Source organism: Saccoglossus kowalevskii, chromosome 7 (assembly GCF_978046115.1).
Source record: "Saccoglossus kowalevskii chromosome 7, keSacKowa6.1, whole genome shotgun sequence".
Classification (NCBI taxonomy): domain Eukaryota; kingdom Metazoa; phylum Hemichordata; class Enteropneusta; family Harrimaniidae; genus Saccoglossus; species Saccoglossus kowalevskii.
This window is the reverse complement of record NC_140647.1, coordinates 18,769,528-18,841,616: the sequence shown is the minus strand read 5'-3', so window position 1 is coordinate 18,841,616 and position 72,089 is coordinate 18,769,528. Positions and strand designations below refer to the sequence as shown.

Sequence of the window (72,089 nt, the reverse complement as noted above, 5' to 3'; positions counted from 1 at the left end):
AAAGGGCGGCTGTCGTCGTGCCGCGTCCTGTTCGATATGGGACTCATAGCGACGTATACAACGCGTGTAAAATACAATGTTTATTTACATGAAATTCGAACACGCGCTGCGCGACGACCATCGCGCGTATTCACATGTAGCCGTATATTTTGTACACATATCGTAAACAGTTTTGATTTATCTATAGATGATATTGGAATAATAAATTATGCATATATTTGCATAATAAATTATGCATATATTTGCACACACTCTGTGGTGACGACAATCTTACACGGTACGTCACCAGTAACAGCAATGCCGGTCGGCCAAGGCACTTCTTTGATTGAAGTAATAAGTTCACCTCTAAAATCGAAAATTACGATTCTGCTATTACCATAATCACACACGTATATGTTGCCATGGTTATCAGTGGCAACCCCGAACGGATATAAAAATTTACCATCTTCACTGCCACGTGAACCGAAACTGAAACTCAGCTCGCCCTCACAGTTGAACACCTTAACGCAGTGATGATGTGTATCACTGACAATGATATCGTCTTTATTATTAACGGCGATAAACGTTGGCCCGTGAAGATGACCCTTACCAAATGACTTGACGTACGTATAACTGTCTGTCTCGTATACTAATACACAATTTGCACTTTCATCCACAATATATGCAAGTTTTCTACTATCGCTAATGGCAATGCCACAAGGATTTCGTAATTCATTCTTTCCGAAGCAGCTAATTAATCTTCCGCTTTGGTTGCATACAAGAACCTGATTGAAATTACATCCTTCTGTTTTACGGAATCTGAGAGACGTCTTTCCACTGTAAGCCTTATTTCCATCAGTTATTAAGTACCTGCCATCTTTAGATATCGCTACATCTATGGGGTAACTCTTCTTAATTCCAAAGAATGTTACAGTACCCTCATTATGGATGCTCATTTTTTCTTTACCGTTTCTGTCTATGATTTGAACTCGATAGTTACGCTGGTCTGCAACCGCAATATCACCATGTGCAGTGACTGTCACACCCAATGGCCAGTTGAAGTTGCCGGATCCTTCACCGTATGTACCTAAACTTTTTTCAAGACACAATTCAGAATGTAGAGTGACGTCACTACGAGTTTCAATCATTGTATCAAAGCGTGTCTGACTGGTTGATGATTCCTCGTTCGAACTAGGAGCAGAAGTAATAGACTCACTGTGGTCAGATTTAATGTCATTATCACCAGCATAATCGGACTCCAAAGTTTGTTCTAGAAGATCCCGTTCTCTCCCGGGCCTAGTTTGCAATTCTTGCTGGCTAGAAATAGGTTTTGCGCGGGAAATTTCTATTTCTATTTTTCCAGATTCTAACCCTTTGTGGCTACCTGCCGTGGAGCCACTACCAGACATAGTTTCTAACTCACACTGGGCAACATGTGAAAATGACCCAAGAGTACCTTTAATGGTCACGTCAGCAGGGCAAAATGTAGGTAAGGTTTTCCTGTGTAGTTTAAACACTGTATCAATTTCCGCCATAGTATCTAACTGATTCGTCGTCTCTTTGCTGGTCTTCATTAACAATGCGGAACTACTATGCTGCAATAGACTCTCTGTGAAAGTCAGTGTACTCGTGACTAGTTCCTCTACCTGCTCATGCGTGTGGAGGTGCGTATCAAGTTCCCCGTTGATCTGGTCGCGAGACCTTTTCAAATGTTCGAGGTGACTCTGCTCTAACTGTTTCAACTTCTTGAAGATGCTGATTCTAGTTTTCTTTGCATGTAGTTTTATACGCTCTACTTGTTTGTTATATTCCCTATCCAATTCCCCGACGTGTTCCATGGTACGTTCTCTGCTCACACGTGCTTGTGTGACTTTGGTTTTCAGTGATGTAATCTTCTCGGTTGCTAAAACTCGAACCTCGTCAGCAGCATGGTTTATATCGACCAACACATGCTCTCGGTGTATCTGCCTGATGCAGGATCCGCATGTCGGTATCTGACACGTTTCACAATAAAACTCGATAACCTTATCATTATGGGCTGTACAGTTGACAGCGAGCTGTGCAATTGATGGATCTTTTAATCTGGCCTGCTGGTATTGATCAGTCGTCATGGTATGGTGATTGCGACTCACTGGCTTATATTTATGCGCCATGCTGCAGTTTCTACATAGAAACATAGCGCAGTCCACGCATCTATTAGATGAGGGGTTGTTAAGACAACCATCACATGGTCCCCCTCTGAGTTGTTTCTCCCGGGCTTCTATAATTCCAATGACGCCGTTGATCAACAAACTCGACGGAAGTTTTCGTATTCTACTTGTGGACAGCTGACACTTGTGTCTACATACCGGACATCTGTCTTGTCTGTGCTTGTTCACCCACTTCAAAAGACATAGTTCACAGAAGGAATGTTGGCACGGCAGGATCTTTGCGTTGTTGAATCTCTCAAAGCATATACTGCACGTTAGATATTGGTCATCGATCTGATCGAGTGTGGTGGATCGTTTTGCCGCAGCCATTTTGTCAGTGTAAACGACACATTCATACTGATACCAGTTTGTTAATATAACATAAGGGTAGTGCTAGGCATACTGATTAGCAGCAATTGAGGGAGATGTTAACAGACTGCCCCAAATACCCTTTGTACCGAAATTGGAATTTGTATTTAAACTTTGATAAAATCCTTATAGTAAAACAAACGTACCCATTCACAGATATCACCGCGAAGTTGAATTCCAACATTAGACAAATAGTGAATCATCACCTACAAGAAAGGCTAAAAAAAACATTTTGATAGTTCTGGAGTTTTTATTCATTAGACTAACTATACTTACAATATGAATAACAAATAAAAACCTCCCAACTCACTGAGTTTATCACCGTTGATGGCGCTCTAACCAAAAATGTACAACATGTAAAAAGTATTGTTTAAAACTGAACTCGCAAAGAAACAGTTCATAACAAACATTGACATTTATTATTAACAATTATTTACAAGATTATAAATGTACAAAGTGGTGGAGCATAAAAATCTTTAACAAAAATGTAATACTTAAAAACGATTTTGAAACGTTTCTCAATTTCAGATCCGAGAGAAATTATGTGACGTCATTAAAGCGCTGGTGCACCGTGATGCAGATAGTTCAATACATTTTGAAATGAAATTAAAATCTACTACACGTACAACGGAAAACAGTGTTGAAGTATTCACCCGTATCACCCAATTCACGTAAATGTACACTTTAGTTGTGCAACGTTGAACGCAGAAAATATAGAAAATGTATGTAATTTGTCTTCAGTGAAGGCACTGGGATAGACTTGCTGTTTGTAAATAAATGCCTCTTTCATGTAGAGCAAACTCAGATCACGTGTCCGACTAGTGTTTACAATATATGGTATATTCTAGAGTGACTTTCTTCATTACAGAAACAGTGTTTGTTTTTAAAGCGAGAGGGTCGTCACCTGCGCACGCGCAGGAATTGAGTCCCAAGCGTGGAGCCACTACCAGACATAGTTTCTAACTCACACTGGGCAACATGTGAAAATGACCCAAGAGTACCTTTAATGGTCACGTCAGCAGGGCAAAATGTAGGTAAGGTTTTCCTGTGTAGTTTAAACACTGTATCAATTTCCGCCATAGTATCTAACTGATTCGTCGTCTCTTTGCTGGTCTTCATTAACAATGCGGAACTACTATGCTGCAATAGACTCTCTGTGAAAGTCAGTGTACTCGTGACTAGTTCCTCTACCTGCTCATGCGTGTGGAGGTGCGTATCAAGTTCCCCGTTGATCTGGTCGCGAGACCTTTTCAAATGTTCGAGGTGACTCTGCTCTAACTGTTTCAACTTCTTGAAGATGCTGATTCTAGTTTTCTTTGCATGTAGTTTTATACGCTCTACTTGTTTGTTATATTCCCTATCCAATTCCCCGACGTGTTCCATGGTACGTTCTCTGCTCACACGTGCTTGTGTGACTTTGGTTTTCAGTGATGTAATCTTCTCGGTTGCTAAAACTCGAACCTCGTCAGCAGCATGGTTTATATCGACCAACACATGCTCTCGGTGTATCTGCCTGATGCAGGATCCGCATGTCGGTATCTGACACGTTTCACAATAAAACTCGATAACCTTATCATTATGGGCTGTACAGTTGACAGCGAGCTGTGCAATTGATGGATCTTTTAATCTGGCCTGCTGGTATTGATCAGTCGTCATGGTATGGTGATTGCGACTCACTGGCTTATATTTATGCGCCATGCTGCAGTTTCTACATAGAAACATAGCGCAGTCCACGCATCTATTAGATGAGGGGTTGTTAAGACAACCATCACATGGTCCCCCTCTGAGTTGTTTCTCCCGGGCTTCTATAATTCCAATGACGCCGTTGATCAACAAACTCGACGGAAGTTTTCGTATTCTACTTGTGGACAGCTGACACTTGTGTCTACATACCGGACATCTGTCTTGTCTGTGCTTGTTCACCCACTTCAAAAGACATAGTTCACAGAAGGAATGTTGGCACGGCAGGATCTTTGCGTTGTTGAATCTCTCAAAGCATATACTGCACGTTAGATATTGGTCATCGATCTGATCGAGTGTGGTGGATCGTTTTGCCGCAGCCATTTTGTCAGTGTAAACGACACATTCATACTGATACCAGTTTGTTAATATAACATAAGGGTAGTGCTAGGCATACTGATTAGCAGCAATTGAGGGAGATGTTAACAGACTGCCCCAAATACCCTTTGTACCGAAAAGGTGGCTCGCCTTGCACATTAATGAGATAACAAAGATCACAAATGTGTAAAGTTATTTTTAAAATATAAATTACCGTCCACGTGATTTCCATGGAATTTGTATTTAAACTTTGATAAAATCCTTATAGTAAAACAAACGTACCCATTCACAGATATCACCGCGAAGTTGAATTCCAACATTAGACAAATAGTGAATCATCACCTACAAGAAAGGCTAAAAAAAACATTTTGATAGTTCTGGAGTTTTTATTCATTAGACTAACTATACTTACAATATGAATAACAAATAAAAACCTCCCAACTCACTGAGTTTATCACCGTTGATGGCGCTCTAACCAAAAATGTACAACATGTAAAAAGTATTGTTTAAAACTGAACTCGCAAAGAAACAGTTCATAACAAACATTGACATTTATTATTAACAATTATTTACAAGATTATAAATGTACAAAGTGGTGGAGCATAAAAATCTTTAACAAAAATGTAATACTTAAAAACGATTTTGAAACGTTTCTCAATTTCAGATCCGAGAGAAATTATGTGACGTCATTAAAGCGCTGGTGCACCGTGATGCAGATAGTTCAATACATTTTGAAATGAAATTAAAATCTACTACACGTACAACGGAAAACAGTGTTGAAGTATTCACCCGTATCACCCAATTCACGTAAATGTACACTTTAGTTGTGCAACGTTGAACGCAGAAAATATAGAAAATGTATGTAATTTGTCTTCAGTGAAGGCACTGGGATAGACTTGCTGTTTGTAAATAAATGCCTCTTTCATGTAGAGCAAACTCAGATCACGTGTCCGACTAGTGTTTACAATATATGGTATATTCTAGAGTGACTTTCTTCATTACAGAAACAGTGTTTGTTTTTAAAGCGAGAGGGTCGTCACCTGCGCACGCGCAGGAATTGAGTCCCAAGCGATGATAACAACACACGCTAAGAACGCAAAGGCTCATAGGTAGACGCTTGTTTGTTAACAATGACACACTATGACTGCCTGACGCATGCGTAGGTGACGACTCCCCCGCTTTAAATTAATGGAATGTTTTTGAAATTGGCATAGCTGCACTCGGATTACTGCTCGGTCGAGACTTGCGCATTTTCCTTCGCTGACGGATCCTGGCTAACAGAGGGCGCTGTCATTATTTTCCTTTGGAAAAACATCATAATCTTCATATGCATTGTCATTCCAGCAGATTTGCTTTCAGGTGTACTTAGTATCGTGGTGAGTTCCCACCCACGCTGTCCCATCTGTGTGATAGTATTGTCCCATTTTCCATCCACTTTCATGTTTCCAGTCATACCCACCTAGAATAATAAACATTTTTTAATTCCACTTGTTCCATATAAGTCAACCAATGGGAAATACAAAATAACATTTTGATTGATTCCCGGCAAGCAGAGCGTGTCACTGGATGACAGGCAATTTGTATTATGGAAAAAATTTCAATTCATGGGTGTACAAAAGCCACCATGGTGTATACGACACCAGCCCATACACCTGTTTGATATGATCAAATGGTGGTGGTCGTCGCACGAGATATGGGTCTCGTAAAAACAAAGATGGCGACTTTGACTGTTGCGCAGCCCATCGAGTACAAACTGAGATGTTACCAAGTTTTAATCAGGTACTTTTTTGGAAGGTATCCAAGGAGTCGTTGGCGGTAATTAGTGCAATTGGCGCCCGGGGCTAAAGTTGTACTCGGGATTTCATCAGAAAAGTGCATTGGATTGTGGGAGAATCAATGTTTATCAACATACATTTTGCGCATGCGCGGCGCAACAACCACCACCCTTTAAAATGAAAATTAAACCCGGGGTAAAACAGGCCCTGGGTTTACTCACAACAATCTTCTGCCAGTACTCGATTGCCACGCCTTCGTACACCGGAGTCGGATCGTCTATCATTGAACAGTCCTTTTCAAAGAACCACACCGAGTTCATCGCACCGGATGCAGACATGAACCCCACTGAAATATAACATTGCGAAAAACGTCATGATATTAATCATCCTTCTCGAATAATAAAGTAACTTAAACCAGAAATAAAGCACTATAGTTTGATATGAGTACCATGGAAATTCAAACGCTCGCTGTCTGATAACTGCTGCGCTTTAAAATAGGTTAATATTTAACGAATGTCCTTACTTCGCGTGCTGGAAGAAGAATCGAAGAAAATATCTGTCAGCCTCCATCCCTGTGCTAAGTACGCCCGGAGTTGAGCGTTCCAGTCTAGGTCCACTTTGACGGAGGCCGACGCCAACCCAGTCACCATTTTGTAGGGGACCTGTATGTTAACTGCTTGGTAGGAATATAGGGTGGGGTTGGGATGTGTCGGCATATTGAAGAACATGTCTACACCCATCACTGCAAAAACAGAACAACGCCATTAGCAAACAAATGATCGTGCAGAAATATCAATAAGAAATATTCTTATGAATATATACTTCCTAGGTCATTATATAATTGGCGCTGGTACTGAATAACATCGTTACTACTGTCTCCTGGCACAAATGCAATTTGCACACATATTATTCGATACGTTTTATTTGAATTTCTAATCCATGGATATATTACCTCCACCATGTCCTTGCAACGCCTGGGTCGTACTTGGTCCTTGTGACGCCATTGACATTGTCAAACAGGCAAGTCGACCTCCTTTTGCCGTCTGTTCAGCTAACTGAAGATTAAACGGAGAATCGGTGTCATTACGTGTCGTACGCCATATCATTCTACGTCACGTCACGTCACGTCACGTCAAAACCACGCCATGCCGTCACATCACGTAATGCCAGTACACAACACGTCACATCACGTCATTTCAAACCATACCGCGCGCACACATCGTATCATGTCATTCCACGCCACCTCAAATCACCCTGTACACCACGTCATATCAATCCATATCCCGTCAAATCAAGTCATAGCATCATGTCAATCCCCACCACATCACATTTCGTCAGGTCATGCCAATCCACACCACTTCAAACCACACCATATCACACAAGAAATCGTCGCATCACATAAAACCACATCACATTAGAACACATTACAGAACAACACGTCATTCCCACCCACACCAAGTCAAATCCTACCGTCACATCACGTCACGTCACGTCACTCCACCCGCGTCGCATTATATTGTATCACTATCACGTCATACCGGGCCTCATACAAGCAGGTCTCATGATGGATGATTGGTAATAGAACTATAACAGTATGCATATTTAATTACCGGTACATACACGTAAATAATATAGCGCGCGTATAATTGTGACTTCAATGCATAAATACTATTTTCTACGCGACCAAAACAACTTGTTTCTATTCATAGCAAAAATTCCCAAAGAAAACCTTATTAAAGCGGGGGAGTTGTCACCCGCGCATGCGTCAGATGGCCATAGCGTGTCATTGTTTACAAACAAGCGTCTACCCAAGAGCCTTTGCGTTTTTAGCGTATGTTGTTATCGTCGCTTGGGACTCAATTCCCGCGCGTGCGCAAGTGACGACACTTCCACTTTAATATTTCGGCTGTAATATATTTGTACATAGCCTGCACTGTATGTAGTACCTACCTGTTGATGTAAATGCGAAGTATCGGCGACTGCGCCGTGCTTCATAGAAAACATCATACTGAAACCTGAGTTTAGAAGTTGTGGCGCCAGAGCGCTTTTTATGATATGTAACTGCCACGATTCTCCAGATGTGTCACTGTTGGTTTAAAAGTAAACAAATAAACTAACTAACAAACAAACATCCCAGTAACTATGTAACTAACTAAGTAAATCAGTCAGATATTCAGTTAATAAATATGATATATCTACACCAGCTGCATATATTTTTACAATGAAGTAAAACCTTTATATCCCAAATGTATCAATCAATCAATCTAATAATCAAATATTGACCAATCATGTTCAATCAATTATCATCAACCATTTTTTTTTATTGATCCATATATTGTTTTTTACGTGATCCAATATTAGAAACTGAAGAATATACAAATTAGTTAACAGTGGGGGGGGGATTTTATCTTCGGATCACTCATTTAATCCCGATAATTAGAATACTTACCTTGTGGGTTTCGACAATATTGCTTGATATTGTTGCGTTCCACTCATAGAAAACATATTATCCCTCTTGTGAGCTCCCGTTATGGGGGTAAACTGTCGAAGAACGAATCCATCGGAATACGGCGCGGCTATAAGCGGGAAGTATGCATCGACGTCGGTCGTAGTCGTGGTTCCGTTAATTCCGAGTAAGTTTGCTGTGGAAAAATGAAAAAAAAAAAAAACACTCAGAAGAAAATGCTGTTCTGGAAACAAGGAACTCGCCACCTGTAGAATACATCACATAATTACTATTCAAAACTTCATTACTAGTAATATAAGGGCTGAAAAGAGAAACGGTGAATGAAAATTCAAAAATTAATTATGTTTTTATTTTATCTGGTATGGGACTGTAATTTCAATACCATTTTTATTTGTTGCCATTTACAACAATCTAGTCCCTGTTTGATTTGTATCACATATTCGATTGAATTGTGACAATACAATAATTAAATATTAAAAAAAAAATATTTAGTGAAGTATGTGCCAGAGTGTCACAAGGGTAACTAGTTACTTTGGTTAAAGGTAAACTCCAATTCACATGTAGTCAAGAATCACGCTGTTATAACCACACGCTTATTTATAATGTAACAATGTAACAAGAAAACGTGTTTTTTTATAGAACGAACGTCAATTTTTTAGCGTCTTAAGGTAGCAAATATGATAGTAATTTATTTAAGAAGTTGGCAGCCGATTCACCATAGCAACAACATATCGAACCAGTATGATATATGCCACAAAGCGATCACAATCATGATCAATAATTTATAGCGTATGGTAATTAGAATGATTATAATGGTCTGTATTTGGTTCATTGTCAATACCAGGTCAATACAATGTTAATGTCACAAACAATACTAACGACTATTAGTGCGAGAGACCGTAGTTTGGGTAAGGTGACCCTTTTATGCCCGTCATTTTGATTTAGTTCCTGTCGCAGAAGTTCTCTCAGAATGCGTCATCAGATCACTACCTGATAAAATTGCGTGTCTATAAACCCGAATTTTGTATATCAAGGACAACTTCGATTGAAATACCTTTGGGATCGATCATTTGAAATAACTGGGGTTGTCGAAAGAGTTGTTTAAAACAAAAATTGAAGGCTAGACACAGAGAGAGGAACAAACATTCCATGAAATGTGTTGTACGGAAAAGATATTGAAACGTTAAAAAAAGAAGAAAAAAAAATGTAAAGAGCAGACGACGAGAAAAAATTGTGCAACATACGGACACACTCTTCCAGCACCCCCCCCCCCCCCATGATTTCGAATGTTTGACCTGCCTTACGTGTCATGTGATCAAATCTATGGCGTCTTTAAAAACAAACAGCAATGACGGTGAGGGTGATTGTGGAGTTCAATTGAAGGGCTCTTTTGTGCCTGGTCTACGCTAAATGCCTGAATGAGAATATAATATGGGGTGGTATTATTTGGCTCGTATTTTGTGAACATGGAGGGGTGTGTAAGTTGTCGCTATTAAGTATTATTCAGCGTAACATGTGTGCACACCGTGCGCTTACACGGTGAACATGCTATACTGTCTACCTCCATGTTACCACCAAACAGTTGTCATATCAGCTAGCCACACGGAGACAATCATGGAAAAAGACAATAAAACGCAAGTCACATACTTTCAGTTTTCATTTTAACAGGCACTTCGATCAAGCACACGTTGAGTAACGGTCCCGTGTACGGTACTGCGTCTTCGGGAATCCCCGACTGTTTTGCCGCAGCCGCCTGCTTAGGTGCTCCTTGGCTAGAACTCGATCCACACCCCATGGTCCGGTTGACAGCAAAACTGAACGCCAATAGGCAGAAATTTGGGTCAGTAGTTGTACTCTCTCCACCTGCGGCAGCAAAGTTACGTCAATGAATGTACGATGCCAGGAGTCGTCAATGACAATATGACTCAACTGGCAGTGTCAAAGCGAACGCAGTGTCAGTATTTGTGAATGAGCAAATTACCATGAGAATACATTTTCTCAAGTGGCACACATTCAGGGTGTGTGTTCTATACTTAGTGGCAATGCGTTAGATATTTTGTACTTGTTCAGCATATATTATCACGTGATCTCTTGTCGTTAAATCTACAAGGTCAAGCATTCCCATGATAGTAGTTGCAACTATTTATAATAATGATATTACAGTATTATTGTGTCAATTCTCGTTTAGTTGTGTCTGTCGTGAATTATCATCCATGTGTTGATGTCAGAGTTGCGCAAAAGGTTGTTTACAAAGATTGTTGTACAGCAAAACTATATTACGCACACAGTCAGCTGGCGCACACGTGATAATAAAATAAATACGATATTTACTATATGGGGCCGCCATCTTGAATGACGCATAAAACTAAATAAGAGAAATATTATTTAGTTTTATGCGTCATTCAAGATGGCGGCCCCCATATAGTAAATATCGTATTTATTTTATTATCACGTGTGCGCCAGCTGACTGTGATTAGGCATAAATTGCTTTCCAGCCCAAAACAAGATGGATGTTCACCACTGTAGAGGTTATTGACCCGACGCCATTGTGCGTCGTTGTAGGATAATATGAGGTTATTACATGGATACCTCAAAGTAGGCACGAAGACAGTTCTGCATATATATGGTACATACAGCAGCTATAGGGACGACTAAAATCATGATATGATGTGTTATAAGATTTCACCCATAACGTCACATGACTGAACCAATTTATATGAAAACATTTCATTCAGTCGCGTCGAACAATTAAAATACATTTCGACAAAAAGAAAAACTATATGGAAATAAAATATAAGCACAATGGATGTAATATATGAATGAAAAACAAGTTGCTATAATGAATAAGTCTGGAATATTGGACATAAAGATAGAAGTGTATTGACAAGTTTCATAGAAGCAACTTATAATTACATAGACTCAATACAAACGATGAGACACCACGACAAGACCAAAAGCAGATTTCAACAAGATATCACTATATAAATAAATCAATGGAGACCATGCTTCTGGACAAATGTCGAAACGTGTGCCATGTAACCATTGCAACGTTATGAATACACGTTCACAACTTTGATATATTTAAAATTATTCAATCTTCATAATTATAAAAAAAAACCGACACCCTAATATTTTTTGAGGATCGCCAAACTCGTTGTCGTTTGTATAACTCGCCCAATCAGAACAACGTTTCCAGGCTATTAAAATACTGGTATAATCTTAATACATGCAATAATATTTTGTTATCTGTATGCAACATCGAACACAACTATTAAACATACTGTGTTTAATATACTCCGGTATACAACATGAAAACAATATAGCAAAAGACACTCACTACAAAAGTAAGTATATGAAATAATAGATGAATGGAATTTTAGCTATTTGAACAAGTAACGCGGGTTTCAAACTCATGACAAACTCGGTTAGAGCCCTTGACATTCATTAGTAATACAATATAAATGCATTAACATCATACATTAAGGTAGAAGCCTAGTCATAATTTATGACAAAATTGGTCATAAATCGCATGACAATGTTCATTAGTTTATTATGTACAATCATGAAGCTAATGTCTCATGGTACAATGAAATAGCATTATTTTGTGTGTTAGTTATGCTTTTTGAGAAATGTGTCTTAATATTTCTTGAAAATTGCTATTTTTAGAACAATTCCATAGAACACAATGTTAAGGAAAAATTGCATTTTTTGACACTTTTTAAAACCCATATTTTTTTTAAATAATTCAGAGCAACAAAAAATACTCCATCATTAACAATACATGATTTTTTTTAGCCTATGTGACCAAGTGTCAAAATGGCGCCTTTCCACTAAAATACATCCAGCAATTTCTCGAAAAAAGACTGGCGACCCCCACTTTTTAAGGTCAATATCCCTATATTGCCTTGCAGTACAATTTATTGCAAAATGAATACATTCTGTTTTTTTTAATTTATGAGTAGGCTTCTACCTTAAAATATAACCATTCCCTTATAGCGAACTTTCAGTATAGCCTAATAACTAATCCATAAAGAACAACGCATCTACGCTCCTTGGTAAACCATTCGATTTCCTCGTTACTGAACTTTGTGTCGATTCTTTCCTTGGCTCCTATTGTCTGTCTTCCAGTTTTATAACTATCAGGTCTGATGCACACTTGGAATGCAATTTTCGCTTTATAACTTTTCCCAGAGTCTGTGAAGCTGAACAAAAAATGGCACGGCTTTATAGAGAGGCTATGGGTTATATACAATAGATGGAATATCAATAGCGTATTTCTGTTATGGCCGACAGATCACAACACATGTGGTATACAAGGTTTGGGCGAATGGTGTACAATTTGAATAAGGACGATAACAGCTTTTCTCGAAATCACCATTTTTCACTTTACCTAAACTACATACAGTACCTTAAATTGTGTATTTTTTTTTATATCTCATGCACATATTTGGAAGAAAACAACTGAGTTGAATTAGAAAATAAATATAATTTTCAGAAACTTCAAGCATAGCGATAACAGAAAATATGTAACAGGTTGGAGTTTGAAAATGGGTGTCAACGAATGGGTCTCATTCTTAAAAAGTACAATATTTCATAGGTCGAATTAATCACAATATTATATATTCACGTAATAACTTCAGTAATTGTCATGTCATAATTGACGTAACAATGAAGCGATGTCTGTGTAGTAATGATATTCACCGACAGATCGTCTACCGCAATCTGGTCCTGAGCCACATTCGTAGGCGCGTCATCGGAGGACGTTCTGATGCGCATATGGATAGCCAGTTTTGCAGAAATTAGAACGTACTTTAGTATATATATATATTTATTCAGTACCATTGGCCATATGCCATAATGTACACACTTAAATGTAACATAAATGAATAAATAGATCGTTTGACAAGAATAATCACTGCTACTGCTTGTCTGAATATTACAAACTTATACTTCACCTATGAATACCAAATTAAATTTATATTTCAGTTAAATTTCCCTCCAACAAACTATGACGTTTTTGTATTGTATGTATATTTTCAGATTGCAGTAGCAAAATAAATTTCCATTCAAGCGCTGGGCAATAGTAAAACTTGTATATAAAACGAGTTCTAATTTCCTCAAATTTGGGACATTGTAATAGAAAGTGGAACTCGTTTTCAATGAGATTACAACCAAGAGGACACACTCTTTGGTCAAGTGGTATTCCCAATGCCCTACCCTTTTCAATCATGAGCTCATGAGCAGATATTCTAAAACAAGTGAGAGATTTTCTAAAAACACTTATAGTAATAGAATTTAGATATTTTTCCCTGACTAATATTTTTTTAAATTTAGAATAAGTGCATAATTTTGAACTATTACCAATCTGATCATGCCACTGTTGCTGGGAAATATCTAGACACCGTTGGTTAAACTGTAACAGAAAACAATTTGGGTTATTCACATAATGGCTTTCCCATACGTGTGCAAAACCAAAATTACATAACAAATCCTTAACATATGTTACCCAACAATTAAATCCCCTTTGTACCCTGTCATATTGATAGCCATAACATTCTTTTACTAAAACAGAGGAATCACCACCTATACATTTTAACCAATACCGAATTATTTCTTTGTTCACATGTGTTCTAATTAGATGTCTTCCCAACTCCCCCTCACAGCAGAGTTTGTGGCCTTTGGGTGTACCCCTAAAACAAATTTACAAAATTTATGATGTACTGTTTCTATATCGTAAGATTTATGTGTTCCCCATATTGCACTGCCATAAAGCAGGATTGGGAGAATTTTGCAGTCAAAAACACGAAACGCAATAGCTGGTTTGAACCCATCATATTTATAAAGAATACTTTTAATACTGTGCATGGCTTTCGTTGCTTGTTCAGCAATGTGTTTTTGGGCCTGATACCAGATACCTGAGCTAGAAAAAAGAACCCCCAAATAGTTATATTTTGAGACTATTTCAATTTCATTCCCATTCCAAAACCACTTTTCAGATTTCTTTAGTCTACCCGATTTGCGAAAAACAACAATTTTTGATTTATTCAAATTTAATGTTAACCTCCATCTTTTACAGTAATTTGCTAATCTATTTAGAAGACGCTGTAGATCAATGGGAGATTTACTAAATAATGCGAGGTCATCAGCATATAATAAATACATTAATTTTAAAGTGTTTACATAGATTACTTTAGTATGCATTCACCACTATTTCTGGGAGGTGGTAGCCCAAGAATGTACCACCATGCGATCTTAATATAGTTTAATAACAAACTGGCAGAAGGTGAGGGCACTTACAGTTTTAGAAACTTTAGATAGACCGCAAAAAATCACCCGTGGCATAGGTCATTTTTTTGTATCGTGTTATAAATCTATTAGACTTACTTGCTCGGTTTAGCATATACATCACGACCAGAGTATCTTATGGTAGGTGACAGAAACAACTGCTTGGTATCAAAGCCTTTAGGTTTCCTCTTGTCATTAAAATGACCTTCCCTTTCCCCCAAAATCTCTCCGCCCATTAACTTGTCACCTATACAACAGAAACAACAATTATTTTATATATCAGACCATACAGCCAATATTATAATAAATATATACATTTATACCACATATTATGACAGTTCAGTGTAATAAAACAGAGCAATAATGTTATCATGTAGTAGTAGTGACACAAAGCCATGTCATATTTAGAGATTATTTTATATCGAACATGAGATATGATAAATATTTAATTATCAATATATTTTGACACTCAAATTCTTCAAAATGAATGCTGTAATTTATATATTGAACAATTATTATTTATTTGTAAATAATCATAATGCAGTGTATTATATATAACTACACTGTAACTGTTAACATTATACAATTATTAAACTTCATTATTCACAAATAATTCTAACTTGTTATGATATACAGGTTATTACGAGGATACTGCAAAGTATGCACGAAGACAGTACAGCGGGAGTATCGACCGACGCGCAGTATCCTCGTAGTAACCTCATATCATAACAAGTTAGAATCTTTTTCTCCCAGGAATACTTCATGGGAATGACGAAATCCAAAACGTTTAGAAGAGATTTAACGAACTTCTTTGTGTGGGGTCCGCTCAAACCCTAGGGGCAGCCATGCTTTTTTTTTATTATTAGAGGACGCTTACGCGCGTAATCGTTCCATATTTGGAATTTGTGTTTCCTAATATTGTAGGATGAAAATAACCAGTGCAATACCGCAAAATTACGTCACGGTGACAGATAATAATTATATATAATACCATTGATGATGTCAACTGTTATGTTATTTGAGGTATACTGATAATTGGTGTAAAAGCTGAATATTTATAAATAATCATATCTGATGTTCATTAGCACATATAACAAAAACGTTTCGTAGCTAGACATATGTGACGTGTGTATTATACTTTCCCAAACACATCATGACACTAACCTGGCATAAGTAGATCACCATGTTTAAGAATGGATTCCACATATCTTATAGGCGTGCCATGGAAAGCAACATGCCATTTTTCGAAAACCTGTAAATCATTGGCTCGTGGTTCAACCCTGTCAATGTATTGTATAAATAAAATGACAGTCAATATCATGTGAATCGACGAATAATGGCATCACAAATTCATTATAGAACACTGTTACATCAATAACCAAAGAATAGTGATAAATATATTCAAAGGTTATTAAATAAATAAGTAATTACAGTTTAGACAATGAATAAAACAGTATTTAATAAACAGTGATTTGATTGCCCTTACTTTAAAGCGAACCGACACCAACCAATTGGCATAGCATAATCTCTCATTGGCTGGCCACGTGTATAGTATAACTGATCACCTCTCTCAGCATGACAACTTGTGCAATAACACATATCAAAACTGTTGTCAAAATAACACTCTACGAAAAAATTGAAAGAAATGATTAGTAATGTAATGTCTGACGTTCAATGTCATGACTTGATAAGTGCGAGTCCACAAGTTTTAAATAAAAGATAAATATGAAGTTTACTGAGAATCGTCCAGTACCATTTAATTTCAGTGATTTCTTAAACCTCTCACATTTCTGCTGATATTCACATCTTCCCCCAGATACCCGTGTTGATATACCTACAAATGAATAACCAATATTTGTTAATGATTCCTATAGTTATTACTTTCTCCACATAAATAAGAAATCGTTTGAAATTATTTTGAAAAATTCTGAAGCTCCATACGATACACCGCAGTAATAGAAATGCTGAATATAAATCAGTATACCTGTGTACTTACCACTGGGATATAATGATAGTAGTACCCTGTCTGCAGCTTGTTTCAGTTCAACATTTGCGTATTTGGAATATTGTAGAAGTGATGATTTTAGCTCTTTCACCTTCACCATCCTTTTTTTATTTTTTTCCAGTTGAGATATTACCCATAATGTGTTCATTGCACCTTCCACCACCACAGGTTCATCTAGCTTTAGCATATCAACCAACAGTGGTACTGCACCTTGGTCCACGATGGTTACTTTATTTTGGTCGCAGGCAGCTATATTGCCAAGCCCTACAACGATTTCTGAAGCTGAATAGCCCCCATCGTCCGACTTCCCTAGTAACCGAGGGTCATCAATGGCACGTTTCAAAATTTCCAGGATGTAAGCAATGTACGACTCTTTTGGTTCTATGTAATGAATCTTGTCACTCTCGATAATGTAGGATAAAGTCAGAAGAGTCATCGTCGCCACCTCTCTGTCATCGGATTGTAGAAGTGGAGAGATTCTTTCAATCACATGATGTTTATGATAAACATGCCTATTCACAGCAGCTTTAGCGCAATTATGTAATATACCCAATTTCTTTACATCAATTTGTCCCTGCAACAGAACATATTCAAATAAAATAAGTAGTAGCGGTATGTAAATTCACTCACAATGACAGTACTCCAATATTGTTGAAAGAACAGTTATAGTACTGAAGATCACAATACAAAGAGCTTATTGACGGGGCATTTGGGTGCTGTAGTTCCATGTAACCTATGTACATGGAGTACATATTATCCAAAGACAACATCCGAAACGGGACGAGATACGTGATGCCATTAGGCTCTTACCTGCTTTTCTGTTATACAATGACTTACATCATTGATTATAATTTCCAGAAGACCGCTTTCCCCAAACTCTTTGCAAAGGTTGAAACTTGCATGTGAATAATTCAAGCACGTTGCAATAACAATATCCATTCCAAACTCAGCGTTCATTGTGCGCATGCGTTTCACCAGCTTAGTCAGCTCCATTGCACCACCAATATCAGCCAGATAGTCCCCGAATCTCATCAGACAATATTGAGCATCCAGGGAAACCTGTAGCAGATTTTCTTGGACAAGCTTGACTACAGCATGAGTATCCATTCCAGTTTGTGCCTTCAGATCATCTATAGCTTTCTTCACTATTATTTATAAATATAAATGATATACATGAATGTTACATATAAAAAAGTCACGCCTGTAACTTTCGCATTGTAACCTGTTCCCCCAGGTTAGTGGGGTATATTTCTTTGGAGAAATGGAAATAAAATAGGTAACATAGAACGACTCGCCTTTCTTGTATATATAGTAGAAGTATATCATTAGCATTTTGAAATAGCCATTGACAGTAGAAGAATGAAATTTAAACTGGTTGTGTGAGCGATTGAAGGAATACAGGTGCCGGTATGTTTGATCTACTTTTTATAACCATACCTTTGTTTATCATCCAATCAGAATCCTCATGGAGTCGAACCATTTCACCTACCGAGTTCAAACCAATAGCAGGAAACCATCCATTGGTTGGTAATTCACATACTACAGTGCCAACCTAAACATAGAAGTGGGATGTGACATGTATGATTATAATTGAAACATTGGTGTTGATGAAATCATTTTACCAATAAATAATGATCTTTTATTTACTGATTATGAAAATAATATAGTATATGAATGAAATACACATAAATTACTCTAACCTCTTTGCCATTTTTTGTAAAGAACACGGGTAATGTTTTCTGTGCAGAATCGCCATATTTCATTTGGTTAAATTTAATTCCACATCCCATTACATCTCCTGTATGACATTTATCACCAAACGGTGTACCAGTACTACTTTCTTTATACAATCTACAAAATGATATAGAAAACATTAATTTGTAGTAAAAAATGTATCTCTTTTCTCATGTTTATGTAAGTATTATGTGGACGTTTTCTTCTTGATTATCATTGGTTAATGTGGATAGTCAGTCGTTTGTTTGGTGGACTCAGAGTGGGATTGTATTGCACTTGGAAGTCAAAACTAGTAAACTGTGTGTTCTTTTTTTTAAATGTTTTTTGTACCAGGCGACAGTTCCGGACATTGAATTCCACTGTTGTCTCTCCTGACTTTTTTTTGTATGTGCAAATTGCAAGTGCTGACACATGGTGCATTTTTGCTGCAGAAGTCATATTCATGTTTGGGACTACGTGACAGGGCTGTGCTGCCATCTTCCTATCAAATGGTAATTTTAATGTGCTATCCTGGCGTCAACCAGGCTCGGTTGAACACAAGCACCTGCGGACCTTAACCAAGCTTCCCCAAAGTCGCACCCTTTCGTGAATGAATCTCGGCCAGTGGAATAGGCCTTCTTATTGAGTCTGTTGCACACTCACCCAGGGTAGGGGTCGACCCTTTTGAACTTAGGTCTACCGATCATGAGTCTGATGCGACAACCACTTGCTACCAGTGTGTTCTTAATCCAATTTGATATACTATACCAACATTCTATAGATATACCTTGTGTGAGTGTGTATGTAACAATGTCGCACAATGTGTAACAAAATTACAAAACTACTCAAATTTGAATTTGAATACGAACGGTATTTTCAAAGAAGGTCATTGCATAACGAATTGGTTGGGCAAATCAAACTCATTACTGACTGTATGAATCTTTTATTCTATGTTTTTATATATTGCCTCAAAGCTTGCAAATAGAAGTGTGTATGGAATCATGGGAAGAACCGGTGTGCATTGCCGTATGATAACTGTCATAAAGGTGATTGACAGGTCATACTTGTTTGCCACCCTGGAAGGATAGTTTGAATATACCAGGTGTGCTTGTGATTTCCATAACAAAGCATGTTTGCAACTCTGGAAGGATATTTGGAATATACCAGGTGTGCTTGTGATTTACATAACAAAGGATGTTTACAACTTTGGAAGGATATTTGGAATATACCAGGTGTGCTTGTGATTTACATAACAAAGGATGTTTACGATCTACTGAGTTGTTTATGTGAGTGTCTGGTGTCATCGTGAAATAATGTTCTATAAATGAGCTAGACTGAGGACAGTTGGGATTTTCAATTTCACTTCTGTGTGCTACAATAATAAGTGATACAGGCTTCAATCATCATTCTGTGAGACTTCTATGAACTACTCTGCGATCTCCTGCTATGAGCGGTACCCTCCAGAATAACAGCGTTCCTCTGCTAGCAAGAATCCTGTATGTTGTTGAAAGAAGCCATTGACTGTCAATTTCTACATTTTGGAACTGTGAGTTGTCACCAATACACATTTCCCTAGACAATCCCCTATTTTAGTGAGTTTATTTATTGTATTATTTTGTGCTTTGTTATTCATTATTTATTTTGAGAGGTATTAAAGCCAGTAGATTTAACTTCATATTTTGGTGTATGTGTATTTCATGTTCAGTACTGTTGTCTTGTCTACCCCTATGTGAGTTCTGTGGGTGTCCTTCTCAACATCAATAAGCAGGCCTTACTTACTTTCCATCATCAGCATGGTATCCGACGGAGTATTCACGCCATCCTGGTTGGTGGGGTAACTTATATCCTTCCGGAACTAACCCCATTGTTATTGCCCCTAATTCACCTTGGTCCAGAATTTCAATCTATTCGAGGTAATATACAACAAATTTATTATAAATGACTTGGATTTAATATCATACAGAATGACGACAGTCACAGGTAGAGAAGGGTGTGCTCATATTTCTGATATCTCTGTTTAACTGTACATCATTAAATGATGATGACAATGTGATGTGTATAATTTGACAACTCGCTGAAAATAAAGCTCCGTGAAAAGTGTTCTGAATAGAAGACTCATGTGGCAGTATGTATTATAGTAGTGTGATTACATAGGGTGGGCGAACGGATCAAAAGGATGATGATTTTAAAAATACACAAAGGCTAAAGCAATTAAAAAAGTCATTATAGATAGATATGAACAAAAATACTGAACATTACCTCAAAATAACTCTGTTCAGGAGAAAGAGTATAATCAGTAATATAAAGTCCATTCCCCCCTGTACCATCTTCTTTATAAGTCAGTATGCTGTTGTCACGTGAAACTCTTTTACTCCTTGCTCTACCTGTCGTAATTCGGACACCACATTTATTTCTGTGTTCCATTCCTAAAACAAAATAATCTTTAAAAAATGATACTTTGGACTTTAAAATGTAGAATATACTGCGCTTTGCCTACTCATGTCACTGGGAGTCGAACGCCTAACTCTGAATTTGAATTTTAGTATGCATTTATTTTCACTTTTAATAAAATGTTACCTATTGTTTCCGTGTTAGAAGCACTATCACACAAAGATATATATCTATATATATATTACTTTGAAATGCTAAAACCTGTTTTCTTTAATCCCAACAAATATGTTAATGTAACAAAGAATCAGTTATTTCATGTGCTGTATTGAATTATCCCCTATTTATGCCTAAAATGGCAAAATTATTTGGTTATAGATGGCTGAAATTGTATATTAGTTGGTACAACATGAAAGCGGTTATATATGTTCTGACATTATCTTGGAATTTGTCTGAATCTGTCGGTCGATAATATTTTGTGAATAGTTTTTTTGAGTCACTCTCGACACTTATTTCAGATTGAAGTTATTCTATTCTAACTTTAGTGTGCTTGAAGATTAACAATTAACTATTGTTGAGTTTCGTTGACCCTTTCATCTCAATAATATTGATCTAAAAGAACAATGCGAATGAGAAATGCACTTTGACCATTGGTAGCCATTTTAACATTAGTAAATGTATTCACTAGCTTTACACACAAACTTCACAAATAAGATAACAATCTGAATTATATTCTAAAATTATATGTATTTAGACATGGACTTCAGGTACCTCCATTTTACGTGTTCTTTTCTGTTGATGCAACATATGTTGGTAAAAACATCTTACGTAACAAAACAGTTTATCAATTTGAATTATCATGCTAAAGGCCATAGAAATAATCAGTAACAAATTCCAGAAGTAATACATGGTATGTTGTTTGTAAAATATTTATATGTTTTGGGTGCTTAAATTAATTAATCCGTAGTAATACTATGTTTGTTTTTATAATAATTGTTATTTTCTGACAGACTCGGAAACAATTCAGCACAAGAAGTTAAAGACAATTCTGAATGAATTAAAATACTAAGTCTAATGCGTTTATAAAGACAGCAGTACACATAATTTAAATTCGTATAAATTAAAGGTACATGAACCAGCGACTGTATCAAAAAGCTCACGAATATAAACGAGAACTTTTGGGGATATTTGTTATTCAAACAACTTTGATTAGGTAATTGTGTGCTTTGTAGATATTCGCAGTGAGAAACATAACGAGGAAACTAGTAAGTGGATTGTTACTTCCTCCTCAAAGTACCCGGAACTTGTATGGGGTTTTACACCTTATTGTAAAAAAACAATCTGCTTATCTTCTCAAATAAATACCTACTGTAACTAAGACGTATGAATATATTCCTTGAAGTTGTTGCTCTTGGCGTTAGCTGTTAATATGTTTTGACAATCTGTGCGCATAACTGGTAGTAAACATCCCGGTGCACCAAAACGTTACCTATGTCGTCGATTGCAAATGTATGGTCCATAGAGTACTAGGTATGTCATTACACTAGTTTTTCTGTTATTTATTAACTTGCACGAGTTAAATTAAACCTTGCGCACTGTTCTACAGATAGCGCTTCAGTTACCAAATATAGTACCAACGTGTATACTGGTGACGTAGCGGAAGTGACGTTTAACATTTTGGAATTTGTACCCCAGCCATACCCGTGACGGACTTCATATATAGCAGTGAGCCTATTTCTGTGTCTTCGCATTTCACATCAAGATCTAGACTATAATAACGTGTAACATGCAGGTTCCACGGCAAAGTTGTATTGCGTTGTTCTTTTGTTTTATCGTCTGTGTGTGCTGTCAGTCTCAATGTAAGTATCCATTCTGCTCAACTTTGATTCGCAGTTACTCAAATGTAGTATCATGCTCTAAAAAATCGGTTCTCTTACAAGTTGCTAAACTTAGTCCTTAAAATACATTGGACTTATTGGAATATACAAATTTAGCTAGTACTAATTGAGCTGAGCGCATTTAATCAGCAAGATCGAAAACCCGTTACTGTTAGACATTATTTGTGACGACTGGATTTTCAAATATTACAAAACAAACAAAGCCGATGGACATCTACCTCACAACTTGAGCACTTAAACATTTATTAACGTTTGCCAATACAAGAACTTGTTTATTCTTTAACGGCGTTGTAATTCAGTGGGCGGATTTCTTCGCAGATGGCGGAGAACAAAATAACAGTACATGTTTTTGGTTGTGAATTCAGGTGTTCGTAATGAATCATGGGAATCGGTTTTGTTGTGAATATCTAATGAATAATAATTATGGTTCAGGTAAAAAGCGCACATATTTTATAATTAATTATTTTAATTACTAATATGTAAATTGTTTCCCGAAGCAAAATATGTGCGCAAACATACTGACTTTATTGACGGTAAAAAACTCAAAATAACTGTATTAAATTTATTTTATTTTTGAAAAAAAAATCGAGGTCATTATAACAGACAAAATAAATACGAAAGCTTAATACGTTATATCACCTAAAGTGTTTTAGCCATTTTTTTATGTTTTAAATCAAAACTTAAACAGTACATATGTGGTACCAAAGAACACGCGTGATGGTATAACATATCATATGGTGTATATTTATGATAACTAGATGATGGAAATGAATTGCATTGTAATTGCATTTTCCCAGTGTCTGCATGTTGTTTGCATGTGTAGCATGAACATCCCATCCCATGAACAGTTTACAATATGTGTATTCGTTTGATACCACAAAAGTCATCTGTGCTCATTGTTTCACACCTTAAACTATATGGCGAAAATGACAAAAACACGTGGGATATAGTAATAACACCTGGCGTGTTACACAGTATATCAGAAAAATTTTGCCATTTATATAATGAATTAACCTTATTAATCTGTGGCTTCCTTGTTTTTGCTATCGCGGACCTAGCAGATAATTTACCAGGATAACGTGCGATTTAACGCTTACATTCTTGTGTTGATAAGTGTCTGTATGGCTAAAATGCAAAACAAATATGACCTCAAATTGCCGTCTATCGTCGCGCCATATTTGGCATTGGATTATTAATTTGAATTTCTGAGGCGCAAAAACAGACACCGTCAAACAAAAAATAGCCTGTATTAAACAAACGTTTTGGGGTGCAGTAGTTTTATTTTAGGTAACTTGAGAAAATGATTTTGTCTGTGGAAAAGTCAACGATATATTCAGTGTCTAATTTGAAGTTAATAGTTTTTTCTCAGCTAGGACTGCATTAACATTCAAATCAATTTATCGGACGTAAGAAATACATACATATACTATAGTTATCTGAAAATGGGATGATGTGACACTGAACCCTTGGTCAGATTTGTCAGAGTGGGCGATATTTACATGCGATATTTACCGCAATGGATCCTGCTATAGCAAAAGCGGAAGAATACACGCAATGCGCACGAGTTCACCAGCAATAACCTTGAAATTTACTAGTAATTGAAATTTTTTACAGACAAGTCGAGGTTCTGGTCATAAATAGCCCGCATTTGGTCACCTTTCTATTCGATAAATGTGCGCATCACCCCCATAGCGGGGCTCATAACGCCCACTCTGACAACGCCATGAGTCCATGGCTACATAACCAAAGAACGACAACAAAAATACTATGATTTCACATTATCGTGGGGCGATTCTGTCTGTCTGTCTGTACGTCACATAACACTAAATTATCTCCAGAGGGCGCGATACTTGGCCGCCATTGTGTAGGTGATATATCTAAAGGGCTCATACCACTAATTGAATTTCCATAGACGACAATGTTAACATATGACGAGATTGCTATATGAAAATAACGAAGAAAGTTGAAAATATGGCTCAAAAATGGGAAATCAACATGCCAGTAATCAACCATATGAAAAAACTAACATGTTGGCCAGCTCAAACTCTTGCAAATCTCAGGTAAACAAGACACACCTACTGTATTTGAATTGCACCAAGAAAAATCACTGGAAAAACACCAAGATTAGAACATCCATTAACACACAGAATAAACCCACAGGTACACAGCCGCTAATTAGTAAAAAAAAGACCACATGTTGGTCTCACCTCTGACCCAGGTGATTACGCCCTCAAACAGAGAGCACCTGAGAAAAATAATATTTAAAAAATTTCATTGGTTCTTGCTGGGCATTTAAATTGGTTAATTAGTGGCATGAGACCTAAATGGGAGATGGTAGAAAAATGGTTTATTTAGTTTTGCAGAAGACAAAAATCTCAAACTTGTGTGAAAAATTCAATATAACGCCTTTTGGATGTGGGGTTCTATTACTCTCAGGCTCGCACAAATGAGAGAATTTAGTTTCTAAGACCATGCTGTTGTAAACAAAATGTTACTGTTCCTCTGTTAAACTTGTGTGTTTGAGTTTTTATATAACTTTTTTACGACCCCACCTCAAAGAAATACTGCACCAGAATTGCTAATTGTCATTGTTATTTGTTTAGATAAATCTGAAGCACAAAAGAAGCGAGATTATCTGGCTCAACAACAACAGGAATGGCGTGACAAAACCGACCGTGTACCGGGAGGGGAAGTGAACAACCCATACGTGGCCTATCAACGGTACCAAAACGTCTACAATCAATTGAGGTCAGGATCTGAGTTTGCAGAGCCAAACAGGGACGGCATGGGACGCACCGCCAACTCCAAGGCGTACGGCACACATGCGATTGCTAACCAAGGGTATCCAAATAGCGACCCATATTACAACGCCAACGCCAATCGACGCTGGTATAAGGAAACATACCGCGATAAAAACAATGACGATTCAGATGGTTACTACAAACACGATGATCACTGGCACGCTGAAAATATTGATCCTCGCTATGGCTCGCCACTTGGACGCGACGGAAGGTATGATACTAACTATCGTACCAACAGCAAATATTATAGAGATCAGGATTATATCAATCGTCAGAACGCACTCAACGCCGGGACGGCTGGCAGTAAAACTGGATACGCAAAACCCGGATATTGTCCAATTATATCCGAGAAATTAGCTGGAAACTGCCGAAAGATTTGTAATTCGGATAAAGAATGTCCGGGATACAAAATTTGTTGTCAGAATTCGTGCGGTGGTACGGCTTGTTTGGACCCGTTAGATGAGGGTAAGTAAGCTCCGATTTCCCATTACATGTACTATTATGGCAATTCGAACTTCTGCCCAACAGCTTCATTGAACTTGATAATTTGATTGATCTTATTTAAAAAGCGTGTTCTAGTATATAGCGTTCGTTCTTTAGTGACGAGGCGATGCGGTTGCGGCGTAAGTCGTTTTAGTTATCTATGGCCGTCATTCAATAAATTATACAGTTTTTAAGGGATTTGGTATTTTCCACAACTTCACAACAAAGTAACGTTGTATATTTGAAAGAAACGTCTTGCACCTATATATTTTGACATCATTTTAACGTCACTGAATTATTTCCTTTGCCTGAGGGCGCCAGTTATTGTAACGCTGTGAAGTGCGGTCACGTGACATTGCATCTGTCTGAATATACGATTTTTTCTTGTTATTCATAATATTCAATTATAGATCCATGCAAGGACTATCAGTGTCCACTTCCGGGACAAGTGTGCATTAATGAAGGCTCGCATGCGTGGTGTGCATGTGAGGCTATATGTCCTGATACGTATGAACCGGTGTGTGGAGACAACAAACAAATGTACAACAACAAGTGTTACATGAATATGTACGCCTGTGAATTTAAAACAAATATTAATGAGATAGCTTGCGATGTGCTCGGAATTAAAGTCGATGCGAGGCAATCGAGTAAGTATTACAAAATATTTCGGATGTACTGTACTATGTATTGAATATGTTAGAAAGTTTGTTTCACCGCTTCGCCTTTTTAAACACCTTTTAAACTACTGTTTGAGGCATGACCAGCCTCAAAGTTTGTGCAATATACCGGTATTTACAAACACAAACTTGTTTCGTTTTAAAGTGGTAAATGTGGACGTGCAATGCTGTTTCAACCTCGAGATGACTACCTAAACATTGTAAATTAGTATGACTGTTTTGATCACGTGGCCATTTCCAGTATGTCATAAAAGTTGTGTATGAAACAATAACTTCTTTTGTCCGCATTTCACGACAACTGTGCTGTGAAATATTAATAATAACATGTATAGTTCAAGCATTTTCACGCGCCTGTAAATAATGAGTTTTCTTTTAATTCACGCAGGATATGGATATAATTCAGCAACACATACAGAGGGCGCTGCAATGATAACAATTGCGTTAGCGTTAATAGCGTGCATATTGCAGGTATAATATTAATATTATATAATAATACATGAAAATGTGTGCATTATTATTCGGGGTTTTATGACAATGACACCCAGTTTGCTGAATGTGTTATTTGGTTGCTTTGATAGATGGTACAGCTGGTGTGGTGATGGTACTGATGACTTTCTGGTGACGTCATAGAGGATGAGTCATGTGTATGAAACACCAGTTCTCTTCAATCACAGTAATTCAATTTCTCGTGTTGTACATTTACGGGAATGTAATTAAAAAATCTACGAATTTAAACAAACGCGTTCAATATGAAAACAATATGATAATTGTTTGGTGATTTCACCCAATGGTATATTTTTTGGTGGTGTACACTCCAGTATATTTTCCGCTCAGATGTGCGTACACTTTAAACACTTACGTGACTGCCAGTAGTAACTGTATTTGCAAATATATCACAATCACGAAAAATGAGACAAGGGAATCAAATCTAGTTCAGTTTAACACAATTAATCCGAATAACCGTTCAAGTGATGGGTCGTCTCACTTATTCAGTTGTGATGATTCCTGGTGGATAGTTTATTTTTGCATGCGTTGCGAACCAAAATATCGAATTCTGAGTTCTGTATATATGTTATGTAATCGTCTTTCCTTCACTGTTGAATGGACTGTGTCTCGCTTCGGATTCGGTCAAAAGTCACTTAAATTGTCAATTGTGCTTTTAAATTAATTAGTTTAGACAAACTTTAAGAAGTGTTTTTGTTTTTCTTCTATTTGTTATGTTGCATTACTATAATCAGTAATTCGTACTTCTACTCTCTAACGTGTCTATAATCTGTTATTACATTTTTGTCGGAATGAACTCGTTTCGGCAACTTATTGTTGTATGTTATGAATATTAAATAGCGATGACGTCACGTTCTTAGTATTAGGTGTCGAGTCAATATTTAGCGCAGTGTATGAATTACGTCATCAATATATGTAAATATGCACAATTCGAAATAATTTCACTGTAATTTAACTTTCTGTTTATATCAAAGTAAATAAAAATGGATATGAACCATGTATTTATATCTGTTACGTATTCGAATTTATGTACACTCGTGAATATGTTCGCCTGACATGATTGGGAATAGGCATTGCGCCCTCGCCGACGTAGTTTGAATCCATATGAATCCGTTGTTGAGGGCGCAATAACTATCGCCGACCATGTTAGGGTCTGTTAGGGTATGAGTATGGGAGACTAACTTGGTGTACCTTGTCAGTCATCTACACTGCTGGTCGCCAATACAGTTTTACCATTTTCAACATATACTAACCTTTTTTCATTCTTAGAATACGAATACGATATATTTTTGCTATAATTCTATTGGTGCACGCCTCATAAACTTCATCTGTTGAAAATATAATTTTACTCCCAATATTGCCATGTCTCTTGTGATCAGAGGAGCACGTGACACTAAGACGTCATCGATATTAGGCTAAAAATCTGCTTCGCGGATTCGTCGATTTTTACATTTCCTGTTTGCGTCTTATCTTATGTGTTAGACTGAATGATGATCTAGACTTCTGAAGAAGAGTAGTGATTGTGCACAATGGGAGAATACATAATTATACAGTTATGTATAAATAAGACCCAATAAATAATATTTTATTAAATATTCATCCATCACACACAATAACTAATTGGTGCCACGCCCTGCATTCCGATGTATTATTACACTCCACTGGTAGTGACGATTATGAACGTACAGCATATGTTCTCCTGGTGACAGCTCGGACCATGATTATTAATCAGTATACATACACAAGTGCGTCATTTAGTTCATTTCATATATCCTATTCACATTGCAAGCCACTTATCAGCAAAAACAACCAGGTCGTGAATTCAAAATGGGTCTAACGATGGCGATCCTAAAAGTGTTATTACTGTGTTGCTACTCGCAGATAATTCTCACTGGTACGTATGTCGATCATAATCTGGGTATGAGAGGAAGAGGAATATTGCTTTTATATTAATATACACAATTGTGGCCTGCGATGGAAATAAATTGACAGATCTAAGTAATTATGTCATTCGGCGGAATGTATATTTTGTTTGATTTACTGAGACACAATTTATTAAAGACTTAAAGTGTGTCAATATGTTGTTCTCTATTGCATTTTGGCATACACACAGGGTATGTAGTAATTTACGCCCGGCTTTAAGTATATTAATAATCATGTACTTTTAATTGGATCGTACACATTAGCATTATCCCACGTAACTTTACAGGTATTGGTTCATTATTTCATATACTAACAACACTTCCTTTTTAATTAGTTTGTGGTAAATTATGATCTATTGTATTTCCAAAAAAGAAAAAACACGCACATCTACAATCTATAGTGTTAATATCTAACAAATGGCCCAATTTACTAAAACTAGTTTACCACTGTCACGAACACAGTCAGGGTGCTATGGAGTTTATTTGATTTGTTATATTAAGTTGAAAATTATGTCGATTTATGTTATAGGTTTATAATTTTAATTGGCAAGATTATTGGTAACTATAACATACTTACCCGGTAATAAATATATATATGTCTTTTATTATATCACCCACACTGACCGTTTACCATATGGATCAATCAGAAAAAAGGGCTGTATATATTTGTACTTTGAAAAATACGTAAAAATCATTGGACGATAATACATAAATATGTCAAATTACAAAGTTACTAATTCGCAATCATATACAGATGGAATAATTATGTTCAATTTAATGTTTGTTTGATGTCAAAATACTGAGCAACACCCACGTAAGCTAATGCCGATTTTGTTATTCTTTAATGTTTTCACCAACGTCCACTTTGCCTTCCAGCAATAATTTCAGTTGTATTAAATGTTCTAGTCTAATTTGTAATTTTGTTGTGTTATTGATGTTTAAAAATAGAACAAAAATTCTAATAACCCTTTCCGAAAATGCCACAATAGTTCCGACGAATGTGCTTCGTCCAAACAATTGTACTGTCCGGATGAATTATATTTAATAATAAATTATACATGAGAATATTATGTAACGCTATTATAGCTGCCATTGGCGAGTATTATGCTCATTCTGTCATAAGAGATGTTTTTATTGGTTGTTGTCTATAATTTCTTGATGTCTTTTAGTATAACATGTATCCTTCACAACCTTGCTAGTGTCCACAGCAATATATACACCAGTATGTGCGCGTAACTTTCTTGTACGTGTTTTGGGATAGTGTTATTCATAATCCATGCTAATTGATGTGTAGTTATCTTCTCCAGCCAAGGACCATTATGAATGGCCGGCTTTAGCGAAACTGTGCGATTCGGACAATTATGTGTAGTTAGCATTCTTCGGGACAGTTAATGACTTTATCGTATAGTGTCCGCAACATCATCAGTTAATAATACACCTCGCTTCCAATGGAAGCAGTGAAACTCATATGGGAAGTTGTCAACAGAATAATGAGACACAATGGTTTGTTGACACTTGTCTTTCTATTGTATCTTCACGCCATGCGTGATTGTTTTAGTGAAAAATTATCGCAAGTCACCCAAGGTTTCAGTACACCTCTGAAAACACAAAACAATTTCTAATAGACAAACAAGGTTATTTTGTAGAAACTATAGCAATATGTCTGTGTTTGATAAGTATTCATCCCTCGTACTCTCACCTGGGTTATTGAAAATTAGGTCAAAAAACAACTAATGTAGTAGTAGAGGGGAAAAACATTCACTGGATTAAATTTAGGGATTTGATGTTGCATGCACATTCACTATGCCTTTAACTTAACTGACCCGTAAAGAAATCAATACTTGTATTCTACGATGAATATTCACTGGATATTAATTTAGAGCATGAGCCCGACGAGTCACGTGAGTTGCGCCCTCAGCGGTGCTCCAAACAATCAGCGAAGATCAGAAAAACCCGATTTATAATTAAGTCCGATACAGGCTTATATTCAGAGTCGAATTATATATGCACCGATTACTGCTATCCTAAACAATATGTAATCGTTACACTCATCACCAAGACCGCGTCTCTAAATACACCGTGTCGCAGTTAATCCAATGTCAATGTGAGGTACAAACTTGGACATGCTTTTGTAAAACATTGTGTATTCATTTATTATTATGCTCCACAAAGAACATGCTTCGTAATCTACCGTATCATAGCAACAAAATGAAGATCATTTTCCATCGTAATTGTATTTCTATTTTTAATCCTGTTTCAATCACAGCCGCGTTTATCTTCAAAAACAAACCCGACCCGTGTGAAAAATACCGATGTAAGCAACAGGGTGAGGTATGTATTTCATACAAGGGAATGTTTGCCCTGTGTAAATGTGTCAACATTAAAGATTGCCCGTCAACGTATCAACCAGTCTGCACAAACCACGGCGACCTCTACCACAACCAATGCCACCTGGACGCCACGGCATGCATCAAAGGTATCAAGATCCCTGCAAAATCGTGCAAAAACATCGGTATGTACAAAACATCGTCTGTATTTGTTGATAGACTGCAGTGCTTTCGCCGATAGTTAAAGTGGGAGGGTCGTTACCTGCGCACGCGCTGGAATTGAGTCCCGAGCAATGATAACAAACGCTAAAAACGCTAAGGCTCATGGGTTGACGCTTGTTTGTAAACAATGACACACTATGACACGCATGCGCAGGTGACGGCACCCCCGCTTTAAAAATATCATAAATGTGCATGTAATTAGCATCACGTTCTACTATTGAGCTGAACCACGAAATAGAGCCAATACATATTACAATTACCAATAACTGCTTTACATACATTTACGTATATTTATAACGAGTCGTGTTAGACACTTTTTTGTAATTTACTGTATTTAATTACACAAATAGTTCTAATATCTATTAAGTAATAATAATAATAATTTCCACTATGTTTAGTTCGACAAATACGAAATCGATGAATTGGTTCGTCGAAAAGTGATTTCGCCGTATATCATAGATATCATGTTGTTCATGAATACATGGCGTTATATTTTTACTCGAACATCATCGCACTTTTGAAATCTGACTGATGCTTTGATGTGTATATTTCCAGGTGAAGATTACACCACCGAAATGCCGCTCAGTACCGATGCACATGACTGGCCATCTTTCAGCACGGACACCCCTCTCAGCACGGATATCCCTCTCAGCACGGATACCCCTCTCAGCTCGGATATCCCTCTCAGTACGGACATCCCTCTCAGTACGGACACCCCTCTCAGTACGGACACCCCTCTCAGTACGGACACTCCACACCACTGGCACAAAAAGGGAAAACGCTTTTTTTAATAATAATTACACAATTCATGTATCACCATTTGCACATGTCGGTTGTTATTATTGTTATTCATAAAAGTAAGTGTAATTGTACGTAGGATGAATAAATAAACAAGTAAGCAGTGCCGAGTATTAGAGCACCTCATTTCAAACAACAACTTTGATGTCCATAGTTACGACCAACAAACGAAACAAGTGTTTTGGTCATTTCACGCGTTACTCTGACAAGGTGCCGTAAGTGGCGCCCTCTGCCGACTGCTCCAACCAAAGTATGTCACTTCGGCAACATAGCACGTCGACTGTTATTATTCATGAATGAACAAGTCCCCACGATTCTAACGAAATCCTTTCTAAAAACTTATTTGTTGTACGTAATAATAAAATATATAGTTAAAATAAAATAAAATAAATTCACGCCATAAAATACATCAGACGATTGATTGCAACTAATTGTATGGTTCATTCCTAAATAAATTAGCACGCACTAAGATTTTTACATAAAACACCAGTAATGAAAACCGTAACATTTTACTTTTGAAAAAAAGATTCTAATATATGAGCATACATGTGTTTTGTATGTACAGCAGTGAGCGGTGTACAGAGTCGAAACAAGATTTCATCCTTGGCAAATAAAACTCGAACCAAATATGCACGTTTGCATAGGGGCTCGATGTCTCGTGTTAGTATTTCAAGGTAGAGATGCAGGTTCGTGGGCACTTGGGAGTGAATTTCTTTTTTGCTTTTTATTATCCAAACAGTCTTGGCTATAGACTGTTAAAATTTTGTAGAATTGTGAATAGGGGAACATACTAAAAAAAACTATTTTAAAATATAGATAACAGGTGCATATAGTCTCTTTTGAATGCTTAGCAAGATTTAGTAGGGCTGTACATAAATCATAAAAAAGAAACGTGGTGAAAAAAGAAATGACGGGATTTCCATATTATGCACAATATTTAATTTGTAACAAAACGATAATACATTTAAATTTGGAACTGTTACAGCCATTTTAATTATGGGCATTAGCAAACTTCTTACTGAGTGAATTGTTATGCAAATTAGCAATTATCTCAGCTTCTTTTTAGTGCACATCACAGAACTTTAAAAAAATAGCTCCTAGACGCTTTGACCTTTTAATTTGAAATTATCACAAATGAGTGACAATGTGTTCAAATCTTCAAAACGCCGGATGTACAGATGTACCCATAAACCAATTTTGACAGGAAACAGAAGCATGGTTTAGAAGCTATTTTTTTTAAATCACTTTTGACCAAAAAAAAAGCACATTTTTGTGCACATTTCAAACTACAGTGTTCATAAAAAAATACTAACAACATTTTTCAAAGTCATACAATAAGCTTTTCGAAAATATATAGTTTTGTGGACAAGGGAGATCATCTTGGTTTCCTCATTAACTAATTAAAATACCTGTCACGTAAACTGCATCTCTACCTTCAGTAATCTAGACGACATTTTGTATTTGTAATACTGGTGGCTGTCACTGCATATAAACACTGATATTGGATTATGATTTATCATTAACTAAAAGCCGCCACATTATTGTAGCACCCGGTAATCGTGTTCGTTCGATGAAGCAAATTCATTCTCTAATACATATGCACTGATTGGTTGTATGTAGGCTTGAATAAGACTAGTCGCTATGAGAGTACTTCATTTAGTGTGTTTTCACTGTGAATGTGAATGAATAACGCGACAACATGCAACATTTTTACGACAAGTATTAATCCAATGTGGTCCCTCTATATACCATTACCAATCGATGACTTTATCCATTCTATCCAAAATAAAAAAAAAAAATTATAAAAAGGTGATTCGATGAAAATCCCAAATATGACAAATTCAACTATATTGATATTGGCAACATTAAAAAAGTTGACCCAACAACTACTCACTCTAAATATACGAGTCCGTCATTTGGAAACTAGTTGCTTTACGTTAAAAATTGATGGTTTGAGACACGTATGTAGGCCGAGATCATCAACGAGCGCCCCCTGTACTTCAAAATAATAAACAATACTGCTGTAGTTGCTTCTGTTGTTGTTGTTGTTGTTGTTGTTATTGTTAATACACATGGATGACTTTCTGTGCCTGCATTTCTAATTTACCAACAATGTATTGCCACCGCTAAATATTTTTGTTGAGTTTGGGAGAAATCAAGGTTATTATTATTATTATTATTATTATTATTATTATTATTATTATTATTATTATTATTCAAACAACAAAGAAAAACGAATACACAACAGAAAATTACAACATATAACAATAGAGTCCGTAAACTATTACATAATTCAATATACCTTAAAAAATACATGTCAAGTGAATCTAACATTGTCCCACTTTTGTCTCAATTTGTTTTGGCCTTCCAGATTAGAAATGGCGATGTCAGTCTGGTGGCTACACTTAAATATTGGGATCATTGAACAAAATCGTGGTTTGATTTTTTTAAGTTTAGAGTGATAAATGTGAAGTTTACAGAGCAAGATCAAATTACCTATCAGTGCCGAGTGTTTATCATTACCTAATAATATATCTTTTAATGTGAAATGGTGAATATCTATATAGTCAGTTTGGTCTTTAATCCATTTAACAAAAAGTGATCAAAAAACTAATGCAATCGCATTCATAAAATAAATGTTCTATAGTTTCCAGACTCGACTGGCAGAATGTGCACAGAGCAGTTTCTGTTTTTCCCATTTTAATAAAACTATAGTTTGTAGCTAAAAACCTATGAATGATTTTATATTGAAAGGCTTGCAATTTGGTTTCTTTGGTTATTTTGAACGGTCTAGCAAATATTAAATGCCATTCATTATCTGGCTCGCCTAAAATTGATTCCCATTTATACATGATTTTACTTGGAAATTGTGTAATTTCATTCACTAGATGGTTATAGACATTTTTTGAAGGTTTTCCAGTGAAAATTAACAAGTTCAGCATGTTTTCCTTCTTTTTCTATTTCCGTTTTCCATTTCTTTGGAATTGATAATAAAGTCGATTGGTATGTAATAAAATCACTTTTCAAGTTATATTGTTGTTGGAACTCTCCGTATGACATAAATGTTCCATCTGGATTAACTAAATCATTAACGTAGTTTATTCCTTCGTTGTGCCACTTTGAAATAAATATAGTTTTGTTACCTTTTTGAATTTCCCAGTTAAACCACAATGTTTGACCCAGACAGTCCTTTGCTGTCTTAATTTGTCTAGTACTATCTGTCACCCTGCTCCATATGTTCGTTATTTCCCGCCAAAATTCATTACTAACCTGATCGCATATTGTACGTAGCCCATTGCTCATATAATTCCAAACAAATTTCCCACCACAGAAAGCAAAAACTATGTTAAACATTTGTTTCCATGGACTGGAACTTTGGATTGAGAGAGACCTTTTTATCCAGGACACCTTCTGACTTTTAATTACGCTCGTTATGTGTGGTATTTTCACTCCTCCAGAGTATATATTATTTACCAGAATTGTTCTACTAACCCTATCCCCCTTACCATTCCATACAAAATTATATAACAATTGTTCTAATTCTTTTATTTTTTGTGAAGGTGAAGGCAGGATTGAGAATAAATCATTAAATTTTGGCAATATTAGGCTTTCGATGACAGTTATTTTTCCAATTATCGTCAGGTTTCTTTGTTTCCAAATGTTCAGCAGCCGTTTACTTTCCTTAATTTTATCTCAAAAGTTTATTTCAATAAGATTGGTTAAGCTCGAGTTTAATGTGATACCTAGAATTTTTAAATTACCTTCAGTCCACATTAAGTTACGATTTGTATTAATTCTTTCTTTTCCGTTTCGTTTAGCGCCAAACCAAATCGCGTGTGTTTTTTCATAATTTGTTTGAAGGCCTGATAGCACTTTAAAGTCATCGAGTACTTTAAAGACTGCTTTTAACGATTTTTTCGTCCCATCAATGATGATGAATGTATCGTCGGCATATTGTCAGAGTAAAAATTGTGAGCCTGAAATTACTACACCCCTGATTTGTGGATTCGATTTTATAGCTTGAGCTAACAATTCAACACAAATAATGAACAGATATGGGGACAATAGATCTCCTTGTCTAACACCTCTTTGTAAATCAATTTTATTAGAGACATGGCCATTGCTAATAATATAGCTATTTATATCTTTATAAAATATGCGTACCCAATTTCTTATATTTTCTCCAAAGCCAAATTTATGTAATGCTTTATCAAGAAAAGCCCATTCCAACGAATCAAATGCTTTTTCAAAGACGACTAACAATAATAACCCAGGGATATTATATTGTTTAGCATAATGCATTATATCATACAGGAGACGAGTATTTTCACCTATATATCTATTGTTTACATACCCTACTTGGGATTCACTGATAATTTGGAGGAGAACCTTCTTTAATCGTCTTGAAATGCACGAACACGACGTCGCAATTTTATAATCAATATTCAACAGAGAAATCGGTCTCCAATTCTTTAGAAATCTCTCATCTCTGTTCGGCTTCGGAAGTAGTGTGATAATCCCTTGCCTCTGGGTGACTGACATTTTATCTGCCATGTAGGCGTGTTAAATAGAGCGAACAACAAAATAGTTTATGTCTGGCCAAAAGAATTTGTAAAAATCGACTGTGAAACCATCGCTTCCCAGCGATATTCCGTTTCCCATATTACTCAATGCTATCGAACATTCGTCTTTAGTAATGCTTCCCTCACATAGTCGTGACTCATCATCAGAAAGTGATTTAGTATCCAACTTAAAACATTGTTCTCTTAGTTCACAATTTTCATCATTGTTAATGTTTTGTTTAGTACTATTCTGTAAAATTGTTCTTGTTCGTTTAGTATTATTTTTTGGTCTGTAATAGTTATTTCCTCGTCTATTGTATTTTTAATAAGGGTGGTCATTACTTTATTCACATAATTTCTCTATTCTAGGCTCAGAAAATATTTTTTTCTCCGTATTCCACCCACCGAGCACGTGATCGGATTATTATTGCATCTAAATGTTCCCTTCTCATAACCTCCCACTCTACCCGTTTTTTCATCTAATTGGACAATTAATTGAATGTTAGACTCGATGCTTATTAGCTCTTCTAATCTCTCAATTTCCGATATTATATTTTTTTTGTCTTGTCGATTTTTTTTTCCTACGACCTGAATATTTAATTGACACCCCCCTAATACTAAACTTTAATGTTTCAAAAAATAATTGATCGTCTATATTAAATTTGACACTCTGTATTCTGGTCTTGCTCTGCATAAATGTTAAATACAGGTTTTAACCAGTCTTACATACTCTGGATCTTTAAGTAAGGAACTATTAAACTTCCAGAAACCGCGCCCTCTTTGTACCAGGGTAAAATTGCAGTAGATTTTAACCAGTGAATGATCAGTCCAGTCTGTAGCCAGGTTCAACGTTGGAATTGTTGATTATAGTCTGAATGTCAGGGGATACTAAAAAATAATTTAAACGACTCTGTTTCGTGGTTCTATTTGTTCTCCAAGTACATCGTTTTTTTGGTAGGGTGCTGTACCCGCCAAATATCCGCTAATTGGTAATTCTGGATAATATTTTTCACCTCTTTATCTGCCTTTGGATTATTTTTACGTTTATAAAAATTTATGTCAAGTTCGGTGTTTTGAACTAAATTCCAGTCGCAAACCCGGCAATTATACTCTGATTCCCGATGATATTTATTTCATTTTGTAACTCTTTATAAAACTGGGGGGTTGTCCTCATTTGGGCCATAAATTAAAACGAGTGTAAAACGAAAATCACCAACTGACAAATCTATCAGGACATAATTCCCCATATCATCAGCTTTTTACGCATGGCTTTCGAATTCGAAATTACCGGTAAATAAAATAGTGACTCCTCTGCTATTGCTGCGACCGGAGCTAAAAAAACATTTATTACCCCATTCTGTCCGCCTGAGATCTTCCACTTCAGTAGTTGAATGGGTATATTGAAGACAGTAAATAGATGCTTGCTGTTCTCGGAGCCATGCAAATACGTCTGTCCTTTTTTTTGTACTCGCCTAAGCCTCTGACGTTCAGTGACACCATCTGTAAGTTAGCCATAATTATGTTATTGGATCACTACAGGACTCAAAAAACAAAACACAAAAGGGGAGAAAAAATACAAGTTAACAAAGAAACAAAGAAAAAACTGAAAAAAAACATTTAGAAATAAACAGATAACATAACTTATGCACTTGCATATTTTGTTGCCAGCTCATCAGAGACGAGACAAAGAGCAACCCGACTCAAAATCACTAACATGTTCGCTGTCCACGTAACCCTGTAGTGTATCAATCTAACTTTGCTAACCAGTAAATGTGTGAAAACCTGGCAGACATGATTCATCATGGTAGCCAATCACATCTAAATCTATCTTAGCATCTAAATCACCATTTAGTAGCATCAAACATTTCCAATCTCACCTGTACGAATACCGGTTATCAAATGTCGTGGTTTTATCTAATTTTGTATTACCAAACAGTGACCGACCTGGCACTGTAATTACGAATTCACTGTGTCATACCAAGATTGCCACACCTGTTGGTTTAGCTATTGACAGTTTTTGTACTCAGATTAACATTACAAAGGATATTAATTACTTTCGTGACAGCCAATTTTCTTTCAAATTTCTATGTCTGTGGGGCAAAAAAAATAAATGAAAAACTAAAAGCACTTGCTAGGAAAGAATTATTTCTACTGAATCTCACTTTCACCGTTTTTTTTTCAAAGAAAACAAATTTCTCATGCTAACATTCCATAATATTTTGTAACCTTTTCACAATGGTCATCCTTTAAATAATTGTTTGTTAATGTACAGTTTTCCGTTTCTAAACACCACAGTTTTACCACTTTCCCACGCTTGTTTCATAACGTAATTTAGCCTTTTCTTTTCTAACACACCAGCTCGTGGCAAATCAGTAATAATATAAGTTGCAGAGTCTTGAAGTATCTGTTTCTGTGTTTTCATAATGTTTATCTTTGTCGGTCGTTTGTGAAGCTTCACTATAATGTGCCTGGGTTTTTGCGACCGAATTTTGCCCGTACGATGTGCATTTTCAACTTCATCCACCGCAATACCAAACTTGTCTCCTAGAAATCAAGATTTTTATGGTTTAAGAGACACATTGGTATAATTTTAGCAACTTTGAGAGTAATTCTAACAGCGTAATTTTACTGATTTTATGACTGTCACAGTGCGTCAACAAAATTAAAAAAAAAACTAATTTAATTTGAGAGAATTGAAAACGGCGAAGACCATATATGGTGAATCACTAAATAAAACGTCAATATTTAAATATGCCGATCAGTTAACTAAAACAATTATTGCTAAGTCGTCAAATGAGCCATATTGTGGCATCTTTGGAGATGACGTCGCAATTTCGAATTTCGACCGTTCAGACCGCCTGAATGGTACATTGGATATCGAGTTGTGATATCAAAAATATTCTATGGGTTATATCACATAACAAGCATGGTGCATGGAATAAATCAAATGACAGCATCCACGAGACATCGAAAGGACCGGAACGGCCGGAAAACTGGTTAGTAATAGTAAATGCACTTGTACAATCACTCGAGGGCGCGACTTCTTGGGGGTGTTAGTAACTTCTCTGTTTATTGAACTATGGCAGAATTCTTCTTTTCATGAGATTACTGCATTGCCACCTGTATTCGTTCATTATCTGTGTTAGTGTGTTAGCAAATGATTGAAATGTACTGAGTTGTCTTGGTTTCAATCATGTTTTCTGTGCGAAATATGCTTTGTTTCAATGCTCGGAAATAACTTACAACAATTATTTCATGAAAATAAACTAAAACAAACAAACAGTCTTTCATATATTTGTAATCGTTATGATAGTGTAATTATGAAGCTACAACGGAATAGATTCATGGTGCGACAATGTTGAAGTATTCATGGTGAATTTTACCGTTTTCATCCAAATTCGTATGTTAATTATTTGGTAAACAAAGAGGAAATGGTGGTAATTGTTATCATAAATAATGGCTTAGCTCGATTGGTAAAAAAAATGCGGCGACAGCTGACGGTTGCATACATTACCAGTCAGCAACGCCGTGCACTGAATGTGCCAGCCGTGTGACGTCACCTACCACTCAGTGCGCATGTACATCACGACACGCCTATGAACAATCAACTTCTCGGAATCATAGCATCTTCCCGTCCACAAGGATTTCCGCTTTATTCACAATCACTGAGAGGAGTTTAAGAAACCAGCGTATATACAGACAGACAGTCAGTCGGCAGATTAGTGCAGAGAAAGACGCGCTCCACACTAAGCGGACAGTTTCAAGGACCCCGACGAATATTACAAAACACAATGCTGCGTATAGCAGATATATTCTGTGTCGTCTTTTTATTCCACTATGGATACTCCGTCCCTGGTAAGTGAACACTTATTTTATGTTGTCAAATCATACTACATTGATATAAAAATAGTACATACAAAATTTGTGGGATATTTTGATTTATAATATAGTAATTTTAATATCGCGTACCATCTCCCGGGGGAGATGAAACAAATAATAAATAATAATTCGTCGCGTGTACAGTGCCATCCCAGTCAATCACTTTGTAAATATTAGGTTAGTCTATCAATCGAATTCTCAATGCCAATCGTAAGACGTGAACGGAGAATAAATACTCATTCGTAATCAAATTTATTCTGATCTTATAAAACATGATGACTTTCCCGATGAAATGAATTAACGTGTACATTTCATAGTGTTACGTCGCATACCAATTAACGTTACATCGCACCAAGCTTACACAGTGTTCGACTTCGCTTCGATTGCCTAACTTAATTTACTGTCACGTGTTTTTCATAATTGCTTTACCACATTTCAATTGCACGCGAGTGTGGAACGTAAGCGACACTGACAATAATTCCGTGTATCAGCTGTCCCCGCAGTCCTCTTGTAAACAACAATTGTCACACAGATCACTTCCCCGACATGTTTGCCAAGAGTCGTTCAATATTTCAGTAATATGCATGATCGATGTTAAAATACCTACAGTTAATTAAAAACAAACTACTGTAAAACATGTTTAAATAGCTACATGCCATTTTAGCGAATTTGACTCCATACATGAATTAACTGAATCTTACCGGTAATTTAGCTAAAGTGTCCAACATTTTCATTGTGAGAATATATTTTATTTTAAATTAGCGACATCTTGAATTATCGAAATTACAGATTAGCTAAATTAGCTAAAATAACATGCTAGCTAAAAAGACATGTTTCGCAATATATTGTAAAGGAAATAGTAGCTTATATGTGAGGGTATGGACGCAAAATAAACCTAGAATACATTTCTTTCAGCCGTGTTTGCTTAAAAAAGACCATACTTTCATGACAACATTCCACTGTTTGTTATGCCATTCACCGTTTATTAGTCACCTCGGATTTGAACAGGAAATGGAAAATAAATTGAATCGAGATACACATTTCCATTTAATAAACCGTCTTTTTAAAAAAAAAGAAACATTACGCGGTAAAAATGCATGGATGTCTTACACCTACATTATATTATAAATGATTCTTTAGAAGATATAAATCCAGAAATCCTGTGGGAATTATATTCCATAAAATCACAAATCTACTAGATTTAATGATGTATTCGTAATATCGTTCGCTGGACATGCATGCGCTACCTTTTAGTACCCCCTTGACCTCACAAGCAGGAAATAAAGTGCTTACAAACCGTAAGGGATTAAGTACACCTTGTGTGGAACCGAATCGAGGCTACGTGCCTGCCGCTAAAATCCTAACAGCTGTGGGCATGTTACAACGCTGTTATAAATTAAAGATTTGTTGAACTGAACTGTAATTTTGCTATAAATTTGCCGCTTTAAACAGAAAATCCCGAAATTCCCATCCAATTCCCGATATTGATGAACATACCCAGTGATGCATTGTGGGATTGTATAATTATCCGTCTCAAGACGTATTATTAAATTTTCAAATTGAAAAGTCGTTCTAATTATTACGCACATATATTGTGATTGTATATTATGAGTATATCAATCTATATTCGTATTATTATTGACAGTGAATTTAGAAGTGTCACGTCACAGTTCAATCTCCTAATATTGCCAGTTCAATAATCCCCCGGGTGTCAGCTGCGACATGCACAGTCAGCTTGAAACACAGACAGAATATTAAACACTCGGCAATGCTATACATATAAAGATGTATGTCACGCTACGTGTTGTTTTCCAGTTGTATCATTCATTTTACGAAATCGACAATAAAAGCTAAACATGGACGTGAACTTGTCAATCGTCACGGTATCTATATACTGCGTATTGTGTACAGAACTATGTAATTCATACTCATATTGGAGCATCTGCGCTGATTATAGCATTTTTCGCATTATTCATATAATGTTTATATGCGCATCGGCGTACTCTGTCGACAGCGCCATTTACGTGGCGTGTGAATTGATCACGTAGTGTTTCACGAATTTGTGAGTGCGTTCTCCTAGTTACGTCGTGTGGATTCATTTCTCTAGTATAATGAAACACCTTTTACCAGGTGGCTCTGTCTCCTAAAATTGCAGTTTTTATTATTTTACCCTTAAAATAAAATGTTCTCTACGACATTGATCTTTATAGTTGTGCAGATGTACTGTTCCCACTTGTCCCCAATAAATCGACGAATATCTTGTTTATCTCGAATACAGATATAAGTATTTCGGTTTCCGTCGTCATGGATACTAAGTCATGCTTGGTGTTAATGGCCGGCGGTTCCCCGGTCCATTGATTTTGCTAGATAATCGAACGAAAACCGTTTTAACGAACTGAAAATTCGATCATGGTGTTCCGCAGTTCACGATTCAGTAAGCAGATTACTCTCAAGTCTCGGGGGGTGTTTTTATGGTCTCTGATGAGAAAATCTCTTATGATGCTGGGTTATATCACGTTATTTTTCGTTATTTCGACCTTTCACTTATCGGTAAATCAGATCGTCTGGAGCCTCTCGACCGGTTTATACGTGACACGGACAGTTTATCATACATTTCACGTCAAATGGAGTAATATGGTAATGTTAAAAGCTGTAGCTGAGAATATTATCCCTGTCGATTGGCAATTCAATATGTTTTTACCATGTTCAAATAGACGGCAATGCAAACTCTATACGCTGTGGTAATGAATAAATAAGAGAATGTCTCGATGCTATTTTTCATATTGCATGTTGATAGACACACTGGATTATATGAGTGCGATATTAGCTGTTTTTATCTAACGCATATTATTGTGTCTCCTACAACATTTTTACTATATGATAAATCATAATTCGATTTGATCTACATTATGGAATACCTAAAACATATTAAAAATACATGTTTTCTCTCATATTGTATCTTTAAGGTATGATAATAGTAAAATAAAATACTGCTAACAAAGCATATTCTTTCGATGCAATACTGAATATGCCATGTTTTATTATCAATCAATCAATCAATCAATCTTTATTCAGTACTGGGCCGCGACCCATCGTACAATATTTGAAAATACATAGGTTGAGGTGTTATACAGAGAAAAAGAAACACAAACTATTAATTACAACACCACAAAAACAGTAAAAAAAATATTGATGATTCAATTTACATGTAAAGAATGAATAAATCACTAAAATATTACATTTACCTTGTCTCATAATTATCTCCTCTTTTGAATGCTTGTAACAAGTATATAGCTAAACGACGAATACTACAAGGTTGGGATGTTGAGAGAAGAGACATTAGTTTTTCAATATTGGGATAAGTATTATCTGTACGTATAAGTAAATCTGGCGCATGCGTATTGGCGTTTTAAAGTTTCTCGTTGAACGAATAATGTTATATTCGCTGCCAAAGCAAGCGTTTTATTTCATGAATTTTCTTTTTTATGAAAAAAATGCAATATGTCGGGATTTTTTTGTAAACATGCATAAAAAAAAACACAAAGTTATCGATCATCCCCAAAATAGATGTTGTTAGAGCAACCGCGAAGATAATACAGCAATATTATCATTCTGGAAAATAATACATCTCAAAACTAAGTAAAAGAAGGCATTGGTCAACTCCAAACATCATCCGTGTTGTCAATAGCAACGAAAGGTGCAATTTGGATACATGTCACGTGGTCGGTGATTTATGGACGAGTGTTTTTATATACATGTACTTCGAATCATTCACCGAGACAACCGTCTCACGAGATAATAGCTCAATACATCATCGCATATATATAACATTACATTACACAATGTCGCAATAGCAGCCCATGATTCATATGACAGACTGGCCACCAAACAGAACGAATAAGTATGGGCATATGGCTGACGTATGGAAGAAAGTAGTCCTAGTCCTACCACCTTCCAGGGTCGACGCGACACGGGTCAAAATTAGATATTTGTCTGTTTGGGATGTGACTACGCATAGCAACGCCGTGCCTTGTTTATTTACAGAATATTCGCATGCGGGCACAATCACAGATGGGCTAAAACAATGTGTTACTGTTTGTAGACTGAAACAATTGGGAACTTAGATTCGTATAAAAACAGAATCATATTATACGCATGTTCATCCCAACAGTGGTGGACATACACTCATTGTAAATGAGCTCTTCGGGTACACTGCCCACCACCTCCACTCTACAATCATGGCGGCTTGCTGTTAGCATGGTTTTATCAATCTATAAATTCATCAGGTTCGGTTTGACGATGTTTAACTGTTTTTGAAAACATCATCCTGGCGCCTGTTCGATGCCCCAGGGTGCTGCCGTGTAGTAAACGCAACTTAAGTTCGCACCAAAACACTGAACAGAGCTGCAACTAGTTTGATTTCAGGTTTATTTCAACAACATTGTCTTTCAACACATGCATTATACATATTATTACAGATTACAGATTTACTGTCAAAACACCGTGACACTGCATACGTAACACACTCGAACACATCGGTACACAGTGACGAAAGATAGAGATGTATTGCGCACATGAAGATCGGTTGTCTCAATGCTCACGGACCAGACATACTGGCAAAACTCTCGGCAAGCGCAACTACAAATCAAGCGATATCCCTGAAAAAAATCCCAGTATTCTATTTTATAAGATAGTTAAACAGTAAAAGTAAACGTGACAAGCTAGTTCATTTATACCTACGGTATGCCCGCGAATCGTATTCCCTTGATTAAAATCTTGAACGAAGATCCCGGATGCTGGGGTGCTATAGGGAGGATACTCAAACACGCGAACATAATCATTGAGCAAACTGCGCAGGGGCGTCAAGAAACAAACACTTTTTTCGGGGACTATGAGACACAAACATTATGGTCGAGAAAAAAAAAACATGGAAATTTAAAATGGCTGCTTCTAAGTCACGTAGCTATTTCTACTGCTTGTGATTTACAAAATAAGTTTGACTACCAAAGTACTCCGTATTATGTCTAGCATGTAATCGGACAATGTTGTTATTAACAATTTTAACCAATTATTCTAGTTTCAATGTTCACAATATGTATTTTCTTTTTTACGCAATTATAAAAAAAAAAATAATTGCAAAAAACAGAAACAAAATTAAAATAAATATACGAACCTAACATATTACACAGCATTCTAATATGAAATGTAATTGTCTAAAGAAGATCAGTGTACGTATTGTATATACTAAAATGTCATGCAATGCATATCATCATGGTTCTGAACACCGACACTGGAATCAGTTTTTGATAAAACTATTCAAAGTGATATATAATACTTTCTGAATACATACTAGGCATCTTGCTTGACTTTTTTTGATACAATTTACTTGCATCCTCTGATTTATAAAACATAAGCAGTTGTACTTACTCACAATACATCCCTGCGTGATTTGCCTGCAATGCAGCCATTTTGCATTACCCATAATGCATCGCGTCTTTTTTCATTTGAGTGCGTGATTTTATTACCAGAAAATATTGTTTTTCTTGACGCTCGGCGAATTGTGCTTCACGATCATGTCCGCGTACTTGAGTGCCCTCTCTACTATGGCACCTTTGGGATAGGGGTAGGCAATGGAAATATCAGGTATACATTAGAATATATCTACATGTAATGTGAGAATCAGTATATTATGTAACACGACAGTTTTGAGGATATTTTCTTTCATAAAATTGTGAAATAAAGTGACTGAGTAATTGCAAATGATAAAAAGCAGCGACGACGTGCGCGGATGATAATCTGGCCAGGTTTGAGTCATCATCAGGCAATATTAAAGCGGGAGAGTCAGCTGCGCATGCGTCATACGGCCATAGCGTGTCATTGTCTACAAACAAACGTCTACCCATGAGCCTTTGCGTTTTTAGCGTGAGTTGTTATCGTCGCTTGGGACTCAATTCCCGCGCGTGCGCAGGTGACGACCCTCCCGCTTTAAACGAACCTATTTGTTTCTCTTCACAGTGTTGGATGACAGTCGTGCTATTGGTAGGAAGGAAGGTCATTGTCCTATGATATTACCAGAATCCATTGGGCAATGTTCCAACATGTGTGTATACGACAGCGACTGTGAAGATAACCGAAAGTGTTGTCTAAACGGATGTGGCGGTACAAGCTGTATACCACCACAATCAGGTATGAAAAGTTGTTAACATGATGTCACATGATGTCACGCCGAATAAATTACGCGTAATTGCGCGCTGCCCCAACACCAATTGCGCGCCGCGGCCGCGAAATACGTCATATGTGATCGTTATGGGCGTGGCTCGTATTACTCATCCCAAAGCATGTTATTTCATGGGTAAAACACAATTCAGGATTTTATTCTACTTACATTCTTTTCAAAGTTCATTTGTATGCACATTCACGTTCCTTTTGCATTTTTTATATCCATTTAAACTGCCTGTTTAAAACTATTAAAGCATTTTAAAGATTATTTCATTGTATATGCCAATTTTATTAATTCTGTTTTTTTTTTTGTTTTTTTTGTACATAATGCCCTGGATTGCATTTAGATGAAATCTCGGTCGGTAAAGGCACGTTGTTCGTGTTGTAGCATCCATCAATTTCAGTGCATGGCGCCAGTTTTCTACACAGAGTAGAATTGATTCCGAGATTATAAGATAGATTCTTTATCTCATAGGAGTAATAGTCGTGTCCATATAATTGCATTAATTTTCGGAATATGATTCCATGTGTGTATGCAGTCTCATATCTAGCGCTCGTACTTAAATATTCAAACATTAGTACGATTTGGTTTGAATTTCAAATTATGCCATTATCCCTCCGGAGCCACTACTCAGACATATACAGTGGTCGATTTCGTTCGTAATATCACATTGACATCATGTGATGTCATCATTCCTTTGTGATTCTATCAAATATTGCCGACTGGCTGCATTTTGTTTACATACATACGATGCTTACGTCGTCATAGTGCAAATCTAACCACGATATTACAAAAATGCCAATAAAAACTGACAAAATGTAATATTTTACAGCATCCAGATTATCGTTTTGTGATGATTATAATTTTTCAATCTCGACCATTTTCAACATTATTTTTTACATGTCGAGTTTTGCTATAGGAACATAAACAACTAAACATAACCACTGTTCTTTGTTCGTTTATTTGTTCCTTACAGACCCATGTGTTGGGTATCAATGTCCACGCCAGGGACAGGCTTGTGTTTCCCTTCTCACTCACGCTGTATGTCTATGTAACACACACTGCCCGGATGTATCGGAGCCTGTATGTGGATCGGACGGTAATACCTACTCCAATAAGTGCTATTTGGACGCACATGCCTGTGAGTTGGCTATCAGTGTCGATGTCGTTCCCTGCAACGAAGGTGAGTCAATGACACGTAAGGTGTACTTTTGTTTATTTGGCTTAAAGCGCGGTGGTCGTCGCGCAGCGCGTGTTCGAATTTCATGTAAATAAACAATGTATTTTACACGCGTTGTATACATCGCTATGAGTCCCATATGGAACAGGACGCATCACGACGACTGCCGCCCTTTAACTCACTCAATTTTCACGACAGATTAGTTTTCATATTTAGAATATACGCGGCACGTGGTGAGTGAATACGTGCGAGGAGCGGCACGGTGATTCGCCTCGACATAAATTACGTAAACTCGTGTATTCAGTGTTTTACTTTTATTTATTTATTGAAATTTTTCCCGAATAACAGAAGTGACAGGTTTTGTGTTGGATTGCAATCCCACTGACTAAAACTATTATTACTCCTACACGCATATCCGATGTGACAATGACGTCACTGTAGAGGTGTGCCCCTAACCAACAGTCTTCACTCTGTCCCGGTATGTGTAATGTAAACAAAACGTAAGTTAGGGAATAATTTGCAGGATGTGAATATCGTATATCACAAACGCCGGTGCCAGAGTAATGTTCTTTCACTGCACATAAAATGAATAATGTCATGAATGTGACCCTTTAACGCCCTCTCGTTCCTGACTGATCTAAAACCATGGTAACATTAAGCCATGGGTGTATAATAACAAGATCCATTATTCCCTGCACGTCTCGGTGTGTGTGTGTCACGTATTAAATGTAGTACTGAATCACCATGGAGCTATTACCAAGATACTTCCGTCTTGAAATTATCACAACAAAATCATTGTGACTGTGAAATCATTTTACGACTCAAACACTTACTCTGTTTTTATAGAACATTTTTGATATGAGCATACGTAAAATTCCGTATACGATTTTATTTTGTTCAGAGAATATAGCAAACAGGAATACGCTGCGCCCTGTAAAAGATGTACCATTCTTCCATTCCTTGATGATCAATCGTATTGTCTGTTAGCGATATAGTATAATTATTTGAATGTGAACAACCAACATAGTTTTCTCGACGATATGTAATCGTGTTTTGCGATATGTTCACACTTTTACGACAACCTAATTACTAGTATTCATCGTAGGAATTCAGTGACATCCTAGGCCAGTATCCTTCCGTACTACAAATATCACGGAAAAGAAGGTTCGTCTTAATATTGGCCGATATACTAGTACTCAATCTGGGCTAGTATAACGCTCGTATAAAATTGTATGATTACATCGTATATCGCGGAATTTATGTATATCACGGAGTCTAGGTATATCGTGGAAACTACTAGTATATGTATTACGGAATAACATATTGTAGAATCTAAATATTATTTCGCAAAATATAGATGAATCGTAAAAGCTAGATATATCGTGGAAACTACGTGAATGCATGCCACAGAATCTGGCTATATCGCAGAATCCAGCAATTTAACATATTGCATAATCTATCTATATCGCGGAATCTAGATGAATCAAAAAAGTTATCTACGTGCATGGATGTCACATAATGCGGCTATACCGCGGAATCTAGAGATATCGTGGAATCTGATTTGATCACGGAACTTGACCATATGGTTTATGTACATCTAAAACAATACATGATTCCACTAGCGATATATGTGACAACCACAGCGTCCTGAAGTTGATTAAAAATGTACATGTCATGGCAATAATGTATTATTGTTTTCAGAGACGCTTTCCACTGACGCACCCCTCTCAACGGACTCGCCATCTGGCCCACAGTGGCCGTTACCAGGATACGACGAAGATGACGATGATGAAGAAGACGACACTGAAGATGACTCATTCTGGTGGGACGAGAAGAATGATGATAATACAAACCAGGGGACATCTACAGAGGACAAAGAAGGCGATGACGATTATGAAGATGTCATACCGCCAGGTTAGTATATCCATGAGATTTAAAACATGTCCTGTTTATGAAGCTGAATATAACAGCTCGGCAAAGATAATAATATCCTAGATAAAGTCTACAAACAACATTTTTAGTCAAAAATCATTAAAAAATACACGATTAGCATACGCCGTTTTCTGGTGCTGTACTAACTGATCTTTTTACGAAAATACAAGTTATTATGAAGAGAATTACAACGTGATAAGGATTTGAGATGTCGAAACAATTTAAGTAGAGTATAAACAAATGCCGACCGCATGTTTGTACATACATCATGTCATGCTTCAGTATTTATAACTGACTCTATAAACCTACCGGGTAAGCTAAATAACAATTAACCTGGGTCGTTGAAGTTATAACTGCGTTTAAGAGGTATTACGGGGAGCTAATCATTCTTGTCAACCGTATCAGTTGTTTTTTCTTCTCTAACTATAAAATGTACACCCGTAAGCCATTCGCGGATGTGGGACAACTTTCACTAGCAAATCTTTCTATTGAGCACGAGAAACAAAAACCTGTCTAATATTCAGCTAAACCCACCGTAACGGCATAATAAGATGGATAGTATTAACTAGCATGGTCTTCACTAATACATTAATATAAACGCACTATTGTCAAATCATCGTAATCATCGGATTCATTGGGTCATCCGATGACGTCACAGATGCGCGAAAACCAATTAGTTAAAGTAGTAAAAACTGCCAAGGTAACGTGATCAATAAATTGACCCGCTGGTGTCAAATATTTTTACTTTTCACTTATTTAGTTAACCACGGTTTACAAATCACAACTCATTTTAATAACAAAGCAATAACGCTACAGACCCTCCCTATAAGGAGGGCTGAAGGGCTTTGGTCTGTGCATGCGAGTTTCCATGGTAATGTAAGTAAGTAAGCCAATCAGTGATGACGCCGAATTCTGTGCCGTCTACGTGCTTACGTAGCGATTCGCCTGACCATTCTTGGCAGCACTGGAACGGGCATTTTGATTGGCTGGATTCAGTCCAGGCTTAATGACAAACGACTAAACAAACAAACACTGTGGTCGTTTGAATGACATTTCTTACACCCATCTACGTTATGCTGACGTCATAACAGCGCGTTGTCTATAGAGGGCGTGACTTTTATAAAAGGCGTATACATAAACTGCATTTCAAATATACAAGCGTTTGCATGGCGTGATGAATAAGGTTTGTACACATTACGTGCCCATTCCAATTTACGAAGCGTTTCATCAGTTACTGGCAGACTAGGATATTCTGTTGAAATGATAGTATTCGAGAACAGTCATCCGATGTGATATTGGTATTTATAGTATTAGAGTAGTAGCACCTGGTGCCCCAAAATACATCAAATAGAACTTTTTTTAAATAAGTCCATTGGACTAAGACAAGTATGGGTGAATATATTTTCAATAATATCACACTGACGTTTGAGGACACTAAAACTGATTCTGTCCTCATTATGAATATGTTTAATTGTGAATTCTACGTGTGTAGTGCGACGGTGTCTAGACATTCCGTAGCGTGAGTTCCATTCCCTTAGCTACGTGCACTGATTAGCAAGGCGGACTGATAGCTTATTGGTGGTGTGTCGTGTCACACGGTTCCTTGTCGCTGTTGCGCGAGCGTGGTTATTAATTGGTCTGGTGATGCAATTCCCGGTGCACATCATCCCCTGTTCAACTTAGTACATATCTATTCTGTAATCCTCGGGAGTTCAGCCAATCAACTTGCATAGTCTATAGTGAGCTTTTCACTTGTCTCGCAAGCACCACTGGAATACTGATTTGGAAAATTTATGACAATAAATTACAGTTGTTATCTTTAAGACAGTACTTTAATTAAATTGTAATGCAAAGCATTGTTCATTTATATATTATTCGGTGTTTTTTTTTTTCATTCTATAAAGTAAACGTGGTCCTTAGTATATCATTGTACAATTTGATTTAAATCTGTTTTTATACTTTTTTAATTTATTTTATTTATCTTAAAAGTTTATTCAATTTTACTAGGTTGTAGTAGTTTGTTTAGTAGTAACTTTTTGTTTGTTTGTTTGTACTACATACATACATGCTATTTCAACTTGTTAGGTTTCACGATTACTAAAATTTTAAACTACTACCAGTAAATAATTCAAAAATTTAAACCTATGAAAAAATATTATTTTAATTAGATTAGGTATAGTGAAATTTATTCTTTGGAAGTTGATGTTTTCACACCGCAAACAATGCCATTCACTGACAGATCTATATTTAATCATTAAACGGATGAAGAATAGTTCCTTTCTGTATAAAGATAACACATTCACAGCAATTATCTTATTCAACATACAAAGAATTATGCGACATATGAAATACATCCTATAATACGTGATATTTATTTTATTTTTGATATTTACTATTTTACCATTTTATTTCGTTACTATAATTTTATCCCGTGCCGAATTCTGAACACTTTATTTATAAGCATAGATCAGAGAATATACTGACATGAAAGCCACTTTTACGAGGGCTGAGAGAGGTGAGCCAATCATCTACTCGTTTGCGATAAGAATGCCTGGTTCTACATGGACCCACGTAACCACAGTTTCTGTCGTATCCCGTGTTCACTGGCCTAAACTAAGTGTACTCTCGTCCTTACTGTCGAGTGAACACAACCTTCCCGATAAGATGCTAATGAATACACCTTGCCCAAATATACGGTACATTTATATGGAAATATTTCATTCATTTTCCCGTGACAAAATCAAATGTTCGCGCCACGATGTCGGTTATGTGAAGTGTATCTCGTGTAAAACGTGGCTTTGTTTGAAGCCAATTTCCAACAGTACCAACAGTGACAAGTGATAATAAAAATACTAACAGTAGACGCCGATACAGTATGGATTAAATAGTAAACAAAAATATGAAATACATATAAATATAAAAAAAGAGTAATCGAATTGAATACCAAATCAATTTAGAACTGTTATTGGTGTTACGACAAATTGCTGGTATTTTACCCAATAAATAGGGACGACAAATGTTTTCTTCAAAAGTGTCAAATAACGATTTATTTAGACACACGTCATCAATATTTATTTTCGAAATATTTGGGCAGAGAAAAACTGCATAAATAGATGAAAATTACTATTTTTAGAAGCTACGTTAAAGAATTAATTTCATGTCCTATTAATTCTTGACAACCATCCTATAACTATACATATAAACGAAATCAAATGAAATTTTGAGATATGGTGAAAAGTTGTTACCATAGGAACCAATGATAAATGGCCCATCATTTTCATGGATATTTGACATGTGTTTTTTGCAAAAGTAGTTTGGATTACCATACTTCTTTTATCTCGGATTTGTGAGCAACACACATTTAAACCACGGTGTAAATGGCAAGGAAATCCAGTTATTTATTTTATTTATAGCGAACCACCTTAACATGGCACATTTCTTGCGTGTAACTGTGCTATACACGTGACTACCCGCCAGCCACACCCAAATCAGTCCCTTCCAGCAGTCATATTAAAGGAGACATACCGTACAAACATCTGACACGACTTTATGCATATATACCCACTGTATGTAAGCTCGTATGATGAAACGTACTTTACAGCCCCAGGCCTTGGTTGACATTTGCAAAAAATGCAATCATTAGGTCCCCAACTTCTTTTAACAGATGTTACATCATACCAAACAGCTATGGGGGTGGACTATTTGGGGAACAATGGGCTAACTAATAAACAATGTTGCATAAAAACCGCTGCGAGGAAAACTGAAAACAAAATGTTTACAACTATATCTAAGGCTCCACGTAGTGTACAATATGTCTTCCGTTAAAGCTCGGGTCTACGACAGGAGTCTAGTCTGTCATTCCTTTTTTACTTTTCGTTTTTCATAAATGACGTAGGAATACATTTTATGGCTCAAAAGTTCAAAAACTGATTTCTAACAAAACTAGTAAATATTTTAAAATTTATATTTCATTCATTACACTATATGCCAATTGATGTGTTTTTACAACTGTTCATACCAACATTCTACCGATATTACTGTATGCATATGGTTGCGAGGTGACTACACCTCCTATGACGCAATTAAGGTAGACGCCTACTCATAAATGAAAATACCCAGAATTTATTCATTTTACAATACATTGTACTCCAAAGCAATATAAGAATATTGACTTAAAAAAAGTTGGGGTCACCAGCTCTTTTTTCGAGAAATTTATGATTGTATTTAAGTGGAAATTCGTCATTTTGGCAGTAACATAATGCTTTTACCATAGGTTCCTATGGCAATGATATAAAATCTAACCTGGTGACATTAGCTGAAAAAAGCATATATTGTTAGTGATGGAGTGCTTTTTATTGTCCTGAATTATTTCAAAAATCTGGGTTTTAAAAAGTGTAAACAAATGCAATTTTTCTTTAACATTGTGTTCTATGGAAATTTTCTAAAAATTAGCTTCATGATTGTACATAATAAACCAATGGACATTGTCATGCAATTTATGACCAATTTTGTCAAAAATTACGAGTAGGCTTCTACCTAAAGAAGGAACTTGGACGGTTCACCATAAATTCCAAATAGTATTCATGCGCATCGTTAAATATTGACAGCACAAAATAGATATACATTCTAATGACTAATCTGAATAAAATCAGACTTGCTGGGCGACATCTGCCAAGATCTAGTATTTTTATATTTTTTTTGGAAATTGAAGAAATGGAATGAGTATTTGTAAATCTTTTTAAAAAAATTCCCGAGATATTGACTTACAAACCTGGTCAGCAAAATTTAAATCATACACCAGATTGTTACAGATAATTTGAGACAAGTATTAGCAGTTACGTACGCAAATTAAAAAGCTCAAAATTAATTTCTGTGCTAAGTATGTTTAAAATTTGAAAACAGGTAGAAGATGAAACATTTGCAGAGATCAACTGTCGTGTATAGTGTGTCCGCACATAATTACACGGTTTATGAAAAACTGAGATTAAAATAATTTTTTGTGTACTATTTCACGCATCCAACTGAAACTAACTTAATAGATCTGATGAAAACAGATGTATCAGCAAAAACGTAGCACTTTATTTGAATTTCTCAACGAAATGTATTTTATTTTCTCAAATTATTATTTCTGATTGTTTGTGCCTATTTTTCTTGTGTTGAACTTAAATAAAACATCTTTTAGTGTTCAAAATCACTTTATTCTCTATAAGGTCTACAAGGCCGGTGGCCAAGATACTGAACAGAATCGTATTACTAGTATTATAGTATTATTATAAATGCATATTCCTTCAAAAATCATTCTGGAAATAAAATGCGATTAAAAAAAGAATAATTCTACACGACTCATTATAATGACCTTAACGCATTTAAGGACACCCTTTTCCTATCCATCTGTGTTAATATTGTTTGTATTGATTGTGTGTTACCTTAGGAGCGCCATCACTGGTTACTCAGCCTGGTGAAGTGATCGCCTTTGTTGGTGACCCGGCGAATATTGAGTGTGACGTCATCGGAAATCCGGCTCCGTCCAAGTTCTGGCAGAAAGATGACAAACCTATGTTCCCCGGTCAGACATATGGCGAGATATTCGGTACGTAGTCAAATGTTCATGATTTGTTAATTATTGATATGTTATTTGGTACATACATCGCGTGACTTTAGATTCGGGACTGGTTAATACTGGTTAAATTCATACTTTTATGTCTGTGATATTATCATTATCATTATTGTGTATTTTAAAATCTGTGTGCTTTAATTTGTTATCAGTTTCCGAGAAAGGTGTTTTACACTTCCCAAGTGCAGTCAAAGAATACACCGGTAACTACGTATGTATGGCAGTAAATACTGTCGGTAGCTTAGCGGCAGTGTACGCCCTCAAAGTTATAGGTAAGAAATATTTGATATCGTTTTATTTGTTGGAAGACAGTTTATAACACTCCTCATACACCGACCACATGAGTGGTATACTCACACTCCTCTATCCCGTGGGGTTTGAAATAATTAATTTTTATATTTAATATTCATTTTAATTTTGAAAAGTCAACTATAGTAAACAATTATAAACATGCACGTTTATCCTTCTAATGTTTCGTTGTTTACCTCTAGAACGCCCGGATGAATCTGAAGTAACGACTGAACCAGACACCCCCGCTTTGAACGCCGTGTGCTACGAACCTTTAGAGAAGGGGACATGTCACCATTACCAGGCTACATGGTACTACAACCAGGAAACAAAAATGTGCGAAGTATTTGTCTATGGCGGTTGTGATGGCAACAATAATCGTTTTTCATCGTATGAGCAATGTCGTGCAGCGTGCCCGTGTAAGTAGAACAAGCATACACATCAGCGTATTCCGACAGTGACGCGATGTCGGTACATCTTTCCAGAAGTCGCGTTTTTTAGCTTTTCTGTGACAACATCATGACGTCGTGGATTTAAGAATTTTCAAACGGAAAACAACTTTTAGGATCTTTGTATTATTATTATTATTATTATTATTATTATTATTATTATTATTATTATTATTATTATTATTATTATTATTATTATTATTATTATTATTATTATTATTATTATTATTATTATTATTATTTTTATTATTATTATCATCATCATTATTATCATTATTATTATTATATTATTCTCAATATATTTTTAATATATTTTGCCATACAAGATCAACAAGAATGATAATTTTTTTATAAAATGCACGCAAAATTTTGTTCATGATGATATATGTTTTTCATATTTTTCAGTGATGCCCGAAAACCGATGTCAGCATCCGTTAGAAACTGGACCGTGCCGCGGCTATTTCCGAAGATGGGGATGGGATGCGACTAAAAAAGAATGCGTTTCATTTGTTTATGGTGGCTGTCTTGGAAATGAAAACAACTTTGATGACCAAGAAAGCTGCACTGATGCATGTCAAGGAAATGAAGGTAAACACAAGCTGTAAACAAATCTGATTGATAAAAAGTTGATTAGATCAGCCAGCTTTGGTAATATCGATAGAGAACTTGTGACGTGAAACTCTCTGACATTATATTGCTCGGTTTTGTGAGCTCCTGTGACACGCGCTCAAAAACTTTCTTGTTCATTTCTTATACAACCATAAGGTTTATATATAATAATATGTTTGTTTTTTGGGGTATTACTTGACAGTAACAAGCCATGAATCTAACCCAGATACAAACATACTAGACATGATTATCAACGATGAATCACCAAAACAAGAATACCCCATACCGGAGATTGTTGAAATTAAAAAACCAGCCATAGGATCCATTCAACTGACGTCTGTTAATGACAAAGCTGTCTTGCCTGTCAGTGAGTATACCGGGCCACGTGAATGCGATGACTGCGAGCCGGAAACCAGCTTACACGACAGTTTTTGTAGGAAAGACTTCGGTAAGTTGTATAGTGTTCGATCGATTTGTGCGTTATTCTAGAGATTATTTCTCCCGCTTGTTTTACAATTCACAATTAAATGAATGTGAATATAATTTGCTAGCGAAATTTTATACACCCATAATTTTTAAACCGGATGTTGCGCCGACGTCAACAACTATTATCCAACTTCTACTCCGTCAATATTTAGTTAAAGGGCGGTGGTCGTCGCGCAGCGCGTACTCGAATTTCATGTAAACAAACAATGTATTTTACACGTGTTGTATACTTCGCTATGAGTCCGGTATCGAACACGACGCGGCGCGACGACCACCGCCCTTTAAATTGTCGTAGCTATAGCAGATAGCCAAATTACTAATTTTCAAGGGAAGGATATGGCGCTCATCGAAATACAATTTAATTTCCTCAAAAAATATACTACAGAGCTTTCTCAAGCTTTTCCGTCGTCACCACCACCACCACCATCCGTCGGTTGAAATGGATACCGTTATATCTCCTTGCCGCCAAATGACATCATGTTTTACTTTACATTGTGATACTGTATTGTATTTTTTTAATATTTATTTTATAATCTGTTGCTGTTCATAGCTATATCTGGTAAAGTAACACAGTTACGAAGCGTCGATGACACAAGTGTAAAAGTTACTATCGCCATCGACGGTAGATATAAGAACACCGGTCTTGAGATGCCAGTGTCGGATCAGGTCATTGAGATGTACCTGCGAACTGAGGCTGGGCGTGATTGCCTCTGTCCCGCGGTCAGATCAGGTGAGATGATAAATACATAAGAGATACACGCCGGTGAAGTTGAAACCAGTAAAGTAGACTGGAAACATGTATTTCATGTTCATTTTCACCTTTTGTCATTATTTTTGTCAATAACATGTATTATTCTCGCTTCCATGCAAACATGATAAACATCGTCCAAGCTAATCCATTTATGTTCGGAAAAGGGTCGTTATTATAATATTTAATTCCCTCATAGTATCAATTTAATTTTCGTTGATACATTTGTTAGTTCTACCCATGTTTGGTAATATGTTTGAACACCGATTCGGTGAATTAATGTTCGCACTTATAATGTACCAACAAGTAAATTGGCAATATAGGATCAACGTAAATAATTCAGTATGATTTTTTTCTATTTACAGAGAGTAACGCAGTAACATTTACACTTTCCGTGACCCCCATTAAACCACACATAAAAATCCGTTTGTGTGATCGAATGAAACTAATATTACGATTTGGCACTACTTTTTTTTAGATGGAGAGTCATATATATTCATGGGCCAGGCTGTGAAAGGTGCCGATGGACGCGTACATGGAGTCATTGGGTCGTCTGGATACCTCAGGACTCTGACTGACCATCGTAGAGATAAACTCATGAAGCTTCGGCTGAATCCAGTGTTCGAGTGTGATGAAAAGTACAGTCCTTATTTGTAGATCGCCTCACCTGTATTAGCATGACGTGTGTATGCCAAAGTAAAATTCAATAGTATTTATGCAAATCACTTCTATATAGAGATATACTATAGCAACACTATGACGTGTATTGTATGCTCAATTGTATTTCGTTGCCAGTGATATATTAGACTAGGTTACCAAAAAAATTGCATACCTTTTGGCTGTATTTTTTTGACAAACCTCAAATTTGTCACGACCTCCCTGTTCATTGTGACCCTATCGTCTTTTATCAGCCCTGTGAGAGTTAAAGCGGGAGGGTCGTCACCTGCGCACGCGCAGGAATTGAGTCCCAAGCGACGATAACAACACACGCTAAAAACGCAAAGGCTCATGGGTAGACGTTTGTTTGTAAACAATGACACGCTATGGCCATCTTACGCATGCGCAGGTGACGACTCCCCCGCTTTAATATCAACAGGACGAGGGAGGTTTCAACACACTTTGTGATATTGTAAAATTGTACTAATTCTAAGCAATATGTTGAAGGTCATTACGAATTTGTTTTGTGTATCTTACGTTAGACAAATTGCAGTTGGACTTATGACGTCAGTTACTTTACGAGTACGTACTGCTCTTTTATTTACTAGTTTCTGTATAACTTTGTTTTTTCTAAATAATAATCAAGAAATGTTGGTTCGTATGTAAATATTTAGAATAGAATAGAATAGAATAGAATACAAAGATAAGCAAGCAAAAGTATATATAATTATTATATGGTTAGCGTAACTATGGAAACGGCGGGGATGTGCACGGCTAATATATGATGTCATTCTAAATTTGATAGACACATGATGCTTCATTTCTCAGATTTATTAAAGGGCGGGGTCGCCATCTTTGTTTATATGAGAACCATATATATCGCGCATGCGCTGCGCGTCGACTGCCGTCCTTTAGCAACTTTGCGCTCAGGTTCGCTCTTTACTTGGTTTTTGCCGATATGACCCCGTTGATACAAATTATAACTTTGGTGTGTAACCTCAATGTGATGTGTCCGGATATTATATTAGTGCGCGAGCCTCGTTTTTCAGTGAAACTAGTGCATTGTTAATGATAGTTATGGCGCCACCAGCGACAATATGTGTATATCGTATACTGGATTACTGTATGCATACGTATAGTATATATCTTGCGTTTTTTTTGGTGGAAATATAAACACTATCACTATACTATTTGGTGTTGAATTGGAACAAAACAGGACTTTTTATTGTTAGCATTTTCCTTTCGATATTTTTGTGTCAATATGGCTCACTATAAATGACTACGTATATATAACTCGTTTTGTTTTTGTTCTTTTATGTTCGAATAAAGTACTTTAATCTGTATACTTGCGTTTCATCCTTGTCAACATTCTGATGATATTTCCGAAAGTTGAACTCATTACAACATACATACAATAGCTCTACACATTTACGCAAAGACACTAGAAAATACTAAAACTACTAGAAACTATTTTCTAGTGTCTTTTGTAAAAGCAGCCATGACACACCATTGAAACCTATACATATACAATACAGTTAAACTGGTATCATACTTGCCATATTTAATATATACTGGTTAGTTGGTTAGTTAGTTAGTTAGTTAGTTAGTTAGTTAGTTAGTTAGTTATGCCTATCACCCCTCTTGGGACATAGGCCAACAACAAGATTCCTCTAACCATGCCAGTCCTGTACCAGTTTTTCCACCGCTCCCCTGGTATAGCCCAGCTTCCGGACATCGGCCTCTATAGGTGCCGTCGCCAGGTGTTTCTTGGACGACCTCGTTTTCTTTTTTCCTGTGGGTTCCATATCAGTGCTGCCCTTGTGATGTTTTGGACTGGTTTCCGTAGGGTATATCTTAGCCAGCACCAGCGTCTCTGAATTATCTCTGTTGACTCATTCTTTCCCATAACTCCTGGTTGCTGATCACATCTGGATATCGTATTTTTAGTATTCTTCTTCGTATTTATATATAGTACACATTTTTTGGTTCAAAATCGATGGGGACGGGATGCTTGTAAGACAAAAGGTCAGTTAAAGAACTTGCTTATCCGGTACCCAGCTATGTAACCATGGGTTACTATCATGGTCATCAAGAAATCACAGTATTTCAGATCATTTAGGTATATTTCGCCTCATTCACGGAAACCGTGTTTATTCGCGAATTTACAAGTTGTAAGAAGAGTTAGAAAAGATCAGTATAAGATTTATGTAAGGAATCCAGAATGAGCATGCCACTTACAGCGCCATCACAGTCGATGTATTTAATTTAATCCTCCTTATCGGTTGTGCTTTGTTCCTTGTTAGTCCCGGGTCACACTCAAAGTGACACCATGTGTACGACGGTACGTGTCTTGGAATGCGTATCAAGTTTAGTGTATTCCCGTGATAAATGTGTAATGTTTCATAACGGCTTTTACAATTTTAGGTACGTGCCTGAAATGTGTTATCCTGTCTATACACTTGTTAAAAAATTGTCTGATCAACTCAACATTTAAATGAAGCTTTAACGTCATTGCGGGTATTATAACCGATATTTGCACGATTTTTACACTACGGTTTTTATTTTACATTACTCCCAAAAATCGTATAAATACATATGGTCTCGGAACCACTTTTTTGTAAACATTGGTTCGTATGGGGAAAAGTCATGTCTGAGAATATATTTTGGTGACGTGTAGTGAAAAAATAGTATGTTATAATATAATGGATACATCTCATTGTCACCAATTACTAGAATATTCCAGGGAATCCTATTTCTTTTCCCAAGAAATAATGTATTTACATGGACTCTTATTGAAATTTTTCTAAAAATGCCTATTTGGGGAATTTTGTAACACGATTTTTGTTTTCAAACCATGATTTGTACCCGGTACAAACATTATAATTCAAACACTTTTGCTTATATCAAAATCTATCATAAGGTTGCAATTTTGAATCAAAATATGATGATAAAACTTTCACCTTATTAAATAGTTTGAAATACCAGCGAATGGCCTTAAGTCAGATATCTTAGTTTATTGGGAATTTTTATTGAATTTACTCGTATACATTTGACTGGAGATATAATTGGCTTACACATACTACGATTATATATGAGGATAGAAATGTAAACATCAACCTGTATTGTCCGATGAGTGAGAATAATATCATTATCAAGTGTCAAATTCAGTCTCGAATAAATTACATTATCTTGAAAGTAGTAATGTTTCATATTTATTTTGCCTCCAAAATGACAAGTAGTAACTCACTTCTAGAAATACCAAACCAATACATGCGAGAAATAGGAAACAACATTGTTCAACATCTAGTAGGTATATACAGAGAAAAATATCGATGCTAGCAAGACCACGCCTTGGAATGTGGCCATGTGCGCTGTATTTTCGTTGCAAAGGTTCAAATCATAACAAATATGGCGGCTGGTCTGGCACGAATCCTCGCTGTCTTCGTATTCGACATCGGAACAATCTGGCGCTGACGAGCAGCCCTTCTCTATTAGGAAATCAGCACCTACAAATATATAATAAACAACCTTCCCATCTACGCGTCAAAGAAATTACAACATTTAATTCAAGTCTTGAACCTTGAATTACTACAGTAGCGTGAGCAGTGTATTAAGTGACTTCGGTGTATCGCGTAAGCACGTTAATTTGTAAATTTAACACGATCGACAACCATAGTGATTGCAAAAACGAGTGAACAGAACGATGTCAACTTGAGGGCGTCATTACAACACGAACCTACCTGTTACTTGAATATCAGAATAACAATAGTCTTCCCCGGGGTTGCATAGTTTAGGTTTGAAGCAATTGGCGTTGTCATTGGAAACCATGACGTTTTCATATTCTGGGTTATCACACACGTAACACTGTAACAACCCTGCACCTAAGATGAAATACACAAGTATGTTATACGTCATCACTTTACGGGTAGTACAGACATGGCGTAATTGTCACGCTAGTAAATTCTCGAGACAACGCGTATAAGTCACGTACTGAGTTGCTGTTCGCCGCAATCACCACAGTCATAGCCAAATCTGCATAAATCAATTCCAGCTTCGTCATTTGGCCCACCGTCTTCACATATGCCGTTGTTAGTCACACTTAGTAGACAGTCATTTTCACAAACACCTGATACAACAATATATACATCGGGAGTTACACACTGAAGTGAAATGTGCTTACCCCCCCCCCCCCCAGACAATACAATACTAGTGGTGCAGGATGGTATGTATTTTTTCTTCATTGCTAAATAAATTCGAATATGCGCATTGAATGTAAATAACAAAGCGTGAGCATCAAAGTGTATAAACAATTGAGTCCCGGCAACTATAACTTCATTTTCAAACTATGGACGTTGGCGGCGTTTTCAAACTTGTCTAAAATTTTTTTATAAATAAATACTACAAGCCAGACCAGGCCCGTAGTTTGGGGGGGGGGGGTTCGGACGAACCCCCTAAATTTTGTAAGAGAATAGAATTATGATCGTAGATTAGAACATAATGAACAGTATTAATTAAAATATTTTTCATCGTTTAAATCACTTGACTCAGTGAGGTAACTATCAGACTCAGCCGAAATTGTATAGTAATTACGGATTTTAAATGTCAATGGTGAAGTTACGCCGTGTCAGCTCAACAGCAGCAAATAAAGAAAAGTTGTTTTAAATGGGCAAGCTTTTATTCGGTGATTCCGTGATGGTGTAATGAAGATCGCGTTCAAGCAGCTGATGTTAAATATTAAAACAACATTGAAACAATAATATAATGGTAGTCATTCATTGAAGGATGTGGTGCCGTTTGTCTTATGCTATTGTTCGCTCAATTACTAAAGTGTGGGGATCGAACGGGATTGACACGACAACACGACACAGTACTTTCCTAATTTGGTTCATTAGTTTTGTTTTCTTCAAGTTAATGATGGCATATATACTGTTATGTTATGTGTATCAGCCAAATGTAGTCAACTTATTGTATTAGTACGTGTATCCTGTGTTATTGGACAATAGTGTACAGCTACGGGTTAAACTAATCATTAAAAAAATGATTTAAGAAAGATTTATCATCATGAGTTGTATAGATCGTAGAGCATCTTGCAGCCAACAATTTACCCCACAGTGTTGCTTCAGCACTGAAACTGTGCGATGAATCATATTTTTCAAACATATTTTTTTACACGTTTTTTTGTGATGTCTTAAAAGATTTACTATATTTTTAGTGGGTTCATACAAAACAGATGTAGTCATTGAAGTCTAGTGAGACCGCTGCTAAACTGCCACTATATGCATATTATTTTACCGCCCTCTAAAAACAGATTTACAATGAACTAACAAATTTACATACTGTAAGAAACTTGGCGGTATGCCATTGGTTAGTGCATTTAATTTGTTTGATGCAATCATTGTGCCAGCTATTTCTTATGGTAGCGATATGGGTGTACGAAAATTCGGAAATCGAGAGGGTACAGACAACATTTTGCAGATATCTACCTAGCGTTAATAGTTGTGCAAACAATGTAGCGATGTTGGACGAATGTGGAAGGCTGCCATTATGCTGTGGATATTTCAAGGGCTGTATCTCATATTGGTTAAAATTACTTGAAGTAAAAAATAGCTGGAACCCCAAAACATGTTATATCATGCTTAAACGATTAGACAAGACCGGTAGACTTACTTGGGAAACCCATATAAAAATCTCCTGTTCAAATATGGTTTCGGCATTGTCTGGTTTGAAAAACAAGTTGGAGATACTGCAAATTTCTCAGAGATATTTACTCAAAGAATAAAATTGTTGTCAGCAAGAATGGCATGCCTCAATTTCACAATCATCCAAGCTGTGTACATTCGAAAAAATCAAAGTAGTATTATAACCTGGGAGATTTATTGGCAAGCAATTATAGGCTAAAATATTTATGACGAGTTTTTGCTGTTTTGGCCATTAACATAATGTTGAATTGGGCAGACACACAAAAATACAGTTTGATCAATAAATTTGTTGTTTTTGCAGTGATACGTTTGAATTTAGCATGGTAGAGAATGAAATTCAATTTGTTTTTATATGTCCATTATATAATGATCTAAGGGCTGATCTTTTGTCAATAACCCTGTGCAATTATGCAAATACTGACAGTCTGGGCTTACTTCGTCGCTACACAAACTGCCACACCATATATCAACTAGCTCTGTATCTTTTAAAAGTTTTCAAGCGACGAGATAAATATGAATCCAGCTTAACTTAGTACCATATGTTTACATGGATGTTGTATTGTTTTTAAAACGTGATATGCACTTTTCTACCCATTACATTTTGCACGATGGGCTGAGGCCCTGTACAGAAATAAAATTACATAATACAAAATTTACTAATATTAAAATGAATAATTGTAGACAGATTTCGACATGAAATCGTGTCACTTTTATGTGCGCTAACATCTGCAAAGAACGAAAAACCTCTTGAGTAGCATTCTACCTTAAAATGCTTAGACAATAATGCTAAGATACATACAGTCTTGTCTTTGTTGTGTACAACATTTTGTCGTGGTGGATCAAGGGTGTGGGTGTGTTTGTCTGTGGGTGGGGAATGGCTCAGGACCCCTTCTCAAAATGGTAAAATAGTTCAAAGATGTTATGTGAAATAACTTACCAACGTAACACAAAGTAAACAAGTGAATTTAAAACCGAGAATATAAAAATGTCTGTAACAGAGCTCAATTTTTGAATATTATAAAATTCACACGTTTCACATCAAATATATTATTGTTGTTTCGAACCCCCTATTCAAAAGTTCTGGCTACGGGCCTATTGAAGTACGACTGATATACTTGTAAATTGTAAGAATATATACTATACATTTAGGACACAATAAACCAAACAATTCAGCGACAAAACCCATGTTTTAAGGCAATTTTGATTAAATTGGAACTTCGTTATAGGCTATGTTATCTTTTCAAGGGATTAAGGCAAATTCTATTTCCCAGTTCCAGTACCACAATTTGTTTGAGCCAATTTTGAAGAAGGCGACATGTACCGAACTTATAGTTTTTCTAGATATTAATGAATGATTTGTGTAAACAAATTAAAGTTAATTTGATTTCTTTCCTAGATGTTTTCGACTATTGGTCGTACTATTCACCGTAGTCAGACAGTACGCCGTCACATCGACCTCCGCTACGCGTCGGTCGATACTCCCGATGTAGTGTCTTCGTACATACTTTGAGGTATCCTCGTAATAACCTGAGGCTTATATTATATAACTAACTAAAAGTTATTTCTCTATGTAACTATAATGCTATGCAGCCAATCATAGTTTACCTTTTGGATTTTGTAACCCTACCCTACCCTACTCTACCCTACTCTACTCTACCCTACCCTAACCTACCCTACTCTAATCTACCCTACCCTAACCTACCCTACTCTAATCTACCCTACTCTACCCTGTCTTACTCTACCCTACTCTACTCTACCCTACCCTACCCTACTCTACCCTACCGTAACCTACCCTACTCTAATCTACCCTACTCTAATCTACCCTACTCTAATCTACCCTACTCTACCCTGCCCTACTCTACCCTACTCTACTCTACCCTACCCTACTCTACCCTGCCCTGCCCTGCCCTGCCCTACCCTACCCTACCCTTCCCTACCCTACCCTACCCTACCCTACCCTACCCTACCCTACCCTGCCCTTACCTACCCTACTCTACCCTTACCTACCCTACCCTACCCTACTCTACCCTTACCTACCCTACCCTACTCTACCCTACCCTACCCTACCCTATCCTACCCTACCCTACCCTACCCTACCCTACCCTACCCTCCACGGTCGAATAAACTTTATCATATCAGCAATTACAATGTATCAATACAAACCGTTCCTGTCCCCACAATCATCACAGTCATGCCCAAGTGCGCAATATTGAACTTCTTCAGCGCCCTCACCGCCGTCATCACAGAAGGTATCCGACGTGAAATCATACACACAGTAGTCTGAACACACAGTGCCTTCCCCTGTCGACCAATAACATGTATTGAGTAATGGAAATCACGTTGGCCCACGTTATGGTAGCAACCAAGAACATTTGTAATAATCATAATAATAATAGTTATTCATGGTCGCAAACGTAACATATAATTACTAGTACATAAAAACATTTCTTTTTCAGTACTCATTTGGTTGTGCCTATTCATTCAGTCATCGGGTGATGCAAACATCGTGTCAACAATTCAATATTTGGAAGTTAGGTGGCATTTATATTTGATTACAATAATTATTATTACATTAAATGGAAACTCTCGGAATACTTGATTTACATTGAACAATGTTATCCTGTTTACCTTCGGTTACGCCCTCTATAGTCGTATAGTCACGCGGTTCGCAGTCTGTGCAATCGTATCCCTTGTTACAAATATTATCAACTGCGCCCTCTTCGCCGTCTTCACAATCACCATTGTTTGTTGCATCAACGAAGCATGTGTTCAAACACAAATCTGAAAACAAAAATGTCGGTTTTAAACTTGTTTGAAACAAAGAGTGAATAATACATACTCGTCATTTGCGCATGCGTCAGATGGCCATAGCGAGTCAGTTCTCACGCGTGCGCAATTGACGATCCCTCCGCTTTAAAACAATCATTTGAAACTCACCGTTATCCCTTGGTCCACAGTCTCCACAATCAGTGCCTAGCTGACATAGACTTGTATCCGAACCACTTCCCCCATCGTCACATGACCCATCATAATTGTTATCAGAGACGCACTCGTCTTCGCATATATCAACTATAATAACAACAGTTCTTGTATTGACATTTCTCGCACAAGTGGGCGAAATACTAGTACATTACGCAATTTATTTATTTTTTACTCATAGCATATTTTTAATCGGGAAACAAGTGTAATGTATTTGTAATGGATGTCAGTGCCCTTAAAACTGAGATGTATTCCCGTTTATGTGTGTGTCGTTCAAGCTGCGTTGATTATCGATACAATTTTTGTGAGGATATTTTGAAAACATTATCTACGTGTTCACAATTGAGAGAAACTTTTAATATCAAGACATTTAACCTTTTGAAAAAAAATTGATTCATTCTCATTGTTTGTACATTCATCTTAATTGATGATATCAATGTGAATATATGTAATACAAGTATAAACATTATCCCAAATGAATATATAAAATAAGTCGAATAAATCTGATTTCTAAAAAACTACTTTTAATTACGGGTTCTTACCAGCACAACTTGCATGATTTTGGCTGTTTTGAATCTTCACTGATTTTTGGTGAGTTACACGTGAAAAGCTATTTTCACTGAATGTTAATTTTACTGATTCATTCCTTCATTGACAATGAATTCGAAGTGAGAATAAAGCACTTGACAGTAACTAATACATGTTTTCTACTATATGTGTTGTTAGTTGACTACAATACCTGCTTCTCTCAATCCACAGTCGTAGCAATCGTTGCCATAGGGACACATATTTGTATGTGATGTAGGTCCACCATCATCACAGTAACCATCGAAGGAATGGGCAGAGTCAACATAAGAACAGTCGTCCTCACATACGCCTATAAGTAATATGTTATCAAATATAATTTTACATAAAAATGCAATGGATTTTCGAATTTCATGTAGTGGTATGCAAGCCAATAAATATAAAATATGCATTATGGGATGCATAAATACCAAAACCAAAAAACGAAAATCAAAAAAATCCTCCACGACAAGCCCAAGCGTTGTCACCATATCAAACAAAGTATAAATTCCTTTAAACAAGAATAGTCCTAGTGACATTATTAATTATAATTTAATCATAATATAAATATATATATGTAATTCAATACTAAACTCTCAAAAATCCACTGGTAAGGATTATACAGGCTGGGTTGCAGCTACACACCGTGACGTGTACAACAATCGTTATCCGAACTGAACAGGTAGGCACTGATAGCACAAATAAACGATGTGCCGAGGGCTACTATCACTTTTTAATATAGGGATCCTGTGGTTTATTGTATAATAACACCAAACACTCGTTCTCTTGTGAGTACCAACTCGCCTCATTTTTCACTGTATGTAATCATTCGCTTCGTTTCATGTGTCTACCTTGAGATACAATAGTGCCACTGTCCATTATTTTACTAAACACTTAAACAGAATATATTATGCAAGTCTGTATCATAAAAAAATTACAAATCGAATCGAAAATGGCTTGCAATTTCCTTTATACTCAACCCATTAGTATGCATTAGGATAGGTAATAGTTGGGAGTCGTGACACCGGATAATTTTACTAAAAGTTGGCAAACGAATCACTTTATAACTGTTTGTATCCCATGGTGAAAGTTTTTTACTCGTTTATTAGACGTGTGGGCTGTTTATTTCAAACGACCCGCTGGTTCAACGTCCTACTACGTGGAAATATTTGCGGGTTACATCGTGTCCGCCGTGACAGGACGAACGCTAAGGACGTGTAATCACGTCGACCATACCGACACACTGCCAATACACTGTACCTACCATTCCTGTCCCCACAGTCAGTGCAGTCATGTCCCAAAGTACAGTTGTCAGTGTCTGCCCCATCTCCACCGTCGTCACATGACCCATCGTTGCCTAAATACTGGATGCACACGTCCCTGCATATTTCACCTGTATTGGAAACAACTCAATTGTAGCAATTGTTTTCAAGAAAATATATTCGTTAAAAGTAACATTGACGGTAAAATAAATTGGCCATCTAAAGCCAGAGGCATCACGATCAATCACGTCGACAGCAACAGGTTGTTTTCACCCAGCCATGACTGGGATTTGAAGATGGCTATCATAAACGAAGAGTTCCACCACATATGATAATTCGATAATTCAAAGGCAACCGTCCGTATAGCGACTATTATATTCCTTAATTTGGCTCTATCCAAGCGTGATGATTAGTTCCCAGGCCTGCCAGGAATGTAGCAAATGCTAACCTCCTGAATGACCGTGAATGTGCCAGATATTTCAATTTAGGATGAAATCCACCACGGATTATCATAGTTGTAAGAACAATTTACTAAATTATGATCACTACAATACAATGATGATGTAGATTTCTCTGTGTTTACGAACATGGACTCAGTGTCGAATAAAACTCTGAACATCTTAACATACAAACCGGTTTGAATTGCCTAACACTTAATACGGAGAAATGGTTTCAACGTTTACAATGCAACGAACAGAAAACTTAAAGCGCGGTAGTCGTCGCGCAGCGCGTGTTCGAATTTCATGTAAATAAACAATGTATTTTACACGCGTTGTATACGTTGCTATGAGTCCCATATCGAACAGGACGCGGCGTGACGACTGTCGCCCTTTAAGTGAAAAGTGGATTACAATTTGACACAGAAAAATTGCACTGATATTTAGAATCGTTCGTAAATTCCGTCCCAAATGTTCACATTTGGTAGATAGCAACGCATTGTTGCCTCCCATGTACAGATACCACGTTGAAACTTGCAGTCATTTATTGACTAAATTTGCAAACGTTCTGAGCTAACCATGATCTGAAAACTATAATTGATAACATATATCTCACCTTGGCATAGGTTCACATACAATAACGCTACAAACACCAGCAACACACAGTAAGTCACTGCCTTACACATAACGATTACGCATACAACCAAATGTGGTAGTAAGTACACACCCCTCTCCTCGTTGGTAGATACACTGGTTGTCCAACACACAAGTGTTTGGTACTGGTTTCCATAGAAACTAGATTTAAGTTCACACAATCAAAGTTAAATAGAAACTTGTTGTATGCAAATATATGTTGTGACCTTATCTAGACTAACAGATTTATTTCCAGTCATCGTGTTCGTTTTTTCTTATCACGTGGTGGGTGAGGTCACAGTAGATTTACATAATTAAAGCATCCATTTTGTCCATGATAAACTGTAATTTTGTGACTTTCATAGGTTGTACTTTCTCTTGTCTTGAAAACTTGTTTCGGCCTTGTGAGAACACATAACGTCGTCGGTAGAGGGCGAAGCGAGAACTTTGTATGACGTAGCAACAGAGAAAATGTTCCTGAATTGGTTACAGATGTACAAGTGTTGTCAATGTGAAGTTCCTGCTTACTTACCGATGACTCGTGCACGGCGAACTCAAAACAGAAATTGAACAATATCTGTGGCCATATTGTTTCTTTCAATGCGTTCGATCGCACCCATGAATAATGTGGCGTTCGGCTATTTTATACATTCACGCTCATTCCATGATAGTATAGTATGAATTCATTTTATTACATAATTATATGAATGAATGTATAAATGTAAGAACCTTTATAGTGTTATTATTTTATTTTAATGAAAGATACATTTGAACATAGATTCAATTGAACTTAAACTATAAAAACTCTGCTGCAACAAAACAGAGATGCATTTCAAACGTATTTCATGAAATTAATTTATGATATGAATGTCATTTTAAAATAATCAGTGAGATCATTGCTAAGAAAACGCATGTGAATACAATAACATCATTCATGACCGTTGCGTTACGTAACTCCCAAATGCTAATCTATATCTACAACATAAATAAGAGAGACATTAAAATCAATATGACAATTAATACGAGTGGGG

The 72,089-nt window shown here is 36.5% G+C and overlaps 6 protein-coding genes and 1 long non-coding RNA gene across 8 annotated transcripts; 1 reads left to right on the top strand and 6 right to left on the bottom strand.

Annotated features, from left to right (window-relative positions):
- Positions 1-230: 230 nt before the first annotated feature.
- LOC100377716 (uncharacterized) lies at positions 231-2,498 on the bottom strand. Its single transcript, XM_002732654.1, has one exon. It carries the CDS (start codon positions 2,496-2,498, stop codon positions 231-233), a length of 2,268 nt encoding a protein of 755 aa, XP_002732700.1.
- A 222-nt stretch (positions 2,499-2,720) lies between these two features.
- LOC146740567 (tripartite motif-containing protein 2-like) lies at positions 2,721-4,601 on the bottom strand. Its single transcript, XM_085501837.1, has 2 exons — positions 3,506-4,601; positions 2,721-2,743 (listed from the first exon to the last, which is right to left on the bottom strand). Exons 1-2 carry the CDS (start codon positions 4,599-4,601, stop codon positions 2,721-2,723), a joined length of 1,119 nt encoding a protein of 372 aa, XP_085357963.1.
- A 360-nt stretch (positions 4,602-4,961) lies between these two features.
- On the bottom strand, positions 4,962-10,764 carry LOC100377864 (uncharacterized). Its single transcript, XM_002732655.4, has 7 exons — positions 10,485-10,764; positions 8,820-9,012; positions 8,321-8,456; positions 7,323-7,425; positions 6,894-7,112; positions 6,592-6,716; positions 4,962-6,054 (listed from the first exon to the last, which is right to left on the bottom strand). The coding sequence occupies exons 1-7, from the start codon at positions 10,630-10,632 to the stop codon at positions 5,821-5,823; spliced, it is 1,158 nt and encodes a 385-aa protein (XP_002732701.1). The 5' UTR covers positions 10,633-10,764; the 3' UTR covers positions 4,962-5,820.
- Positions 10,765-12,788: 2,024 nt separating this feature from the next.
- LOC144348043 (uncharacterized) lies at positions 12,789-21,264 on the bottom strand. Its single transcript, XM_078007543.1, has 11 exons — positions 21,100-21,264; positions 20,620-20,744; positions 18,828-18,978; positions 18,565-18,679; positions 17,938-18,272; positions 17,119-17,701; positions 16,876-16,956; positions 16,609-16,747; positions 16,287-16,402; positions 15,222-15,369; positions 12,789-13,039 (listed from the first exon to the last, which is right to left on the bottom strand). The coding sequence occupies exons 1-11, from the start codon at positions 21,262-21,264 to the stop codon at positions 12,841-12,843; spliced, it is 2,157 nt and encodes a 718-aa protein (XP_077863669.1). The 3' UTR covers positions 12,789-12,840.
- Positions 21,265-32,376: 11,112 nt separating this feature from the next.
- On the bottom strand, positions 32,377-39,371 carry LOC144348036 (uncharacterized). The gene is made up of 3 exons (XR_013419764.1): positions 39,300-39,371; positions 38,774-38,922; positions 32,377-32,822 (listed from the first exon to the last, which is right to left on the bottom strand). It is a non-coding gene; the product is annotated as an uncharacterized LOC144348036 (long non-coding RNA).
- Positions 39,372-41,004: 1,633 nt separating this feature from the next.
- LOC100378308 (WAP, Kazal, immunoglobulin, Kunitz and NTR domain-containing protein 1-like) lies at positions 41,005-59,994 on the top strand. Its single transcript, XM_002732658.4, has 11 exons — positions 41,005-41,277; positions 47,317-47,487; positions 48,498-48,704; positions 50,403-50,615; positions 56,065-56,223; positions 56,400-56,519; positions 56,739-56,954; positions 57,390-57,572; positions 57,796-58,041; positions 58,630-58,809; positions 59,306-59,994. The coding sequence occupies exons 1-11, from the start codon at positions 41,214-41,216 to the stop codon at positions 59,482-59,484; spliced, it is 1,938 nt and encodes a 645-aa protein (XP_002732704.1). The 5' UTR covers positions 41,005-41,213; the 3' UTR covers positions 59,485-59,994.
- Positions 59,995-62,668: 2,674 nt separating this feature from the next.
- LOC100378459 (uncharacterized) lies at positions 62,669-71,176 on the bottom strand. Of its 2 annotated transcripts, XM_006813924.3 has the most exons (9): positions 71,042-71,176; positions 69,991-70,119; positions 68,902-69,039; positions 68,121-68,252; positions 67,812-67,964; positions 67,347-67,484; positions 63,476-63,610; positions 63,225-63,365; positions 62,669-62,990 (listed from the first exon to the last, which is right to left on the bottom strand). In XM_006813924.3, the coding sequence occupies exons 1-9, from the start codon at positions 71,109-71,111 to the stop codon at positions 62,788-62,790; spliced, it is 1,239 nt and encodes a 412-aa protein (XP_006813987.3). In that variant the 5' UTR covers positions 71,112-71,176; the 3' UTR covers positions 62,669-62,787. The 2 variants fall into 2 exon arrangements, with proteins under 2 accessions (XP_006813987.3, XP_085357814.1); XM_085501688.1 differs by lacking the exon at positions 63,476-63,610.
- Between the last annotated feature and the right edge of the window lie 913 nt (positions 71,177-72,089).

Bases quoted from the DNA above. Each gene is read 5' to 3' on its own strand.
- LOC146740567 (XM_085501837.1), bottom strand. From the start codon at position 4,601: ATGGCTGCGGCAAAACGATCCACCACACTCGATCAGATCGATGACCAA. The intron at 2,744-3,505 runs GTGAGTTAGAAA...CCTTTCTTGTAG, and splicing joins ATTTTCACATGTTGCCCAGT to GTGATGATTCACTATTTGTC.
- LOC100377716 (XM_002732654.1), bottom strand. From the start codon at position 2,498: ATGGCTGCGGCAAAACGATCCACCACACTCGATCAGATCGATGACCAA.
- LOC100378459 (XM_006813924.3), bottom strand. From the start codon at position 71,111: ATGTGTAAGGCAGTGACTTACTGTGTGTTGCTGGTGTTTGTAGCGTTA. The intron at 63,611-67,346 runs GTTTGTATTGAT...TTGTTGTATCAG, and splicing joins TGATTGTGGGGACAGGAACG to GTGTTTGTGAAAATGACTGT. The intron at 63,366-63,475 runs GTACGTGACTTA...ATTTCATCTTAG, and splicing joins TTGCGGCGAACAGCAACTCA to GTGCAGGGTTGTTACAGTGT.
- LOC100378308 (XM_002732658.4), top strand. From the start codon at position 41,214: ATGCTGCGTATAGCAGATATATTCTGTGTCGTCTTTTTATTCCACTAT. The intron at 56,520-56,738 runs GTAAGAAATATT...GTTTACCTCTAG, and splicing joins GTACGCCCTCAAAGTTATAG to AACGCCCGGATGAATCTGAA. The intron at 57,573-57,795 runs GTAAACACAAGC...ATTACTTGACAG, and splicing joins TGCATGTCAAGGAAATGAAG to TAACAAGCCATGAATCTAAC.
- LOC144348043 (XM_078007543.1), bottom strand. From the start codon at position 21,264: ATGGAACACAGAAATAAATGTGGTGTCCGAATTACGACAGGTAGAGCA. The intron at 16,957-17,118 runs GTAAGTACACAG...ATTCATTTGTAG, and splicing joins ACTATCATTATATCCCAGTG to GTATATCAACACGGGTATCT. The intron at 16,748-16,875 runs GTACTGGACGAT...ATTTTTTCGTAG, and splicing joins GAAATCACTGAAATTAAATG to AGTGTTATTTTGACAACAGT.
- LOC100377864 (XM_002732655.4), bottom strand. From the start codon at position 10,632: ATGGGGTGTGGATCGAGTTCTAGCCAAGGAGCACCTAAGCAGGCGGCT. The intron at 7,113-7,322 runs GTAATATATCCA...CTGTTTTTGCAG, and splicing joins GTTGCAAGGACATGGTGGAG to TGATGGGTGTAGACATGTTC. The intron at 6,055-6,591 runs GTGAGTAAACCC...TTATTATTCTAG, and splicing joins AGTACTGGCAGAAGATTGTT to GTGGGTATGACTGGAAACAT.